Source organism: Squalius cephalus (genome assembly GCF_949319135.1).
Source record: "Squalius cephalus genome assembly, chromosome: 10".
Lineage (NCBI taxonomy): Eukaryota > Metazoa > Chordata > Actinopteri > Cypriniformes > Leuciscidae > Squalius > Squalius cephalus.
In genome coordinates this window covers 19,562,698-19,633,171 of record NC_137131.1, presented here as the reverse complement: position 1 = coordinate 19,633,171, position 70,474 = coordinate 19,562,698, and the positions used below count along the sequence as shown (strand labels likewise).

The window sequence follows — 70,474 nt, the reverse complement described above, 5'->3', positions numbered from 1 at the left end:
AGCCATGTGTGAAGTCATAACTAGCATGCCTGTGCAAATGACCAGTGCTGTTCTGGTGCATGTATCCTGCAGTGAGACTGACAGATCTGCAGCAGTCACCTCAAGCCTGACATACTGATCAGGGCTGCAGATCTCTCTCTCTCTCCATCCATACAACCTAAACCCGCAGAGATGCAGCTCCTGGCTGATGATGACGGAGAGCCTGTTGCTATAGTAACAGGTCATGGCAACTGCTCTAACCTCTGCAGCACCAAACAAAGATGCTAACAAGATAATGAATGACAGAAAACACACAAATACAACAATGCTGTAATTCATCTTCATAACACGATCGTATGTGTCGCATTGCTAATATCATCAGCATTCACTACAAATTGGTGTTTTGTATGCAAAATATCATTTTTTGTTATTTTGGTTTTCAATGTCAGATTATATTCACTTAGTTTCTTTTGGATTAGCTTTGACTTTGCTGTTTCACGTAGGAGAAACTGTAATTCTGCCACCTCCTGGGAATTTATGATACAGCAACTTTTGCTGGTTCCACTTAAGTCAGACCATCCAGCACTGAATATCAGAGATGCACAGTACCATATATCGGGTGATACTGGGGAACTTTTTAATCGGTATCAAGCTATATTGCAGGGGTGTCCAAACTCGGTCCTGGAAGGCCACGGTCCAGTACAGTTTAGCTCCAACTTGCAAATAAACGAGTAAATGGCCATTTATCTTGTGGACGGACATTACCGGAAGATAGTGATTACAGTTTAAAGTTATAATTATGGATATTTTTCTTACAAAAATCAGTTCACTTCAGAAGGTCTTCAACCCTCTGGAGTCGTATTGATTACTTTTATGATGGATGAATGCACTTTTTTGGGCTTCAAAAATAAAATTGGTACTATTCACTCCCATTACAAAGCCAGGAAGAGCCAGGATAAAGTCTGAAAGAAGAAAGTCATATTCACCTAGGATGGCTTGAGTACAATCCTTTGAGTACATTATGGAATATTTTTCCTTTTTGGGAGAACTAACCCCTTTAACATATCGGACAGAATTTTTATTTCAGCGCATCTCTATTGAAAATACAAAAGTACTTTGTAATTCTTTTTACAGTTTGTTATAGTACGAGTTTAGCGTGGGACTACCTGTTTGTCTAAACAACAGTAGACCACAGTAGGGCTGTGCTGCTAGTAGCGTAACAATCCATTTTTGTTACTGTTCATCTATTTTTTAATGTTTGCATTAAAAAAAATTGTTGCTGTCAAGTGTCTTCATGCAGGTGTTGAATCTCTGCATAAAGTACTGAGGCTACTGTAATATCACTGGGTTTGAATGAAAAACCATAGTGTGTTGAATTTTCACACAAAAAGTGAAACTGAAAGAGTGAAATAGTGAAAGAGAAAGAGAATGTCATGGTTGGAATTAGTGAAACTCCATGTAATAGAGACCAAATGTCTAAGACCACTACAGTGAAAATGCTTCTATTTTGCATTATTTCCATTCTTTTCGAATGTAAATGGTATTTTCAATTGTCAGGATTTTACATTTGTACATGTATTTAGAATGGATTACTATTTGGTATGTCCCACTTTTACTTTATTGACAGCAGCACTCTAGCTGCATGAACTCCACAAGTTTGGGAAAAACCTGATCATCATGTTATTCAATATAATTTGAGAATGTTTAAAGGGTCACAAATTTGCTTATTTGATTACTAGTATGCAAGAATTTTTAATCCTTAAAAATCGCTTCATGATTTTACATCATAACAAAATCCTAGAACTGTTTATTTCCTTGTTTAAAGGAAAAACATACCGCATTTTCAAAATGGTCTGCAACTTCTGAACCCTGCTACATAAACGATTTAAGAAAAGTGAGTTGGTCATTTTATGCAAAAGCTGCAGAAAGCTGGTCATGATGACTTTACCTGTGTGCTGAAAAGACTCTATCTGCCACCTGAATGCTGATGTCAGACATATCAGCCATGTGATACAGAGCCAAAAGATCTGCCCCAAGCCCAGATGCTGACTCGAAATTCTCTGAACCTGACAAACAAAGAGAAATTAAGCAGAATGAGCAACAACGCGCAATCGTGTGGCTATTACTACTCATAAATAGAGAGCAGCACTAATGCAGCTCCAGTAAGAACAGTAAGATTTCTGCATAGATTTCTGCAATGTAACTGGAAATGTTGTCCTTACCCGAGTCAGAGCTGACCTGAGAGTCAACATCAGGGCCGTCTTCAGCAGTGCCGTTCACTACCAGCGAATGGCCGTTGTGTATATTTAAGGCAGTGCTTTCCTTTGCCAGGCGCTTGTCATCTGTGTACACGTTTCTGTTATAGCAAGAGCAACATGTAACATTTTACCAAACACGTATAGCTCAACTCTTTTACAGTTACAGGTACAACATTGATCCATGGTTTTATTTTACATTTATGAACATTTTTTAAAAACAGCTTTAGCTTTACTGCAATAATAATATTTATAATAATAATACTGATTAGGTCGGTTGTGAAGAGTAATACAGAAATGCCATTATGTACTGTATGAAGTGCTTGAGGGCTGCAGGTTCAATCCCCTGCAGGTGTATGACAGGTGTAGTTGGTTCGGTTCCCAGCAGGAGGTGAGGAGCTCGGGCCAGCAGCACCGCTCTGTGGGCCTTCAGCCGAACAACAGAACCCACACACAGAGTGACGTCAGTCTCCTGCTCCTCCTGCAGCAGCCTATTGTAGAAAGAGATCACAGTTATTGCAGGAGGGGGTTTTTATATTCTCTCTGTTTGTTAGTGCGGGTGCTTTTTTTCCCCTGGAATAACATTTTGTCTCGTAACAAATTAATTGCTCAATGCCTCTTACTATTTTGTTGCATTTAGCAACACACTGCTGAGAGTCTTTGTAGATGCTACATTAAAGGCACACTATGCAAGATTTGTACCGTAATATAACAGCTTCGAAATCATTTCGATGGTAAATGAACTCGTAGAAGGGCGAATCATCCCGATAGCAAAGCAGGCAATGCAGGTTTGAGAGGTGGCACCCCGACAAATCTCGCGAGAATACCGACTTCCGACTATATATATATATATATATATATATATATATATATATATATATATTAAAAATATGTGGTAGTGTAGCCTAGTGGTTGTAGATCTGGGATGGAAACTAAAAGGACTGAACCCCAGAAAGACTAACACCAACTAACAATAATTACATAAAAATACATACATTGCTTTTCTAAGGGTCTGCAGTGTTTTGAATAAATATAAAAATAAAAAAGGTAATCCTATGATAATGTGTAAAATAAGAAATAAAGTCACACTATGAGATATAGAGTTGCAATCATGAAATAAAGTCTCTCTCAATTACAATAAAAAATAAAAAAATAAATAAAGTCATAATTGTGAGATATAAAGCCGCAATTACCTTTTTATTATTTTTTTAAATTTATTTTTTTACACTTCTCATAATTGCGATATCTCAGTGACGTTATCTCTTTTAAACGTTTTAAACGTTATATCTCAGTTAGCCAAATATTTTACTGAAACAGGCTTTCAGCGTTGAAACAGGCTGACTAACTGCACAATAAAAACACACAACACCACTAATGTGTCTCAAGAGAATACAAGAACTATCACTAAAGCATCACTGAGGCACTAAATCTAAAAAGAGAGTCTTTACTGACGGAGGCTCTTCCTCCAACTTCACATCAACATCACTGTCAGCCTCCTTTTGGCATCTTCTGCTGCAGTGTGCTTAATCTGGGTGACCCAGAATCCTCTGTTGCCCTAGGCCTTTGTGCAGGGCATTGATGTGGCTGAAGTCCTCTCTCCTCCGATGTGAGCACAGAGAGATGAAGAAGTGGGAGAAAGAGAGTTGCATTTCCATCCTAAATAAAACTGCGATGTGGACCATGAGTAATAACTACAGTTCCCATGATGCCACGAGCTTCAGATGGCAGAAGTGCACAGCACACTACAGGTTGGAATGTAAAGGAGTACATGACCTTTTAAAAGAAAATATGTTTGCTTTCTTCTTTCAAGACTAGTAGTGCACTGAGTAGTCCTCATCTCACAAAACAACAATAGCAGGGATGTACTGGCATTACAGTTCTGGACGATACTGATTCAAGTATAGATTAGTCGATAATAATTTTCATATTATGGGCAATATTTAATAAATGGATGATATTACAATTCAAATACTAATTTTGTCTAAATAAATCAAAAATAAAACACTGCAAACTAAAATAAATTCCAATTGAATTTAGGCATCACAGCATATTAATGTGCCGTATCAAAAAAGAATCATTCTGAGATTCGCTTAAGATTACAAATCAACGATGTTTAAATTATTACTAATAATAATTTTTTTTGAGGTTTTAAAGATTAACTTAATTGAGTACCAAATGATGGAAAAAGTATAAATCTAAAAATAGAGGAATGAGAATGCACAAATAAATCCAATGCTGACAGAAAAAAACTGTAATATCAGATGTTTGTACCAATATATTGTGCATGTATAAACAAAACAACTATTTTTCTAGAGAAATGTGTTTCTTTTTAGATTCTGACAGCAGTTTTGATCAATGCTATGAACAGAATGATCCATTTCTTTTAAAAATGTCTAAAATATTTTTGTTAGAAAATAAAAATGTATTTTTATTTAATTCACACTTTCGAATGGCAGCGTATGTTCACATAAAGCAAATGATCAGAGTTTGCATACAGTATGAAATCAGCAAAGGGAGTGGCATAAGCTGTGCAAACATTAAAGCAGGTCGGCGTGATTTGACTACACTGGTTGCTAAGAGTGCGTCATATAACAACAGTGATGCTCTATGCTACTATTAGCAATTCATACAAGTTTTGAAAAAGCATAACAAATGTCTTTCATGTTGAAGGTGATAATTACCGGTTCAGGTCTCCTGACAAAGCATTTGCCAGTCGCTTCTTCAGCTGGTTTCTGCATTTGCGCTCTTTAGCTTGGAACTCCCTGGCAGCCTCGGTGGATGACATGTTATTGCCAAACTGCTGAGCACAAACGTCAGCACATTTCTGTCATGACGAACATCTAATGAGAGAAATAAGAAACACAATTCAGTCTCCTAACCACATCTTCATTATCTTTTTTTCTACAAGAAATAAATGAGGGACGCTTTTGTCTAAAGTGTCCTATAGTGTACACTTATAACAATAACAATCTTCATGGTCAATCAATGCGTTTTTTTATTTTTTTATTTGTTTGTATATTATGTCATTGTTTCATTTTAGTTGTGTTCTAGAAGGGTAATATAAAAGAAATAGCCCCATATAGGATAAAACAAAAGATATTTCCAATGTTCCAATGTGGGAAAAAAATATCTATGAAATAAATGAATATAATAAACAACTATTACATGTCTTACAAGTTTTGAATACTGTAAAAGTAAATGTAACCGACATCAAACAACTTGTTTGGCTGCAGTCAATATATGGGTTTTCTGAAGCTAATAGGCTATTTAGAAGCAGAATGGGGTATGTATGGTGTATATATATATATAAATATGGACATTTTACTTTGCATGTTTTCCTAAACCCAATCATATTTAATTGTTTAATATTTATGTGGACAATTAGGTATGCATGTGCAAAATAAATGCTATGCCCAATATTGCTGCCATTATATTAAGTCAAGCACTTTAGAAAACAATTGAGATTTTTCCAGATAAGGTTGATGTATGGTTATTATGGAGATAAGAAGTGAAAGGGTTGCACCTATATATATATATATATATATATATATATATATATATATATATATATATATATATATATATATGAAAACAGTTAATTATCCATTGACAGGGATTTTAGATTTAGAACTGACACATGGGGTTTGAACGCCTAACGTTAACGTTACACCTTCAGTTCCCCTGTCAGATCTTTGACCACCAAGTCAAACATGGGTCAGCAGCTGTGAGTATGCACAATTATAATCAAGTAAATTATTGATTATTAAAGGTTAGGCTCAACTTACGCAAAGTCATTAACGTTATATAGGCTATTATAAAGCTTGGAGATGGACAAATCTAATCTGTTAGCATGATTAGCATTCACACCTTAGATTTTTCATATCAGAGAGCAGTCAAAACAAGCGTGCTTTCATAAACCAGTCGTAAAATAATACTATTTACACAAAATCACTTCATCTATCACATCCTGTGCGCTAAATGTTAAAATAAAGGATGTGGGTGTGTTTTAATGATCCATTCCAGACTGCTAGCCATTAGCCTATAAACTGTCATTAACCACAAAGAGATAAACTTAGCTATGAATAATATAAATATTATCTGCATTTTCCTACAAGAAAAATGATAATATTCATTTCGCGCTGGAGACGATAAAACTAACAGAACACTCACTGAGGCACAATGACATTTCAAAAGCATCATGAGATGTCGTGTTGTCAATGACAACTGGATGAGGACACTTACCTCACACTTTATCAAAGTGAACAACGCGTCATCCTCACAGTTAAACATCCGCATCTGCACTTAAACGTTCACAAATAGCGAAAGTCAATTTAAACAGTCCATGGAAAGCTGACAAAACCTTCACAATTTACATGAGGAGTGCTGTGCTGTCTGGCATTTGGGAGTATTTCTGACTTTGTTATGCTGCCCTCATGCGGTGCAGATGTGAAATGTAGCCTATGGCATGCAAAGTAGGTGAAGGTTGTGTGAGGTTCAGGGGCGTTTCTAGGTTTTAAAAACATCAGAGGCTGAGCCTGAAACATCAGGGGCTGGGGTGGGTAATAAGATAACATGATTCGATACAGAGAATAATGTATATTTTAGGCCTATATGCAAGGGGCAGACTGGTTAAAAAATTCAGTCCCGGCACTGTTGCCACACTAGCCCATATTACCACACAGACACACACATTAAAATGTGAGGTAGTTAGGGGGGTTCGGGGGCATGCTCCCCCGAGAAAATTTGGATTTTTCTGACCTACATATGTGCATTTTAAGGTGTTTGAAGGCCAACATTTTTTGATAACAATAGCTTTAAAAGCATGTCAGTGGGCAGTATACATAAATTATTTGTCAAGCAGATAACAGATTCTTAAACATGAGAATGAGGATAAATGTTGAAATGAATGATCCACACTAGAAAATGGAAATGCAAAATGTTTCTGCTTATTGTTGACAATACACAATCACATATTCCAAACAGGAATGGCCTTAAATGAGAAATCTTTCAAGGATTATTTTGCATAGATGTAAACTTTTTAGCATTAAAGTTTGGTTTCAGCAACTTGTTTCTTTCTTGAGTTAATCAATGTTTTTGGCACTATTAAATCAGTTCAATTAAATTTCAATTGTTCACTCATAAAGACAGTCACTTGTCACCACCTACTGGCTTAATGATGGAAGTTGCGCAAACACAGACAAGCGGAGTGATACAAACTGTGAAAAGGCTGATGCTGGTGAAATATTCGAACACATTCGAGGACCTTATATATATATATATATATATAGGCTACATATCAGAGTTAAATAGGAATACATTGTAATAATGTTAATCAAGCAGCCTAAATCACACGACTGCGCAGCAATATTTAAGCACATTATACAAATGAAATAATACAGATCTAGACAAATTGGGTTAAAAGGATGTCATGAACGATCATTTAGGCTAGATGTAGGCCTATTTTTCACATTTTTGGTCACAAAATATTTAGTCAGTTTTGATGACTTTGCAATATTGATAAAATATTAGAATATTAATAATGAAAAATGAGTAGGGCTACGCCAAAATGTGTAACTTATGTAGCCTACAAAGGAATACAAAAGCCCCGACATAGAGTTTTGACGCAGCTTTAATCTCCCTTTTGGTTATTTCAATACTTAATTGACGACAGAACACGACGTTACATGCTAGTTTATTTTGCGTGATACGGGGCGCGCCGCATTTGCGCGTGATTGAAGAGTGCGCGCCGCGAGCAAACGGCTGACACGACAGTAAGTTAGTTTTTCTGAGTTTTACTGACATATAGCCTGACAACATCTGGTCTGACAGAAGACTGTGCGGCGGTGCTGACTGCGTTTTTTTTAATTATTTTTTTCATTGCTGTGAGATTGTTTGCTGTTGCGCGCAAATCCTGGAGATGAACTTGGATAGCTAAATCGCTCACGTGGTGCGTCTCTGTGTGAGAGTAACCATAGTAACTTTGATCTGCTTGAACACATTTTAATCGTCTTTAATACATGATTGATTCCGAAGGATATATTAAAAGACCCGGTCAATTTTTTTAAATACAAAATTAATCAATAATAATTATCAATAAATTCAATTTTTTGAGATCCGGGGCTATAAAAAAAACATCCGGGGCTGAAGCCCCGGATGCCCATGTCTAACGACGCGCCTGGTGAGGTTATTAGATGTGTGCCAACTGTAATAGAACGAAACTTTTCAAGAAACAAAGCAAATTATAAGTTAAAAAATGTATAGGCTATGGAGAAATCTAGACCTAGTCTTAAAGTCACAATTAAATCAAAATGGACTATCTTATTTTATGGACTATTGGAGTATTTATAAATTACACACACACACACACACACACACACACACACACACACACACACACACACACACACACGCACACACACACACACACACACACTATATATATATATATATATATATATATATATATATATACATATATATATATATATATATATCCCTCATAGTCCCTCCTATCTCTTGTTTTTACTTTAGTTGGTAACACTTTATTTCGATGGTCCGCTATAGACTTTATACTAACTTTGCAACTACATGTCAACTTATTCTACTTACACCTAACACTAACCTTGTCTAAAACGTCTAAAGTTCAGCATCGAAAAATAAAAGTGTGTAACCATTTAGTTTTATTAAGAAAATGAAACACTGCCTTCAACTCATTAGAAATCCGTTTATATTATATTTAAAAATAATAAAAGTGATGTCTTTAAATTTAAAATGTAACAAAAAGTGTCAAAAATAATAATAAAGAAAATGTGACATTTTATACAATTAGTTGATTTATTTAGTAGAGACTGATTTGATTAAACTGGAAGTGCTTGGCTGCTAACTCATTTGGTCTGGCAACATTAGTAGAGTTTATTGCATTACCCTAACTTGGACTGAAAACATGGTTGAGCATGTTATGTTTAATGGGATTTGTTGGATTAACCAATTACAGAATAAGAATGATTATTTTTTGAAACATCCTTAAATAAATGTATTAAACTTACTGACCACATTCCCCTTATTTGAAATCAAAATTTGCCCGATTAAAATACTTTTGAAACAAGGATGTCCGTATAGAGACTTAAATATAATAGTGAAATATTCCACATCTTAAAATATGCTGCATCTTGTTAAATATGCACATATTGCATATTACATAACCCCACGGAAAAGGTCGCACCTTTTATTTTTGGTTTAATGCTATCAACAAATATTGTTGTTTAACAAAATATTAAATAATAATAAAAAAAGTTTGATAAACTTAAATTAATAATAGCATAATTGTATCATTATTGAAAGACCACTTTTGAAATATTACTTTACTGAAAATATTTACAACTAAATAAACAAAGAGTCAATTTAAGATCAAAGCCTTTAAAAAATGATAATGATTGCTATGTAATTGACCAAGGATGTACAAAGCAGGAAATATTGAAAATGTAATTAAAGTGTCTATGAATTCTGGAAATGCTTTCTGAAAATTTGGTAGATGCAGTTACAAATTATTCTGACAAGACTTTTTGACTTTCCACAATAATTTGTAACTGCAACCTTTTATTTGCGCAAGAAGACCAGACATTTGTAGATCCTACGCCTATTTGTAGATCCTTCTTATCAATAACCAAAGGTAACCGAGAGTTCAAGTGAGTAAGTTCCCACTATTAGGCCTATTTATTTGCTTATAAAATCAAAATGTCACAGAGCTGCTTCTATTGTCTCAGATGCAATGTTTAGGAAGAGATACAAAAAAAGTGTACAATATTGAAACATCACTTTGTTTTATCATACAGGAGGATCAAAATAATGACATTCTCAAACGTTTAAGCCAAATATTGTCAAAAATACAAAAAAGAAGAGGAACAATATTTTCCACTAAGACAACACTACCTGATAGAGATGTGGAGGGGTTAAGGACTCGCTTAAGACTGTGTTACGTGTTAGAGAGTATCAAAACTGATGATACAAATGGCTGACAACCCCACAGCTCGGCCTCAAAAAGATATGGCACATCTTTTACGCTGCAAAATGGTATGTTGAAAGGCACCACACTTTACAACTTACTCACAGATATTTTGCAACACACTTTTAAACACTGTCACCAAGAAACCTTAAGGCGAATGTCATGTGCAAACTTGAGAAAATAGATTAAACGTACTACCCTCTACGTAACCCCTCCAATTAAAATGTGCTTTTGTTCTTTTCCGCTTCACTGAATTTTGATTTCTTTCTATATCTTAAATGTATCAAATTTAAAACGAGGATTGCATTAATCATTACATTGGTTTTTGTTCACAGGCATATCCCTGGTCCCCCTCTTCAGACAAGCTCAGAGGGCGAAGGACCCCATTATAAGTTCCTGTAGTTTTTCCGTCCTTCTCCCTCCTTAATGAAAGTCCATATGAGTGTATTGACGATGTCGGGCTGGTCTTGTTGGAGCCAGTGACTGGCTCCAGAGATGATGTTGAGGCGGAAATGGTTTCTGATGTACAGACGGCAGGCCTCGGCCATGTCCTGCTCCAGGAAGGCATCTCTCTCTCCCCACAGCAGCAATACAGGAGACTTCACCTCACTCTGACTCAGTGGGAGGACACTGCCGAATACAAATAATACAAAAATGAGGACTGTCAATTGATTCAAAATGTTAAATGTCAAATTAATTACATGATATGATGATTTATTAATCGATAGCATTTAAGGTCTCTTTAACGTTAGTTAATGCATTAATTAACATAAACAACAAACAATATATTTGCTACAGTATTTATTAATATTTGTTAACTGTTCATTGATGGTTCATGTTAGCCCAGGTCCATTATATAATCTAAACAAATACTACTTAATGAATGACTAAATGCTGAAATTAACATTAACGAAGATTAATACATTCTGTAGAAATATTTGTATTGTTAGTTCATGCTAAATGATGTAGTTATCTAATGTTAACAAATTAAAACTTATAGTAAAGTGTTACCAATTAAATTGTTCCCAATCAATCTGTCATGGCTGGGCTGGCAATGAAGAGGAGAAGTACTTTTAATTTATACTTAAACCAAAAACAAAGGAGATAATCAACTCAGGAAACAACAAATAATAAACAGAGAAAATGTGTGGCAGCATAAACAACACAAGAAAAAGAACGAAACAAAATGAAGACTTTGGCCACATCCACACGAAGCCAGAGCTTTCCCTATCCAAACTTTTTTTTCCTTGTTCTAAAAAATAAATGATGTAAACATGGCGTCATCTCAAGAAATATATTCGTTCACACGAAACAACTGAATGATGTATGAATTTGTTTTTGTTTTTTTTTGTAAAAGGAGCCGTTCCAAGACACTGAAAACACTGTATCATGAGCTGTAAGCATGTACCACGCTTCACTCTTCACTCTGTCCCACACACAGCCACTAGATGATGCTGATCGGGGTTTTTTTTTTCAGTGCTGTCGGAAGCAATTAATGCATTAAATGAATGTATTTAAGAATGCAGCATTTTGCAGTTTGTTTAGAAATTGTTTAATGCCATTTGATGACTCACATGGTCCATACCTCTCAGAAAATATGGAAATCCATATAAATATGAAATAATCACATTCCTTAAAATGTCACACCTTTTTATTTTAGTTTCAAATTATGAAAATTATGTTTAACAAAATATTTATAACAATGACATATTTTTAAACAAATAATCATAATAATAATAAAGTTATAATAATATAATAATAACTTTTAAAAAAAGCCCCAAAATGACAAACAAAAAAACCTTCTAACAATTTATAAGGTAATTTTTGTCTACCAATACAAACTGGCTCTGACATAATGATGACGAAAGCGATGAAGAACAACACTAGATCAGTTTATTGAGGCAGCAGGAACAGACACAGCAGAAGGTAAGCCATAACATTGGTAAATGCCAGTCATCTCTTTGATGGCAGGAGGGGGGTGACCCACACACACTAGGGATCAGACGAGAAGAGAAGATGACAGGGAAGACGAGACGAATTTGATTTCTAGACGATTACTTGAAGAAGGCTTGAGGATAAAACTAGATGCTTACGGCTGTTATCCAAAGTTAAGTAATCCAGGTAAGTGAGTACGTGTTTTCTTGACGAGGCCAGACAACTTGTGATGGTGTGCTATAATAGTGCTTATGATGAGGGCTGATGAGTGACAGGTGTGCATGGTTAAGTGCCAGGGAGGCCCAGGCGTAGCCGAAGATCAGGGGTGACACCGATGGACTGGAAGGCCGAGGAGTGCCCGCAGGCTTGTGGGACCAAGGTGGAGATGGGGGCTTGGCAGACCGGGGTTGAGCCAGTGGGAGTGATGACAACGTGGAGCAGAGGGAAAGAAGGGCCCGATGGGGATGAGGTGTAGCCGGAGGACCGGAAGTCCATGGCACAACCGGGGTGATGACTGACCAAGGTGGAGCCGGAGGGAGCCTGGCAGAGCCTATAGGATTACGGACCATGGTGAAGCAGAGGGAGCGTTGAGCCAAGGTGGAGCTGATGGGTCGGAAGGCCGAGGTGGAGTCGGGAGCTCGGAGGCTTGAGGTGGAGCTGGAGCTGAGGGATTCATGCACCAAGGCAGAGCTGACGACTGAGAAGCCCAAGGAGGATCTGAGCAACACGTCAGAAACACTGGAGGAGCCACAGGGCTGAAAGGAGACAGCAGAGGCAAGGCCGAAGAACTGGATGGTTTTGCCAGAGGAGGAGAGAGTTGAGAGTGGGAGGCTGAGTTGGACCATCCATGGCGAAAGAGTCTTGGTTTTGGACAACGAAGGAGACTTGGTACTGGCTTGACTCAATGGCCACGAAGACCACTTGGAACTGGGCTTAACCAACAATGACAAAAACTACTTTGGACTAGACGGGACCAAAGTGGAAACAAGGCTTGTATGTATCAGGGAATCAGGGTATAAAGGAGTTCACATGAGGAGGAATATACTTCAGGTGTAGGAAAATGAGTGGAAATCCGCTCCATGATGTCCAACTCCACCAGCACTCTCTCAGGGGTGAACATTGATACCAGCTCACACACCTGTCGTCAGACGTGGCAGGGTTCGGCTCTGGGTTTGCGGTGGGCTCTGGCTTGTGGTTCATGGACGTGGCGAGTGCACATAAGGGTTCCAGGACAAACACTGGCTCAGGCTCGAGCTCCAAAAGGGATGTTTTGGCCAGCTCATAAACCTGGACAGACTCGACGTGCTCTGGGTCTATGGTGGGCTCAGGCTTTAGGCCCTTAGAGGGCTTTGGTACTGGCTCTGGGTTTGTTGTTGAGGAGGAATGAAGAATAACTAGGGAGGAGTTCTGAGGAGGAGTCAAGATGAGAGTGATACAGGTCGAAGTACGCGACGATGAACACCACGCACGGCACTATGCCTAGACAGTCACTGGATACAAGCTGTTTTTCAAGTGTTCTTTTTGTTGTCTTTGATCTAATGCATATATTGTTGACTTCTTCCTTTAAGGGTGAAGTTTGTGAAGGTGTCTTGATTTTGGTTTGGTCAATTTGATCACATTTGTATTTTTCTCTTCATTTGTTTGAATGTTAGGAAACGTGAGTTTGAGTGCATTCATTATTTTTGGTCTATAATAAGTGTTATTGGTTAGAATGCACCTCGTTTAATGTGTCCTTTTTAAGTTGCTTACCCTTTTAACAAGTGTTTGATTGAGGGTTCGTAACAACTCTGATTGTGTTTGGCTTACAGAAGAAAGTCATATACACCTAGAATGGCTTGAGGGTGTATAAATTATTGGATAATTTTCAGATGCCAGAATGATCATAGGGAAAGCAGTCTGTAACATATACAAATTTCAGTAAACATGAAATTGTTATATGTATAGTCTGTCTCCTATGTTTTCATTGTGTTTTTGATTTAGTCCTGTGACTTAGTTTTCCCCAGTCTGTTTAATTAGTTATGTAATTAACCTTTGCCCTGTTCATTTACTAATTAGGTTCCTTTGTCTGCTCTATACTTAAACCCTCTGTCTACTAAACGTCTCTGTCTGTTCTCATTAATGTTTGTGTGGTTTTCCCCTGGTTTCTGAGTGTTTGTGATTAAAGTCTGTTTCCTAGAATTATTTCTCGTTGTGCAGGTTTCTAATACACCAAGTTACGTAACAGAAATATTACATTTACAAATATCAGTGCCATTTTAAGAATAGTATATAGCTGGGGTTTTCAAACTTTTTGATGGTATGGATCCCCATACATGAAGACTTCCTTGCAAGAGACCCCCTTCCTAAAATATGAAGGCAGCTAGAATATGTATAAAGACCTATTTGTATGTGAGAAAAAGTGTGCTATTATGCTAAATTAAATAATTAGCTTTTATATTATTACTGCACTGAAGCCAAAGCAAAATATTATCTGACTTTATATTGTATCTTTTTTTCTACGCTCTATAAGATGTATTGTAATGTTTCCATATATCTTCAATTCAGCTAAATATTGTTATATTGTTTTTCAAAATAAATATCATTCCACATTGACAATATTAAAAATACATTTTGTAAAATCTTTAATTTTTCTCTATAATGTTTCCACTGACTCCCTAGAGCCCTCTGGCTTTCTGACAGCCCTAAAAACCCACCATGGACACACCAGTTGACATGTTTAAAGGTTTGGACACCTTAGGCTCCTGTCCTCAGTTCTCTGGTATGGACTTAAGTGTTTCTGGTTTCCGTAGAAACTGTTATGTCAGCGCCCTCCTACACACACCCACCTGCCCACCTACACACTCACTCGCACACACAAACACAGTCAGCGCAGCTCTGCCCTGAGACATAATCAAAGTGTGCTTCAGGAGCAGATGGAGGGCTCAGTCATGCGTGCACGTCTCACATGTTTCAAACACATGCACTCCGCAAGCAGATTAAAGCAAGAGTATTTCTACAAATGTCAGAGGTATATTAAAATGAACTGAAACACCCATTTTGATTGTTTAGTACTCTCAGAGATACACCCAGCAGTTGATCTGTTGCTGATATGAACTCAATATGAATGAATATCATTACTACATCAGCAAGTGAGTTAATGGCTGCTCATGCACAGTTCAGAGAGCATGAAATCAATCTCTTTCCTTCTTGACAGGGACACATGCACTTATGAAATGAGTTCCCATTCTGTCCACCTAAATCATGATGATACCGATTTATTTTATGTCTATAACATTTGGAAATAGTTATATAATCTTTTTTCTTTATAAGAAACAATGATGTTATAGGAATTACTGCTGCAATAGCCGAAAAACAACAACAAAAAAAAAACAGTTCCTCAAAAAAGTTAGTAAATAATAATAATATATAAAAAAACAAATATGCATTTCAGGCACTAGAGGGCGACATTTTCTGACAGTAACTAAGCAGCATTTTTGTGTGTTAAAGGGATGGTTCGGAGTAAAATCAACCTAGGGTCCTTTGCACCATAACCTTGAGCCAAACACCCCCCAGAAGCCTTCTTTCCCTTGGTTGAACATTATTAAAGTTAGAGCTTATTTAGAGATATCAGCCGAATGGCTTAGTGCAGGCGCTAATGGATCCTATGATGTATCTCATAAATTATCCCACTAATAATGTCCAGAATGGTACCAAACTTATACAGTAGTACAAATAGGTTCTGTACTCATAAAACGAGGCAGAGCATTTCCAATGTTGGGGGTGTTATAAGATTTTTTAAATAAGACACACAAGTACCTGAAGACATTTCTGAAGTAGTTGAGGGCCCCTGTGAGGGCCCCTGGCTGTGAGAGGGCATACAGATATGCTTCGAGGTCTTCTGTGGTGAGCCAGCGGCCTTTACAACTGATGCCTGTGCTGCGGCTGGTGAATAGATTCTTCAGCGCCTGTAAATCCACATTAGCAAGCAATGAGAAAGAAGTCCCACTTTATATGAGGTGTCTTTAACTACTATGTACTTACAGGGTTTGGATAACAAAACTGAAAGACCTGGTTTAAGACCACAATAATTTATTAGTTTATTATTATTAATTGTGCGGCCAATGCAGCATGAATTCATCTTGGGAATGACAGATACAAGTCCTGCACAGTGGCCAGAGCGATTTTGAGCCATTCCTCTTGCAGAACTGTGGGTCACTACGTGATGCTGGTGGAGAAAATGTTTCCTTACTTGCTTATCCAAAACAAACCAAAGTGTTAGTTAAAGAGCTGATTCATAATGACTCAGCTGTGTGTGTTGAAGACAGATGGATATACTTGGCCTACTGATTTACTCTGTATTAGTAATTCTGACAAACAAATTTACATGCTGGACCGAAAAGCTGTTCAGTTATGAAGAATTATCCAGAATGATGGGTAATTAAAACAATAGATATAGCATCAACCCACAGTCTAGTAATTTAGCATTTCTAAGCTTATAAGCTACAGTTCCTTATATGAAATTCTCAAATCAGTCCAGAAATTCAGAATCTATTATTTGCTGTACATTCATTACATTAATTTCTTACAGTAAGGTTTATCAAGTAACAAAAGTATATACAACTATTTTGAGTCACTAAGATTTTTAAGTAGTCTCTTATGCCCACCAAGGCTTTATTTGTTCAAAAACACAGTAAAAATAGTAATACAATATTATTGTTTTAATAATTGAATTAAATAATGTTTTCTATATTTTTATATATTTTACAGCTAAATTTGTTCATGTGTCACCAAAACTGAATTTCCAGCAGCCTGGATTTTTTTTTTACAGGATTCTTTGATGAAAGTTCAAGAGAACAACATTTATTTGACTTATTCAATGTAACAATGTCTTAACTGTCACTTTAAATCAATTTAATGCATATGCATATTTACTGAATAGTATGCTAAAAAAAACCTTACTGACCCATAACCTTTAAACAGTATTGTATTCTGTCAAGCTCACCTTGAAATCATTGATGGAGAGCATTAGCTCTGGAAAATGTGGCAACTGGAAGAAAAAGTAGTAACTTGACTTGAGCATCTGACTGGGGTGACGAAGGGCATAATCTGGACAGAGAAGACAGAAAATTAAGAAAAAACACTTGCTTACCAGTTTCGGTTCCCATTGACTTGTCCATACAATTGAATTAAATGGAAACCAAAACTGTTTGGATACCAACATTCTTCAAAATATCTTCTTTTGTGTCTTGCAGAAAAGAAAAAAAGTCACAGGTTTGGAATAACATAAGTGTGAGTAAATGATGACAGATTTTTCATTTTCTGGTGGACTATCCCTTTAACCCACCATTGTACAGGGTGGCAACAACAGGGTAGAGACCTGCACTCCCGCGGGACCTGACGCAACAGAGCGTGGCGCGGGACAAGGTTTGATTGGCTGGAGGAGGCAGGAAGACACTTCTGTGTGGGAAGCGGGAAGCGCGGGTCTCTACCTCCCAAATCATTTTCTTTTCTTTTTTTTAAGCACATGAGTCATATATAAAATGGCAATGAAATGGTTTTGGATTTAGATTTTAAATAAATGAGTAAAGAGATTTTTTGGTCACACTATATCCTGGCAGTCATTTTAAAATAATTTAAAATCTCCAATGCATGGGGGACACACATTTTTGCTCTGGAGAACTGCTCTCAGAGAAGCAAATTGCATTGATTTTTCAGCCATCATAAAATACGATTCACTTTTCTTAGTAGATAAACCTAATTGTAAAACATTTAGAGTCTTTTACATTATCTACGTGTTAAAATATGTTATAATATCTACCTTTTAAGTATTTAAATTTTTTTTTAATTAAAAGATGAGCTAGGAGCCAATTTTGTTTAATTCTGCCATGTTGCAGGTAGTTTCTATTATCAGTCTTTGATTATTTTTTTCCACAGTGTTGTCTCTAGGCAACATACCTTTTGATTTCAGTAATGAGATCCAGTTTATGTAAGAAAATTGAATCAAACGTGCTTCATAACGTGCATTACAGGGTTGAGACTGAAGACACCCCATTTAGAGGAGATACATATCAAAAGAACAAGAAAATCAAAAGGTGTATTAGTGTATGTGTCACTCTAGGCAAGTACTGAGTGTTATTATAAGAGGGTCCTGTGTCTCTGCCAAAAGCCAGCCTGTAATTACCTCCTCATCCAGGCTGGAGTGCACGAGACAGATGGAGGGCAAAGCCCCATGATTCCCTGGGCAAAACCACAATATTTCATTGTGAATGATGCAGGTCATACTAATGAGCCCTTAAAACAAGGCAGAGCCTCTGGAACTGGCATATTTGAACAGGAAGTCTGTTTGTCAGGTGTATAGAGCTCTTACCAGTGAACACACAGGGGTGAGGACTGTTCAGCACTATGAGTTTTGTCACCATTTCAGGGTAGTGAATTGCACAGAGCCATGCGATGATGCCACCCCAGTCATGCCCCACGAGAAAACATCTGTTGTATCCTGAGGAGAGGATCAGAAGGAGGAAGCTGACATGTTTGTGTTTGTTGTGTATGTATGCCTCATAATTAACAGGAAAAAATGAGAGACAAGATGGGAAATGATAGCGAAAACAGGGGGAACAGGACTGAGAAATGACTCAAACCAAACTCAAACTCATATTTTTCCAAATAAGCACCATAATCATTCTATTGTGAAATAAAATTGATATTTGGGATTCAAGTTAAAACAGTTCTACTTCAGAGTTTACTTATAATTGGTATTCAGTGGCATTTTATATGATTTACATGATTTACATGATTACATGATTTCATATATTTTCATGACATGCAGGGGTTAGAAAAAGAAAAATTTTTGTTGCGATGAATTAAGCATTGAACCATGACTTATTAATAGGATCGGGAAATTACACAAGCTAAACTCGAACTCATATTTTCCAACTGAGCACCATAGCATAATGTCTAACCACAAGGCCACAGTTCCAAACAAAAATATTGTCCTCTAATTTTCAAAAAAACAAAAAAAACATTAGGAATTCGTTCCTGCACCTTATTAATTCCTGGACAATTGTATTACTAATTTGTTTCCTTGTTTTAGCTAAAACATGGTAAATTAACTAAATTAAAATGAGGGAATGAATACAATGTGGCCACGATTGACCTGAAAAGAGGGAACAAATTATTAAAACATGAATTACTTTTTACCTGTGTGTCATATGGGGCTCCATAATTTTGAACTTAAAAATAAATATTTTAATTTACATTCAGCATTACATTTTAAGAAGGAACTGTAAGTGGTTAGACACATTGCACAATGGTGCTCATTCGGACAGTAGTTTTGGTTTGTGTGCATGTCACGTGCGGGGATCTGTAGATTAGAATATAAATTAAATCATATAAAATATGGCACAGAAAGCCAATTAATTAAAATCTAGAAATCTAGAACTATTTCTTCTTTTTCATGTAACAATATATAACAAAAAAAAAAATTATGTATGTTGGGCCTAATGTTTTACTTAGCAATACTGTTTACACTGTCCTCTTTTTTGCAATAATATCACGTTGCAGTTCATTTAGTGTCATATCAAGGACTGACTAAGGATGAATGACTCCATTGCTGTGAGCCAGGGTGGAAGTTTCCACCGTCTGCAATATAGTGATTCCAATGTCAAGGAGCTGAGACCCTGGGGCAAGACATCATCATGAATCCTAATAACGTGTCGTTGACGGCCTGTCATAATACACCACCAGCCGCTTACACACATGCCACTGTGTGCAAGCAGACAAGCTGAATTTAACTTTGACATGATATACAGTGTTCATCCACAATTGTCCTTGTCCTTGAGTCACACAGTAACGTAGCTCAAGTAGTAATTCTGTATTTAAACTCTAGAGATAATTAGCAGCCTAAACTGACAATACGCATCTGAAAAGCCAAGGACATCTGTGAACGGGTCACCTTCACATTACAGACTATTGGGAAGAATGCTACATTAGCATTCACCACTACAACAGCCTTATCAAAACCTCTAGACAGGCTGGAATGTGAAATGGAAATAGGGCTGAGATAATGGAGGCAGTCTGTTCTTACCCAGATACTCAACAATGTCCTTGATGTCGGTGACAAGGTAGTCCAGTCGGTAGCTCTCAGCGGAGGAGGGCAGGTCAGACTCCCCGTAGCCTCGCATATCCACGGCAACGACACGGAACTCGCTCTTAAATTCCCTCAGCTGGTGACGCCAGGAGAACCTGGAAAAACATGGGTACATTTTTTTATGATTTCTACAAGTTACACAAGCATACAGTTTGCTATTCAATTTAGATCAAAAGGTTGAGATATCTGAACACTCACTCTCTCTTTTCTACATTCTTTATTTTTTTGTTAAATCCATAAGATAGTATAGAGCAGGGATTTTCAAAGTGGGTCCCAGGGAGTCACAATGGGGAGCTGGGGAGTCCATGGAAAAGTAAGAAAAAATAAATAAATAATGAAAAATTAATGAATGAATGAGTGAGTGAATGAATGAATGAATGAATAATCACAATTATTTTACTGTACTGACAGTCAGTTTCATATTTCAGTTTTATTCACTACCATTCAAAAGTCTGAATTGATACCAATTTGGGGTAATACAAATTTTGTGCCGGGGAGAAGTGATAAGGGATTTAAAAACTGGATGTATAAGGGAATAAGTCAAGTAAAAGATTTATACGAGGAAGGTATAATGTTGTCATTCCGACAACTGATGAGAAAATACGATATCCCTCAGAAACATTTTTTGAAATATTTACAAATAAGAAGTTTTATACACTCTGAAATAAAAAATTATTTAGAACCCCCTTTGTCAATTATAGAAAATCACACTTTATCAGGGATCAAAAGAGAGTTCGCTGTCTTATTTAACAGCATGGAAAAATGATCTTCAGGAAGACATTTCTAAAGAAGAATGGATGGAATCTTGTTTATTTGCCCAAAATCACAGCATCAATACTAGGTGTAAATTGCTGCAATATAAATGGCTTATGCGGACCTACATTACCCCAGTCAAACTACATAAATTTAATCCAAATATTCCAGATAGTTAAAATGCAAACAAGCAATTGGTACCCTTTATCATTGTATATGGGAGTGTAATGAGATTCAAGGATTTTGGAAGGAGATTATTTGTATGATTGGTAAACTGGTTGAAGAAAATGTCCCTCTTGCACGTAAATTTTGTTTGTTTCATATATACCCAGTAAATCTTGAGGTGAATGCAAGAAAACGAAAACTAATTGATTTCAGTTTGCTTCAGGCCAAGCGTGCTATTGCTTTAAAATGGAAGGAGACCCAAGGACCCTCCCCTAGTCAGTGAAACTAAAAGACTTTTGGGCTCCCTTTTTGCACTACTGTAACCAAGTTGATCAGACAACATGGGATGACTGAAATAGCAAATTAAACTACACAATGTAAGGCTGCGAACTGTGATATCAAAATGTATAATTTTCTTATTTTATTGTATGGTTTAGTTTTGTTCTTGATGTCCTGTAATGTGTTTCTTATTATTGTCTTTATTTATTTATTTATTTTTATATTTTTTTGTCTATTTGTTTATATTATAAATTAATTTTTATTTTATTTTATTGTTTTAATGTACAAACAAAAGCCAATAAACATAAAAAAAAAAAAAAAAAAAAAAAAAAAAAAAGGCTGTTTAATGTTTAAAAAAAAATTCTGAAAAAAGTATCACAGTTTACTCCAAAAAAAAAAGCGACAACTGTTTTCAACATTGGTTAAAAATAAATGTTTCTTGAGCATTAAATCAGCATATTAATTTCTGAAGGATCATGTGACACTGAAGACTGTGAATGATGCTGAAAATTCAGCTTTGCATCACAGAAAAAAAATACATTTTTAAAATATTTAAAATATATTAAAATGTACAATTACAGTTGTTTTAATTATATTTTACAGTATTACTGTATACTCGGTTAGCATAAGAGACTTCTTTCAAAAACATTTTTATAAATTTTACAGAAATTTTTTTAAAACTTTTAAACTGTGTACATGTAACCAGTCTCTTTTCCCCCCCATAGTGTTAATGTAAATATAGCTCATAAACGTAAATATAACAGCCTTTATATTTTAGAGGATCTTGCAAGTTCTGTGCAAAAGACAAGGTGGTGTCAGACAGACAGACAATGACGAATGACGAGTTTTTAATCGTAATCCACAGCATAAAACAGAACAACAGGAAGTTACTAACGCTTACAAGTACAAGACCGGACGCCAAGAACAGGAGAAGGCTGAACTTAAGGATGCTGTTAAACGAGGTCATTAATGTAACACAGCTGAATTAAACAAATGTACTAATGACATTAGTAACCATGAAAACACAAGAGAAACGGGAAAAGAACAATGGAACACAGGAAACTCATGAATACAAGTCCATGAAAACGAAACTAAGGACAAACACAACTGAATATTTGTAACAGGTGGTAGGGAACGACTTCATTAGACTGACCAAATTTAGACCTGAATTGGTCATTTCTGCCACATTTTTTTTAAACCTACAATAATAGTACAAATTCAAATGATGTGTGTTGAAATCCACTTGGGCCAAAAATCTGAAGGAGCAGAGGCTATAGCACTTTAAATGAAATGGCTTGTTAAAAATGTATGGAGTGAAAGTACCCTGAAGTTAGTTTGACTCACTCAAACATTTTTTGAATTGTATTAGTACATTCTGGCAGCACTCCGTAATGGTATTAGTGTCTTAAAGATGGAGAAGAAAGAGGGAGAGAGAGAGAAAGTTGAGGAAAAGCTGACGGGTCAGGAGAGAAGAGGCTCTCATGACCCAAACCCAATTAACACACACACACACACACACACACACACACACACACACACACACACACACACACACACACACACACACACACACACACACACACACACACACACACACACACACACACACACACACACACCCTATAATAACCTCAACACTTCCCTATTGCTCAGAAGTGAGGGAGATCTTTGACTTGCAATTTTGAATGCAGCAAACTAAAGTGGAGCAGAAGTCAGAAAAAAGGGCGTCCTCCAGGTCTCCTCTACTCGTCCAAGAGTTCATCACTGATTCTGGAGCAGTGGAATGGCTAGTGAAGCAGAAAGGAGCCATGCCACATTAATTAGGCACAGTCCTGTCCTGATCGCAGTTCTGCTGTCTGGCAGCTCACTGAAACGACAGCTTCACTGGTCCCAAGATAGTCTGAATGTCACGACACTCCATATCACAATATATCAGTAACACAATATATCGGCCGTTTTACATTTCATAACAATAGTACAGCACACCTCGGAATCTCAAGAGGATATTAATAGCATTAGGTTGATATTTTTAGACATTGTGTCTTGAAAAGAGAGAAGCATGTGTTGAAAGGAAAGGTTTGTGTCTCAGATATTATCTCTGACTCCATGTGTATAATGTGGACTGATTCCACAACAACATATTTCCGATCTGTGTCTGGCAGCATCCCAGTAGAGAAGTGTTTCCCTTGTGTGTGCGAGAGTGTTTTGAGTCTCACCAAAACTCAGGGAATCCATGCAGAAACAGCATAAGTGGCTTTCCTCGTTCCCCGGCAGCAACATAGTGAAATCTGAGCCCAGACTCCTAAAACCACACAGAGACCAGAGGCAGTTATTCTTCACCGTTCATGGAGGATTTCATAAAAGCTGCCCGGTTCCTTTAATCACTCGGGCCTGTCCATCCTGATGTAAAATCCACTCTCACATCACTCTCTGCTTTATAGAGCCATAAAATGTATCAGGGAGAGAGGGGGCGTTGTCCGCAGGCTTCAGCTAATATTAAAGCAATATCTTCCATTGACATTTATGATCAAATTCATGCCCTGTTAAATGACAGCCTGCATCAAATTGCATGTGATAGTATCCTCGGGTTGGGTGGCTATTTAAAGAGAATTTTGTTTGCAATGTGAAATTGTCCTTTTGAAAAAAGTTTTGGGTTCAGAAAACAACTGTAACTATATAAAGTTCTTATTTTTTAACTCTGCGGGAAAATAATTGATTATTTTCCAGCACATTTGGATATTACTTATTTAAGGTCAATTGTTATTTTACTTTTATACAGAAATCATGAGTTGATGCAAGAGTTTTTCTATACCAAATTCCTCACTCCCAGTAGTTGCAGGGAGCGTTTTACAATATTTTTCCTCCTTTACAAAAAGGATTACACATATACTCAGGAACAAAACTTGAACACTTTCTAGAGAAAGGTGCATACGATTAGAATAACATTTGAACGCTATAAAGCTCTGCAGGTATATACATCACAGCTATCTTGAGACTGCCTAGATGTTTTCAGCACCACTGGGGCGGACAGCAAAGTCCAATGACTATTATTTTGTGGGAAACTGATCACACTGCTGTCCACCCAAATGGTGCTGAATTTATGTTCACTGATGGTCACTGCTTTCTTCCAGGAGAAAACCCATTAGGACAAAAATCACAAATGCAATCTCTTTAAAGGGATACCTTATGAAACAAAAAATATGAACATTATATCATCGTACCCTCATGGCATTCCAAACCGGCATGACTTTTTTTTTTTTTTTTTTTTAGTTACCATTGACTTCCATTGTATAGACAAAAGTCATGCAGGTTTGGAATTACATGAGGGTGAGTATATATGACCGAATTTTCATTTTGGGTGATATATCACTTTAATGTCTCAAATGTTTCTCAATGAGATTAAAAGGAGTTCAAATTCATTTCACACATCTTCTCAACAATTTTAACATTGTTCTCAACAATGTCTCAAACTAGTTTGGCAAGATACAAAATCTGCAAATATGATCGATATACACAAATATTTGTCTTCAAATTTATCATCAGGGTGATTTTTTTTTTTTTTTTCTTGTTTATATACTCTTACTGTGCGACTGAGACAATAAAGTTCATATTTTTAAAAGAAATATAACTGAGGAGGAATTTGCAACAGTAACATCTGAGCAATAAAAAATCCTATGGGAAGCACCGAAGGGTAAAGTTATACATACAGGCTACTGTCATGCATCCATCTTACACCGATGCTTAACGAAATCTCTTACCTTGATTCTAACATAACAGTGGGTTCCCAAGGACGTGTCATTCAGGCACGCGGGGGGTGTCTCACGAACCGTCCACTGAAAGGTTGTTGACGGTCGTAGGATGATATTCCAGCCAAGTTTGAGCAGCGCTACGCCCGTGCATAGCGCGCAATATCCATAGATGAGAGACCAGTATCCCATAACTCTGATCTTTAGCGTCAGCGCGACTATCAACAACAGCAAGTTATGAAGCAGTCTCGCCATCTTTACATTACTGCAAGAATGCGCTTGTTGATCACGGCTTCTATTGATTTGTTTACTCAACTGCCTGTTTCAAAAACGACGTGCATCGTAATAGCCCTGTCGCACCGTCACGAGCGCATCCTGACAGGGGAGGATCCCTGATTCCCTGTGTAGACGGTGCGGAGTCGCGCTTACGTGACAGGAGAGCTGCTCAGTCAGTCCCAAAGGTGTTTGCACCTCGGACTAAACCATTACACCCCATATACACTGACAAACAAAACTAGAAGGCTCCCATAATAGTCAACGCAGCAGCCTGGGCCCACCTCGCGCTCAAGCGCGAGCTCATAGACTGTCCGCGCGCAGAGTTCTCTGGACTCTCGCGAACGCTCCCGGTAATAATGAGTAGAAGCTTCGTCAGTCATGAGAGATCTCGTTTTAGTAAACGAGGTTTATCTCTCTTTCTATATTTTACCTAGGATACAAAAGTATACAGTGCCTCATCATGGTGCATAGAAATCACGATTATTTGAGACCAATTTAAAGTCCGCCTAGAGCAAATTAGATATTCTTACTTGGTCTTACTAAATAAGATGTATGGACACAAAGTTGTAGGCTACAATCTTACTATTCTGCTGTTGACTTACAGTTAAGAAACAAAATATCGTTAAAGACAAGGACAGTCCAAATAACACATATATGGACATTTAATTACTGCTTGATGATTATTTAAATGAAACGGATGGAACCTGATAAAAATTGGAACCAAAGTTGTGCAGTGAAATACTCGGATCAATTTCGAAATTTCATATACCATTTTTTTTGGTGTGACTTTAGGCTATCTAATATAATGTTTATGTAATAGAATCCTTGGAAATGATTATCAGTTCGAACAATATTCTCTAAAAATATTTTTGTTTGGAACACGTTTTAAAATAAACACCTGGAAAATCTCTAAATTGCTTTTCCAACAACAGATGGTCAAGCCAAAGTTCATTCCCATGTTAAAATAATCAGTAAAAACCGTAATACCGTAACTCTTCTATTTTAATACATAATAAAATGTAATTTATTCCTGTGATGACAAGCTGAATTTTCAGTATCATTGTCTCCAGTCTCCAGTGTCACATGATCCTTCAGAAATCATTATCATATGGTGATTTGGTGCTCAGGGAACATTTCTTCTTATTAACCAATCCTGTTTTTCTCAGGATCATTTGATGAATAAAAAGTTCAGAGGAACAGTATTGATTTGATACATACACATTTTTTTATAACATAAATGTCATCACTGTCATTTACATATAATGTCCTTGTAGAATTACTTTCCTAAACTTTTGAACAGTATAGTGATTATATGATGTGGACGAATATGTACTGGGAAACAAGACCCAAATATAAATATTTTTTCAACATAATTATAAATGACCACAACACAAATTTTAATGAAAATACTTATTTTTCTTTTATTGATTTAACTTTTAGAATGTAATTTCTTTGAAATAATGTCTTTCCCTCACTAGCCTGTGACACCTCAGCATGGCGGTGTAATGAATAAAGTGCTTGGGATGAGAACTGTCACAACCATCATAGTCAGAGAAACGATTTTGAACATGTTTTCAGTGCAGTTACAATCACCAGATCACACATTGGAATCAACATGGCTCTGGAGAACCCACTAACTTTAGGCACAGAGAACTGCCTATCATCTCCAAGAGAGAAACATATGGCACTGCACTTCCAAGTGGATACAAATAGAAATACAGGAAGTGCAATAACTCATCTAAATAAGTCTGATTCGTCAAAGACGGACAACTGAAAAATAAAATAAAAAATAATAATAATTGTCCCCCAGTAAAAAAAAAAAAAAAGGCTAAATATTTATACACACATGCTTACATTACATTTCTGACACTACAGAAATATTTTTTTTTTATATATATGTATATATATATATATATAACTTAAACAGGACAAGTTAAACGCAGCCAGCACATTTTCTGTTTAAATTGCTGCATCAAGTCAAATATATGAAATACTAGTTAATAGGATAAACAGGGACGGGGCCCTGCACAGGAATATCCTTTACAGTTCTGACAACAGCTAGCGCAAGACGACCAGCTATGCAATATTCATACAGCAGAAGGGGTGATGGAATGTGTCAAAGATTCAGATGGCAATAATAATCAAGTGAAGTAAACATTCTTCTTTATAAACAAAAATACACAATAACAAAAACTGTTGTGAATCGTCAAGACATGTTTCTCTTTCAAAACTGCCTCAGACAATCAGCAGCGTTTCAGTGCAGGCATTTCTGGATCCAAGCATCAAACTTATCAAAATATAAAAAAAACCTCAAAAAATATACACAACACTGTTAATGGTGCAAATATTGGTCTTACAACATTGTACAATGCCCACTACTGTATTCTTATTTTTACAAGAGCTAATTTAGTACAAATGTCAAGTGATGCAGCTGTATTGCAGTATTTTTTTGCCTGTCAAAACACCAAGACCCGTTTCAGTCACCAGGACTCATGGAGCAAGTATGGGAAGGGGAAAGACGGCCTGCACTGTTCACTGAACAGAAGCGCAACACAAACAAGCACATTTTTTATTTGTTTATATCTCAGTCCAAGTTCTTCTCAAAGGTGGCCATTATGTCACTCTGCATGGTCATATCAATGACTCCTGACATCTAGAGAAAGAGCATTAAAAAGATATGTGTGTGTCAATAAAACATCATCATTATTATTACTACTATTATTAAAACACATTGTATGAGTTAATAACCATTACTGCATAACATTCATTATTAATCATAGTGATAAACATAACTTTTAATCATATAGTCATAACAATAGCAACAATGTTTTTAAATAGTTATGAATAATAATCTGGTTAATAAGAATGCAAATAATATAATCCCTGAAGATATATTACGGTACACTTCACAATAAGGTTCATTAGCTAACATTAGTTAACTAACTAAGAATGAACAATATATTTTCAGCATTTATTAATCTTAGTTCATATTAATTTCAACATTTACTATACGTTATTAAAATCAAAGGTTGTATTTGATAACATTAGTTAATGCACCGCAAAAAAACACACAAAAAAAAAACATTACAGCTGCCAGTAGTGTACTGTTTTTTGACAGTGTGTGAATTACCATGAACAGCTGTTTTTTATTAACTAACATTAACAAAGATTAATAAATACTGTAACAAATGTATTGCTCATTGTTAGTTAATACATTAACTAATGTTAACTAAAAGAACCTTACTTTAAAGTGTTACCTATATTACTTATTAAACATTACAACAAACAACACTTAATTACAGCAATACAGTAATAGTATCAATGGGTGTGTTTTAATGCACACTCATAATGCAATTATAATGGGATTTTGGCAATATTATTATAAGATACAATCAGGTAAGATTTTAAAACCGTTTAATCTGAAATCAATATCTCTCTTATCTCCATACTTATTTATGTGGCGAAATGCTGTGTAATAAGATGTATGACTGTAAACCGTATGTCTTAAATGTCTGTAAACCGTATGTCTTAAATGTCTGTCTAGCTTGAACTTGCCCTGCTAGCAACAGCTGGGTCATTCCACGAAATTGGTGCCTTTTGTGTCCCTGAGAAATAATCAGACGTAGAATTACTATAACAACAAATAAATTTGTGATTTAAAAACATAATAGTACTATGTATTATTTCCTCAATATTACATTAAATTAAAGTCATTTATATATTATTTTAAATAATTAAAATTGCATTTATGCTGATAAGGGTAAGGTTTTTGGCCTGTCCCTCCCTGTGATTGTTCTTTTTCAGCAGGACTTTTAATTTGCAAATTGAAGGCAAAATTATACATAAATCACATTTTCATATTGTTCTAAGTATAGTGTCACTGTTAAGCAATGTTTTGGCATAAATATACATTATTTTAAATAAAATATAAACCATTTTATCGGTGTCCCCTGATTTCATGTCATGCCTGTTACCCTCACCAAAAACCCCTTGCAAAATAATGGTACATTCCTGTGACATCACTTCCAGGAAGTTATATCATCTCTCAATCATTATTCCAACAGTTAAAACACAAGTTTGTTTCTCTCTCTCTTCTATAATACTCTATTTTGATGATTTATTAGGTATAACTGAGGTGGGGACACCATGCAATGTCAAAACTGTTACTAATTTTTAAAGTATAAATTTAAACAATTATTTATTTAAATTAATGTAATCAATATCTACAAGTAATATCCTTTCAAAGTGTACAACATGTGCTTTTGTGGCCTTGCCCTAATAGCTAGCAATTAGCAAATTAGCTTGAATTTGTCAAACCTGTTACTGTCAGGCCTGTTACTTTTGTATAGTAACGGGTATAGTAACAGGTTTTGACATGTGGGGTAACAGGGATGACATAGATTAGGTGTCACCTTAGCCACACTGTTTTTAAAGTTTATCTGTGTAAATTGCTAACATTTTTAAAGGTCATCCTGGGTGTTTTATTGAGCCAATGCCTATATCATTCAGAGTTGGTATTGCTGGTGCATCTGCATCTGGTTACCTTATTGCCTTTTGGTAAAATGTTGGCTCCTTTTATGTGTTGGTTGTTGTTGTTGTTTGGTTTTAATACTTCCAGTTGGTTTTAACATGTTAATGACCAGGAAAAGATGATTAGTCTCAATAAAACAATTTTTTTCCATAACTCATTGTCAATTCATCCATGTAAGTGTGATTACAAACAATAGCAGTAAGGTGACTGCAGACCCTCGCCCCAATCTTGTAATGTTCAAGAAAGTGAAACCAAATGTTAGCATCTGTTTTCAGATGATCATAGAAAGACCAAGATCTGATTATCTTCCTTGCCTAATAATTGAACCAGATCAGTATATTTTAAGTTCTGTGAGGGGACATACTCACATAGACAAACAGATGGACGCATGGGTCTAATTACTCTAATTACAATACCCTTAAATCTTTAGATCTCTTAGAAATGTAATGTGCTTCACTAATACAACTATGTCAAGTAACACAATTTAAAAAGGTAAAACTTTACAAAATTATGTAAACAAATATGTGCAGTGTACGCTGAAGAATGTGTGTCCTGTCATCCCTGTTACTCTGGTCATTCCTGTTACTATGATGTCAATCCTGTTACTGTCATTAATTTCATAAAAAAATATAAAAATTATATTTGAAATGGCCTTCCAAGTTTTTCCATTGTAACCCTATCTATATTGTATTTTTGACAAAGCCCTTCTTTTAATATCTCTCTTGTAAAAATATATATTTTTCTTAATTGACATGTGGTCACCCTCCAAAATTTGTATGTTCTTGGTCATCTGAATGACAAATATAAGATTGAAAAAAAAAATCTAAATTTTTAAACAATTCCAGTGAAAAGAGGGACTAAAATACTGCTCATATATGTGAAAACTATAACATATTTTTAATTAAAACTATAGTATATAGTAACGCATGTGTCTGTAACAGGCATGACAAAAATATCAAAACATGAGGTAGATAAATAGTCATAAAATAAAAAATTACATAGCCTGAGATGGCACAATACGATTTCTTGATATTTTATGCTGTCTTCATTTAATGGATATTTAAAAAAAATTGTTTAAACTTATTTTATATTTTAATTTTTCAAAGTTGAAAAGGCACTGATTTCGTGGAATGACCCAGCTCTCTCCGCGGAAGCTTTGCGTTTAAAGATCTAAAACACTTCAACTCAGATCAATATTTCATGTCTAATTATTTACTTGTGTAGCAAGTAGCCGTGTAATAAGCGGGATAATGTACATCCAGCTGGTTGTTATCTCAGAATAAACCCCTGACAGGGTGATGAGGACCCCGGCGTGAAGATTATATAAGGTACAGTAAATGTCAAATTTTCTAAAGGAGAAAAAAAAAAAATTCTCAACTAATGCTGTAAACTATACAGGGAGTCAGTTGGTACTACATTATTATAATATTGAAGGTTAAAATTAACTGATTTGTATACAAACACAAATTACACATTTAAAGTCCCCCTGTAGTCAATAATTGTATCCCTTAAAACACATCTTTGATCACCAAAATGACATATTTAAAGGTTTTTTTTTCCTGTGAAAAAAAAATTCTTCAAGCCTTAAAATAGCTTGAATGTAACTCTACACCCTTGCCTCATTTAGTATATGTGGTTCTATGAATATGCAAATTAACCCCTCCTCCACTCACTTACACCAGCTCAGAGACTTGGTTTGATTGGTTACAAGGTAGTTTGTGACATCAGAAACACCAGTGATTTCAAACCACGTTTGAGACCGTCTTTGGTTCAATGCAGTTTTAAGGAGAAAATACTCAGCAATGGTGTTGACTTATGAATTTGCACATGGTTTGTTTTACAGCATATTAAAAACACCAAATAGACAAACAATTTTGTTTATGTGATTTTCACCACAGGGGGACTTTGGTGGCTGTCATAAAAACTGGACAGATTTATTCAAACATAGATTAAATATTGATTAAAGATTAAATGTAATAAGGTGCATACATTTAGCAAAATGCTCCTCTCTAGAGTTTATTTTTGTAGCTGACTAACATGTTTATGGTCACTGAATGGCTTTTCTGAGTTAAATATAACATTATTATTATAAATAATAATAATAATAATAATAACATAACATTTAATAATCAAAACAAACAACAAAGGACAATTCTTTGATTCATAAAATATCCTAATCACTATTTGGATTAAATATCTTAACATTTTTAATTAAATATATCTAAATACTTAGTGTGTGAAGTACTTACGGCCTCTCTTCTGCGGCGTTCCTGCTCTCTCCTGCGGGCCATCTCTCGTTCTCGGTCTACAGAGCTCTGCGGAAGAGAGCAGGGCTCAGGTGCTTTGGGGGGATCCAAGATGGCTGCCATCAGAGGCAGCTCTGCTGACTCCACTTCTGGCTTTGAAGGCTGGCAGTCTAGCTTAGTCTTTTGGAGCTGCTGCGTCAGACTAGAAATCATTAAAAGGAAACACTGTCAGCTAGTTCAGCGAGAACAGTCGTACAATAATCAAATGTGGGCTATGGGGATACGAGTGTAAATTAATAATAGAAAAGAAATTTTGAATGCATTATGCATGCTCGCTAGGTTTTGAAACAGAGCCATGGGAAGCTGTGGTCAGCTGGAATCATGTCTCCATCCAGCCAGGCAGAGATTGAAACTCCTCCAAATTATAATTTACATAACACAACTTTATACACTGCGTTGCCTGAAAACTAAAAATCCGTTTATACCTGCTTTTGTCTGTGCCGCTCTTCTCTCGACCAGCCTCCAGCTGCAGTTTACGAGCTCTCTCTCGTTCCTCTTTTTCGATGGCAACTTTGCGAAACTGCTGGAAACTTTCCTTTGACGATTTGATGGGGCAAGGAGTTTGAGTAGCCATCTTACCCAGGCTTGTCCAGGAGTCGGCATGCTTTAGGACAATATCCTTAAACGCATATGAATAGGTCCAGGTTATCAGAGAGAACTAAAGGTTGAGGGCATATTTTGCTTGGTACCCCATGTAAAGCAGCTATACCTTTTTAGGCAGGGAGGATTTGGCATCTTGAATAGACTTGCATAGTTCACTGGAATCGTGTTTCGCTCCTAGAAAATGTGACAATAACTAATTTCAAGAAACCATTGAGCAAAAGGAAAAGAGAAAGACTCCGGAGGAAAACGGCAGAGGAAATGCTGACCGTGCATTTTGTGCAGCTGAACAGAGTGCTCTTCCAGTGTCTCAGGGCTGCTCTGCTCATCCCTCACATTTGTTAATGGACTCTCGTGCAGAGGTGACAACAATGTACATTGCTGCAGAGAGAAAGATAGTACAAAAAGTCATTTGTGTTTGAACATGATTTTTCAGTAGAACCACACCATACCATGAGTGTATATTAGTACTGTTTGTTGTTTTATTTTGGGATCTGATCCGCATTTGAACCCAGAAATGGAGACGCCAAACTTAACCAGATTGTTCTAATGAGAATAGGGAAGTCCAAACCACAGCTATGCACCTTATTTTGCAACTGTGAATGTGTGAGATTATATTAGTGGCTATACTAGGCAAATATATAGAATAATAAAATGTAGTAAATGGTAAAACTATTTGCTACAAACCAGTGTGTTTATTAGGGCTGGGAGAAAAAAACGATTCACCTAGCTATCGCGATTTTTTTTTTACGATTCTAAAATCGATTTTTTTATTCCAGAATCGATATTAATTCAAATTCAATTGCTTTATTTTTGTCCTTGCTTGTAGATGAGGTTTAGCCACTTTCATTTCAACAGAGGATAAAATGTGTTGAGTCATGTAATATCCCAAGTGGACGCGTGGAAGAGACGTGAGACTGAAAAGCCCTTGCGCTACTCATGCTGAGAGAGATAAGACAATAGAGCTGCACGATTCATCTTTAAAAAACTGTGATCTCGATTCAAACACCCACGCGATCTTTCAATTCGTCCGTCTATTAAACTTTGACAAAATCATATCGCAACATTAAAAGCTGTGCTGGTGCTGCCGCTGACCCGGAGAGAGTTGTCATGAAACAGCTTCACAAACAGTCTTTTCAATCTCATAGTATCATTATTTCTGTGATGCAATAGTTAAAATGATCATAGAAGTACTTGGATAAAAGTTTAAAGTTCAAATATGAACACTGATGTCTACGATAGTGATCAAAATCAGCTTTTGATAGAAACTTGGTGCTTAAAAATAACGCATTTATCGATTACATTGTTTGGCCATTGTCATGTATTCAAGAGAATGTAGTATTGTATGATGCTTCTGAATTAAAAGTCAGAAAGATGTGATGATTTGTTTTTGTAAATATGACTCATCTTATACATCATGTACAGTCGGTATAAGTGTGTGATTTAACTTTTCCCAATGGTCTAGTGTTAAAATAAATTGCAATATAGAATCACAATACTTGTAGAATCGCAATTCTTCTTTTTTTTTTTTTATAAAAATTGCAATACATATCGTATCGGCACCCAAGTATCATGATAGTATCAAATCGGGAGATAGGTGTAGCGCCCCAGCCCTAGTGTTTATAATTATGACAATACATCAAAATTAACGGTTCGGTTCGATACGATACGATACAGTGGTGTCACGGTTCGGTACGTTTTCGATACAGCAAAAAGAAAGAAATGATTTTTAAAAAGGTGCATAAGGTGATTTTTAGGCGCACAAGCAGAACATTTAGGGGCACACCTTAAATCAACCTGCATGCATGCAGTTATTCAGATTTTCCCCCATTTTGACTGTATTACTGACAAATGCCTTGGTAATAAATGGACTTAAATTATATAGATTACAATGTGCAGTTTTATTTTAAGTTTGCAAGGTTCTAGTTTAACATTTGAGGGCAGCATTTTTATTCATAATGTCTAAATAATAATTGCGCATGTGCGGGGGGCAGGGCGTGTCCGTCATGAAAATTAATATTTTATGGCATTTATGAAAATGAATGTTGACAAATAAAAATATGACATGAAAACATGTCTATGAAAACATGAACGTATGAATAGAAAAAAAACTGCTAGATTATGATGCATCAATGTTATCGAAAAAGAAATGAATCTAAAAGGAATAGCTGCTTGAGGTAAAGCTGAAGAGTAAAAGCTCTCCAGTAAACTGAAGCCCGTTCTATGACACATCCTATGGGATTAATAATCAGATAACCTAGATACATAACATTAACTGTAATATTACGTAATATTGTGCATCTGCACAAAAGGACGCGAATGCACGTGAACTTTTTTTTACAGTCTATGGTTTGTAAAGGAAACTCTAGATGGGAAACTTCTCTTAACAGCGCGCTGATACACGGACAACTAAAGCACAGAGAATTTTCAACATTCTATCACAATCCTGTACTCATTATAATGCTGAATATGGCATGTATATTGACACTGCACATCTTGCACTTAATTTTTATTTTTCATGATAGAAAGTGATTACAGTCATCACTGTGCGTTTTCAAAGCCATAACGAGAAACAACTTTAAATAAAACATAGGTTTACTGTTAAAAAAAATTAGAACAAAATAACACTGCTGCATTATTAATATCAATGATTTTTGCCCATCAAGCCCATCTAAAAGGAATATGACCACCTCAAATAAAGAAATAACCTGATCATAGTCAATGTCGGACATTCCATTTAAGCTGAAACTGTTGAGTGAATGAATGGTCGGTAAAATGCCGCGATTTTCTAGCTGGTTATTAAACTCAACCGAACGCTTCTTATTTGAGATTAATCAGATATAGACAACATACAAGTAATCTTACAACTTACATTTGCAACAAAAGACGCGAATGCGCACATGAACTTGCCCTTGCTAGATGTTGTGGACAGCGCATTAAAAAACGAAAGCACAGAGAATTTACAACATTCTATAACCATCGTGTTCTTATTATAATGTTATTCATATGATAGATTGGCGCTGCACATCTTGCACTTAAAGTGATTCCAGGCATCACTGCAGTGCGTTTTTCAAATCCAGTTTTACTTTATTTCGCCAGTCTGGAAGGCATGCTGTCTAACGCTAACAAATCAGACCTCAGGAACCGCCCCAAATGCCGCAATAACCAATCAGAAAAAGAGAGATTTTTTTTTTCTCTTTAGGGCAAATGGAGCTGATTTGTGGACTTAAGGTCTAACTAGTTCATTCATGGCACAATGTTTCTGCTGTTTTATCTAATAGAGATCTATGGTTAATAACGGAGAAATTTGAATCCTTCTAAATCTCACAGCGAGGTTATTACTTCTGTGGCGAATTCAAATGCTTTCTTTACTGGATTTCTTAGCACTGTGTTGCAACAGTGTCGCTTGATCAAGATCGGCTCGCGCTGCACTGATATTGGTCCAAAATGATAAACGATCCGTGAAGCACACGAGTAGCACAGTTTTGTTCCACTTTCATTACGTTTGCCATTTGATGTTGGACAATGTTATGGTGGTCGCTCCAGCACGACGGCTAACAAAATTTTGGTCGGTAGGAAAAATATACGACAGGTCTATACGTGTATCGTTACACCCCTAATCAAAATAATACAAGAATTACCAGTTTGCAATTACAAGCAGCATAAAAATATATTTTTCTACAGCTAAATATAACTGAAAGCGTATGCCACCAGAAGCCTCGCACATTCAAGTTACAAATGGCTGCACCCACTCTTACGTAACAAATGAAGTGGATAATGATAACAACAGAGTAATGATATCGCTGGAATCACGTTTAGAATAACATTTTCTCAGCTGTTGATAATAACATTGACAGCTAATCAGAATACACACTGACCCAAAAGAGCTTGAGCGTCTTTTGGCGTGGATGCTAATATAGGGCTCTGGATGAGCACCGCCCATTTAGACAGGTGGACTTCTCCTAACTGACACAGTGACCAACCACATTTTTTATTGTTAAGTCATATTTAGTGGTAGGTATCCCACAAATAGATAAAATGATAGACAATGCTGCACCATTATTTGAGCTACCACTGTTGCACAACAGTCAAAGAAATATTCTACAGGCTTTAAATGTAGTCAGAATTCCTATGCAACCCTCCAAAAGCAGTAAGACTGGACGGTTTCTTTTGATTCCTATGCAACCCTCCAAAAGCAGTAAGACTGGACGGTTTCTTTTGATTAACACCTGGGCACGCAGACTGCAGATTTTTATTAGCTCTCGACAGAAACAAAGCCTCAGTCTTTAAAGTCTCCGCCGTTGACTGTGGGATACAACAAGGATCAATGCTTTGACCACTTCTTTTCTCAGCTACACCAATGTAAGAATTGAGAAATTAGGAGATGCCGGACAGTCTGGTTGAAGAGCGACCAGACCCTGAGAGAACAAAGGACCTCTCTGGAAATTAACATTTGAACTAGCCCTCGTGCACTATCGAGATGAAAGTCTCACCTCCGAGTCATCCTAATCTACATTTCTTTCCCCCTTCTCTCATGCTCAGATCATCTGAATTCACCCAAGAAAATGTATAGTTTAATGTGAATGATTAACATTGAGTATTATACATATTTAGTATCATTTGAAATGTCTCATTGCGACTGGTACAAATGTCTCATTTCCAAATAAGTCAAATAAAAGGTAATATGGTTTTTAAGAGTTTAGGGATAACTGACACACAAAGGAAGGTGGTCTCCTGGCAAATGTTCTCTTACCCCCCCAAAAGGTGTAACTTCTGAATGCAAATTTCCATTGTTAAAAGATGTTTCCAAGTGAAAGAGGTCCTGCCTATATAAAATGAAATGCAGCAGGGGATTCGGGGCCTTTCTGTATCTCAGATTAGCCCGTGAGGCTGAGAGTGAGACCTCTCAGCCTCATGCATTTCTTAATGTTGGGTTGCATCTCTTCTCTTTATTCCAGAGCATTTGATGTTTTGTATCGATTATCTTTGAATTGATTATGAAATTGGCATGATACATTTACCTGACATAATAAATTGTTACATTTGATTATTCTAACTGACTTTGACATTATTTTCATTAAAGAGTTAAAAGGAAGTCAAACATTCGCTCACAATCAATGATCCACAGGTATCATTAAAACCTTTTCATTTATGGAGTCAGATGAAATAACAAGAGAATACATATTCAAATGTATTGCATTTAATCAAAAAATACTTTGCCTCGAGAAAAGGACAGTAACACGTAAAGACCTTCTGCGCTTTATGTTTAGCAGAATGGCTGCCAAAACACATATACAGCACAACTCAATATTTTCAGAGGTGCTGACAACAAGGATATAAAACTGAGCCAGAAATGGCCTTTATCTTGCTCAACAGGTAAGATATATAGCAGTGGTTCTCAACCTTTTTTGGGCCAGCGCCCCCTATCCAATATCCAGGTCCCTGACCACCCCCAAACTAATGAGCGAGCAGGAACTAGTAAGAGTTAACAAGTGAAATAAGAACAAAATTGTCATTTATTAATACAATCGAAGTATCGAACTATACTCCACAGCGATTAATCCAAAAAACAAGCTATAAACTGCATTGGCATAGCAATACCAGTGTTTCTCACAGGACTTTTGGTAAATCTGTGGTGGGTGGACCTCGGGCCTTTTAGGGGGGTTCGGGGGCATGCCCCCCGTAAGAAAATTTTGTACATTTTAATGTCATCATTCATCTGGTGCACTTTGAGAGTTCAAAAGCTCCAACCCATATTCAGTGTGCAAATTAAACAAAGAAAAATTCAAACCTCTTTTAGTTACAGTGTCTGTCTACATTACACTACTACATGTATTCTTTCACGTGCGTGCACACACAATGACATCACACTCTGTGCATGTTTTACAAAATAATATAACATATACATAGTCCTAACACTTTTTATATAAAGTGTTTATTACAAATAAATTACTAAATGCTTAAAATTAATACACGTATATTAACAAAAATTTGCGTTATACATTTAAACTCGTGAACGCCCCCCATTAACATCTGAATGCCCCCCTTTCAAAAATCTTGCTTCCAACACCCCCCGTTGTTCGCTGAACGCCCCCGTTGAGAACCACTAATATGTAGCAATCTTTTTTTTTTTATGTCAGTGTTGCCTTTATGTTATTTATTGGAAACAGTTTTCAAGAAGTCAAAACAGTGGAGGGCAGTTAAATGCTCAAAAATAAAAAAATAAAACAAAAATTCCCTCATATCCTTTTAAGAGTTGTTACAAGAAGGGTACAAGTTGACTTGTGATAACATTTACTCTGATAAAATGTTTGCCGGTAACCACATACGCCACAAGTCATAAATCGAGCTGAGCCAAAGCCCAATTTACATAATTACCACCAAAAGTTGCGTAGCGTACCTTTAAGAAAGTATTTACAACAAACCACTATATTTTAAAAGCCCCTTTTCCTTTAATGACAATAACCACTTCATTTAACTAAATGAATGAGATAAACTGTACAAAATAGTGTCTCTTCATATGGATATGTTCAGCAGAAAGAGAATTACCTCGAACAGAGAGCTGGAGGTAGGCTGGGATCCTGTGACAGGCATGGCTGCAGGAGGTGAGGTCAGTGGTGACAGAAGAGGAGGGATGCCTGCAAGATTGAGAAGGAGAGATAAACAGAGAGAGATGGGAGTTTGCCTTGAATGGTATCCTGTTTTATACGTACATTCAAGCGGAGACAGCAATGACATGCAGATTGGGAGAGAAAAACTAAATCGATGACAAGACTCAGCGACAAACCACCAGTTAAAGACGAACATACAATGCTAACCTACAATGGAAGGGGAAAGTTGCAGATGCACATCGTTAACATAGCGAGGGAAGAGAGAGTGAGGGACGGAGATCGGCGGGAGTCGAGTCGACACATCAAGCGACCTCTTACCTTCCTGCTCAGACTTATGTGGAGGCTTCTCTGCAGCAGAAGGTGATGGGGGGCCAACCTGAGATACCTGCAGGTCAAGGGGACTGAGCGTGGGACTACAGGGGAACAACGGGTCTGAAAGTAGTGTGGCGGGTGGCTGTGGGGTGATTGAAATGTGGGAAATTTTGGGTGGGGTGGTTGTGTCGTCTTTACAGGGGGAGGTGGCGGAAGTGTTATGTAAAGGGCTGAGAGCCTGGTCTGGAGGTGGGCTGAGCGGTATGGGGGCCGTGCAGGCTTTACGAGGTAGTGGGGCAGCTTTGCCACTAGGTCTGGATGGCTGAGGAGGCAGCCGGCTGTGTAACGCTGTTGTGGAAGCAGAGGGATGGACAGAAAGGTGTTAAACTGATAAATCAAAGTTGCAGATATTCATCTGGTCTCCAAATGTAATTTTAGATTTAGATGAGGCATTAAAAACAAGAAACCGTTTTCATTTTTGGAGGTCATTTCATTCTTTTTGTGCAATGTGGCCACAGAAAACACATTAAGATGAACTGAAGTGTGAACAAAGGCAGTGAGCCTAACCTGGGAATGCTGTGATGGTGTCCTCGGCAGGATGATTTGCTTGCTGTGACACAAGCAGGTCTTTGGAGTCTGCCTCTGAGACTAGTGACACTAGGCGAGACTGGCACGTCACGATTGAGGCAGAAAAAGAGTCCTTTACCTCAGCAACGGCCTGCCGCATTGCCTGTTTGGGGAGGGGGACAATGGGGCAATATTTCACTCAGGAAAAATCTGGCCCTACATGAAGTGAAATGCTCCATGTGCCATCATCAATGAGTGGGAGTAGGCCATTTAATAATGGTTGTGGACTCTTATTGGCTTGTGTGTTTTTTTTTTTTACCTTGTTTTTATTTTTGTTGGCATGACCAGGGGCTTTGCTTTGCTTCCTCTTAGCTTTCTTTTCTGTAAGACACGCACAATGCACACTGAGGTCATTTCACTTCAGTCGTGGCTGAGGGAAAGGCCAACCCCATCCCATGGGCATTTTACCCATAGTTTGTTTGAGCTCCACTAATAAAAAATAAACTGTATGCATATTAAGTGCTATAAGTGTCAATCACTGAAATAATAATAATAATAATAATAATAATAATAATAATAATAATAACAAATAAAAATAATAATAATAATAATAATAAACAAGTTTAATTTCAAGTGGTTGAAATTTGGGTATTTTCAAGTAAAATGTGCACAATGTGTGAAAAGTGTTTCGTGACGGGAGCAATGTGGAAAAAAAAAAAGTGAAATGACAAAAGGGGAAGAAATCACAACACTAATCTTAATATACAACAGTTGTCTACAAAAAGCGTTTTATTTAAATCTCTGGGTGTCGAACACCAAGCTCAATGGTTAAGCTTTATACCCGTTTAGGTAAGTAAAATGCACACATCTACAAAATATACAATAGATTTAAAACAGGACAAGTGGTTGCTTATGACAAGCTTGTTTTGGTCCTAGCTTCCATGTTCCAACTATAGTTTACAATCCAAGTACCTCAACATACAACATATTGACGTATGCTTTTACAATCTATTGTAGATTATCATTACATATACATCTCTGCATAACCTATCACACAAGTACAAAAGGTGAAATTACAAAGCAATGGAATCACATAATAATGAATGAGTGCAGCAGTTTAAAACAGACCAGCAGTAACTCTTAGCCGGGACAATAGCACAAACTACTGTGCCCTCAGCTATGTTTGATGAAGGTCCAAATTGAAAACTGGCCTTTCTTCTAAGTGTTTTTAACCAAAATACTAAATCAACTTCAGGAAAACGCCACACTAAGATCCAACTGGTCTCAAGCTTAAACTACAGCACCAACATAAATAAGTGATTGTGATGAAAACAAGAACAAAATATCGAACACAGGAAAACAACAAATAAATAATAGCACCCAAATAAATAAACAACTGAAAGAGTGAGGGACCCCTTACGTGACTAATAATTTTATCATTATTTGGAGCCAAAAGTGCACAATTTTATTACAAAAAAAAAAAAAAAAAAGAGATGGGACAAGTAGTGAAAAAAAGGAACAAACACCAATTTAAAAAAAAAAAAATTGAGTAGAGAGAGAGAGAAAAAAAAAACCGGTTTAACGTTTCATGTACTTGAACTTTGTTGTCCAGTAGTGAAATAAATTGAAGAGTTTATAACACTGGGGATGTCCAAGTAAGCTTTACAATTTTTGGTTTGTTTTCTGCATCAGTGGCCAGATAGATAGCAGGGAGCACAGACTGGCCTGAGAGACAGTGAGTGAATAAAAGGGTTGGTGGGAAGGTGTGAAGCAGCTAACCTGAATCAGAGTCACAGCTATCAGAGGAGCTAGAGTCACTACTACTGCTGTCAGAGCTGGACGAGCTGCTGCTGCTTTCACTCAGACGAGACGGACGGGTCGTGTCTTTAAACTCACCTTCTGTTTCAACTGCACAGAGAAAGAGAAAAATACATGTTTATATTTGCATTTATACAATTACATTTTTATTAAATAATATATATCTATTTTTTTTAAATATACTCACTTTTGGCCTTTTTATTGGAGTTTGGTTCTCCAGTTGTGTGCTGCAGCTCTTTATCCATTTCCTTGATTTTAGACTTCTTTTGTGACTTAGTTTCTAAAAATGTAAACAGATTACCCATAAATTTAAGCTAAACTTTTTCCCTTTACACACATAAATTTGTATTTCTTGAAGTCTGTTTTACAGTGTTTTTTTTATGTACGACCAAATTAAAAATGAAGAGCATGAGGCACTGCTGCTCTACAAAATTGTAAAACAAGGTTGCCTGTAACCTTGTATTTTCAAATAATGAGAAGGAAAATAAATAAATAAATAAATACAATTATCTAGCACATGTGCCTGTTTTGTACAGAAAAATAGCCCTTGTTGTGCAAAGTCAGGATACATGGAGGCCAAAACACTGTTCAACAAAGATTTCTTGATTTTTTTTCCTATAAGGATGACTTTTTTTTTTTTTTTTTGCATTACTCTGAACGTATATTTTATATTTGCATGCGTTTAGTCATATCACACGTGGTGTGAACAGGCTTTTAGTACTACTTCTCACATCATTTCATTTACATAGATTTCCATAAAATATGTCCCAGCATAAAAAGCTGTTAATAATGACTGAATATTACTCACTGTCTGTTTCTTTCGGTTTCTTCCGAAGGCAAGTTACAACATAGCACTCAAGAGCTCGAAGAGTTGAAGGTTTAAGAGTCTCAAAGTCGATCTCGATCTCCTCAGGGTCTGTGTCCCTGAGCAGGGGTTCTCGAGCCTTGATGATGTTCACTACTTTGCCAAGCTTGTCCCCAGGAAGCTTGTTAATGTCTAGACTCAGTTGCCGTTTCTCCTCGTAAGACATGGGTACAGTGTTCATCTCTTCTTCGGAGTCACATGCTCTACTCTCCTTCCGCCTGAGAAGAGAGTTGAAATTATTTCTCTGCGAATATTGTGCCAGAGTAAAAAAAATAAAAAAATAATTCCATTCATTATTTCTAGTGTGGAAACAGCCAGGAAAGATGTGCGCACTAACACACACACAAATAAAACTTATTCTTACCCTGATGACTTGCTGCTGTTTGACCTTTTCTGTATTTTTGCAGATTTCTTCGTTTCTTCAACTTTTCGCTTACTGGACTCTCTCTCTTTCTTCCTTTTCTTCTTGGACTTTTCCCTTTTCTTTGGCTTCAAGAGAGGTGTTTGGGTCAGTAACTGCAGCTGCTCTCGTACTGCTTTCAGCTGAGGAACAAAAAACAGAAATGGCATAAAGAATAAATTCGCCCAATCTATAGTTCAAAACCCTACAACTCTCACTGCCTACAGTACAAAAGCATCCAAACCATCATGAAACTTCATAACGGACAGATTTTGAATGCTCACATTGGCATATAAGACTAAATTTCAACAGGGTTTGACATTAACAGCACAATAGCTATGCTAACAGCACAAAACTGTAATAAGCATAATAATACACGCGTATATGCACGATATCACGATTTTAGATTGCTCACGATCTGCCTCTGTAGAATGATACGAACAGGGCACAGCTCTCTTCAGGGCAGTTCTTTGCCATCACAAACATTTATTAGTTTATTATTTGCATGTGTTTTAAAGCCCTGCCAGGAAAACCTTCAAATGACTTTACTTGCACACTGTTCTGTAATGGTTCAACGGATCATAAAACTTACGATTCGTATCATATTATGGTTTTTGAGTCAAGGATCGGATAATTTTCCAGATCAGCAAGAAAAAAAAAAAAAATTGACAGGGGTGGGGGCACACACTTTTAGTATTTCGATACCACAGCAAAAACTACTAGCCTAAATAATAAAGTTCAAACATTATTAAAGTCAAGTGAACAGTCAGTAAAACAACAACAACAAATACACTAATTACAAGCACAGACAAATACAATATAATAAAGTTACAAATAAAGTAAGGTCTAACTGCAGTATTCAGGTACAGAAATGTAATAATTGGACCAGAGTGTAAAATAACACTATAGTGTTCACTGTATGAATGAGATATAAATTAATGTTTGTTAAAGCTGTGTTTTTTGTTCGATAAACAAATGACAGGTAACAATGCATGAGTGCCGAAGTTCTCTTTTCCCTCTTCTTGTGCTGAAATGCTTGAATGTGTCAAATGGCAGCATAAAACACATGTAAATGATATACTTTGACTATATGATGGTTAAACTTTGCAATTAATCCGTGAATCACATGCATGCCTAACTGTGGCGCCGGGCCGTTCGATCCGTTTAACCCATACTGTTTTCTGAGCACAACACCTGAAGCTTGTGAAAGTACTGAACTGAGTTATATTTCACGTCTTATTGCGCTTAAACTGTCAAATACACACAATGTTTACATAAACACAGTCGGCTGGGTCTAGAGCTGCACGATTCCAGATCATTTAAAAATGATGATTTTTTGCTTCAAACAGACCTCTTTAAGACTTAGATTATGTTAACAGGATTCTTAACATAACACACACACATTTTTTTTTAAGTTTAATTAATCTGAATATTTTTTTTTAATATAATTCAGTGACACCCATCAATACTTTACTTGTTTCATTACTGGATGAATCAGCATTTTTGAAAGAATCTCTTTAATGATTCAATGACAAATACATTTAAGTCACTTGTCGGTTGTCGCCACCTGGTGGTGTAACGATTTAATCGATACAGTAGATACTTTCAAAAAGTGATGCTCTATTTTGATCACTTTTGAGAGCAAATGAAAAAGAGAAAAATCACTCATTGCCCTTGACTGAATAGCTTTAGCTTTAATAAGAATAAATGTATAATTTATACAGTTTATGCAGTTATATTTTTACATTAGCAGTCAAGCAAGAAATGAAGAAAAATCTACTGTTAAATAGATTTACTGTAGCTGAAAAGAAGTAAAGCTGTTTCATTTGTATCTTGTATTTTACTTATTATTTGTAATTTGTATCTTTGATCTCATTTTCAGTAACAAAGATAAAATAATGAAATAATATTAAGTGAAATAAGATTTTGACCCACCCTTACTTTGGCCTAAATAGTCTGTCATTGTTTTTTCTTCTATATTTTAACTTATAAGGATAAATATTAGCTTTACATGAAAGCTTACGCTTGCTATTGAGTCTGGGATGCGGATCCGTCTCTCATCTCGGTGCACCTCGATGTCGAACAAAGAAAAGAAGAGAGGAATATATTTAGCATTTAACAGCAGCGGTGGTGATGATGAGGTGAGCGCCCTAAACGCGTGGCAGCTGGGCGGCGATCAAATGGACAGGACACCGCTGTCAAGAGCGGAGATAGTCACTCAGCAAATAATGCCAGTTTTTTTCTTTTTCTTACCTTGGTTGTTTTGTCATAAGTTATGCTGCCATATTACTCCATTAATTGACACTTTAAATATATTTCCAGGCTTATGAAATCCACAAACACTGCCCCAATGTTTTCATTGCCTGTTTGATCAGCCCTTTATTCTAACGGTCTTTCTACGTAGCAGTTTATAAGACAGCTGACATTTTAGAAGTTTATTTCCTTTGTCGGCAAGAGCTACTTGTGTCAGAGATAGACTTTCTAGTAGTCAATAAAGAAGGAAATGGAATTAAGTACAATGGCGAATCCATCATAGCGGAGAAAATCACAGTTTTAAATCAGTTTAGAAATCTATTTCCTGATTTGTTAATCTGCGTTTAAAATTAAGTGGTGCAACAACTCGACCCAGATCAACAAATCCTTGATTAGCTCTAAACTTTGCTTAATTTAATCCTAATAGGTGCAAACCACCCTTAAAAATCAACATGAAAAATATATATACAGGTATATATATTAGGGGTGCAACGGTACAGATAGCCCACGGTACGGTCCGTACCTCGGTTTTTGGGCCACGGTCTCGGTTCGGTTTCGGTACATGTTTTGTGCAGAAAGAGACTGCTATTTCATCCCAAAAATATGTTTTATTTTTCTTATGAGCATAAACAGAAATGTCACAGAGGAAGAACATCAATGTATGGAATAAATTAACACTCTAGTCTGTACTGAACAACACTAAGTAATACAACCTCTTCAACTATCACTTATATGAAATACAAAATGTAAACAAACACACTTCAAAATATTCAAGTGGATCCCAATTCCAAACCTTGATAACTGGTATATGAAGTGATCAATGTGAAAGAAAAAGTGCACTTTTACCTTTAACAAACATAAATTAGCTTGTGCTTTGAATAAAAAAAAAGCAGAGCAAAATAATATAATAAAAAAATACTGCATTCAGGATACAAAGTGCAATGTTATTTACTCATCCACTATTGAGAGATTCTTGTGCAAAAAGATGAGTCTATCAACACTGTCTGGTGCAAGGCGAGACCGGTTGGCACTAACGATGTCCCCAGCAGTGGAGAAAATTCTCAACTTTTCAGAATGCCGCAAGCGCACCGTAGGTCACGTGACAAGAACCAACCAGAGCGCAGCTGATGGTTGCTTTAGCAACGACAGACGCCTCCGGAGCGCAACCGCCCTAGCGCTTTGGAAAAAGGAGAACGCGGCACGCCTAGCGTTTTCTACGCGTTTTTAGGCGCGATATGTGAACGGCGCCTAAAGCAAAAACTAAAAGGATCAGCGCGAACTCAATGGCAAAACCGAAGTCCCGCGGGACACGAGGGTAGATTGTCCCGTGCAGGGCTGACCGAACGGTCCGGGATTTTACCATGTACCGTTGCATCCCTAATATATATCAGGTGGAAGATTGTGGATCGTGATCCTGCATGATAAAACAAACAATTTATGATTTTTTTTTTTTTGCCAAATCGTCCACTCCTATAGACCTTATGTAGCCCCGCCCCTTTTCAGCACTGCGCTCGTTGTCTTTTGACTTCCGGTCTGTATTTTCACAGCGATTCTGCGTGTTTATTAATGAACGGCTCGTTTTAAAATCTTCCCGGTCGACTGGCATTTGTTAAGTTATCTGCTTTAAACATTACAATCCTCATGATAACTTTTGTTAACTTTATATTAAGTAAATCCACTTCAAAAGCTAATTACTCCTGGACAGCAATGCCATAGAAATATACAGAGCGACCGCAAAAACTGAAGTTAAAAGACAATATTCTAAAGATGGCGGCGCCCTCGTTTCTCTGGCGCATAAAGGTCTATACACAAGTAAAAATTGATCCTGTAATTCCGTAGACTTATTTGTGAAGACTTTTCACTTTAGAGTGTACAGTATAAACATTCATAAACACCTCTTTCACTTCTTGGCGAAGAACATCTGGAATGGCTTTCGCTACCAAGGATGCATTCAACACTGCCATAGAATTTGTTGGAGGCAGCGTAATGTTGATACAAACCTTTTGCAAGAGTCGCCACATCGGGACGTGCCAATGACAAACTGTGTTGGAACAGCAAATGTATGCATGAAAGGACTCAAATGTCTACATGCAAGTCTTACCTGTTCCTCCAGGTTGACGAGCCTCTGCGCTCTCTCCTCTTCATCCTCCTCTGCGTCTGAGGAGTCTTCTGATGGAGACGATGATTCGCTGTCACTGCTCTCAGAGCTGGACGGACTGTGTGCTCTCTCCTTCTTTACTCTGTTCTGACTCGAGGTTGCGGCTGCATTCCTCGGCTCGTCAGGAATCTTAGAGAAGCGAAACTCAAAAACATCCTGAAAAAACAAAAAACAAAAAGACCAACATTCAGCCTGTGAGGAAAACCTTATTTTCTACAGATATTGCATTTCTAAAAGGAAACAGGAAGATAAGACAACCAATGGTTTTGAAGAATGATCAAACCACCAAAAGACACACCTGGAGTTTCCTTGCCATTCCCACAACCTCATGGCCTGGTGGATTGTATTTATAACAGTTTGAGAACATGAGCCGCATATCTGCTGCAAATTGCAATGCATCCATGTACTCACGGCTTTCCATCTTTTTCTGTAAAAAAAAAAAAAAAAAGCCAATTACAAAGCACAATAATAGTGAGCAAAGATTTTCCAGTTATATTAACACAATAGTGGTACTCACTTTTATGGTACTCATATCCATGGGTTGGTGAATGATTTCATGATAATCATCAAGGCCCAGTGACTTAGCATCCACAGGCTTATAAAAGGGCCAGGCATAAGCGGAATGCTTTTTGGCAAACATCTCTTTTAGGATGGCACAGCAGTATTTGAGTCTCTCAGAGAGTTTGGTCCTTCTGCCCACTTGATGCTGTGGTGGTGATTCAGGAAGGTCTTTACAGGGAGGTTTGATGGGTCGGCCACTGCCTCGCCTGGAGAATAACTTCAGGACTTTTGGTTCGGTTACACAAGGGGATGACTCACAGCTGGTGATGGAAGAGGCAGTAGGGGTTGTAGTGTCCGCTTTTCTTTTCACGCCATTTTTCAACTGAAAGAAAATGAGACCATTGATTTAGATAGATGTGGCTTACGGTTAAAACAACTAATGCTCAAATATTTTCTCCTAATATCCCACCTTTAGCATACTATTTCCATAATTGTCACACACCAAGTGACTTAGATGAAAGCTACTTTGTTGTATCTCTCCTGAGTCAAAGAGGCATAACTACACCATTTAATCCTTGCCAAACATTAGGTCTCATGTACTAATAAATATGTGGATCATTCATATTTATATATGCAGGACAACTTTCACAAATTTCTGCCTAGTTAGTTATTTGATGCTATAAAAATGGGAATGTGACGTCATGATTGACAGCTTCTCTAAACAAAGTAGTCACTAAGGTACCAATCGTAAGGTACTCGGGAGGAGACTGTATATACGTCCATAACTGTTTATTTCACACTGACATAATGAGTTGTTCTGCAGTAAACTGTACTAATGGTTTCTTCGAGAGTAAGGGCGGGACCTTGATATGGCGGCTCCACTTCATGCTCAGTACTGCGCAGACTCGGGTCCCGCGTTCACTACTGTGCAGAATCAGGTCCCAAACCTGCACAAGATGTCAGCGCCATATTAGCACTTTTCACCAATGGAAGAGAGTGAGGCTTTTAACATCCTTCTGCGTACCGCCTCACTGCAGGTCACACCTTTTTCCATAATTAAGGGACACTATTTGCCCCCTTAAATTGATTTTTCCAGTGCATTTTTTACCTTTACAAATACCTTTATAAAATAAATGCTTTCAATATAAAAAATAAAAATAAATGTTCAATAGATAAAATATGCAATAATGGTAAAAAACGAAGTGATGCTTTTAAATATTAAATTAAAACCGCCAGTAGGTGGTGGCAAGTCACTGACATGTCTTTATGAGGGAGTCAGTCATTCATTCATAACGAAGCATGTACAGGCGTATTTATGAATTAATCCCTGACTCTCACGATTTGTTCAAAGCCGCGGATTCGTTCACAAACACGTCTGTGTGCTGTAGTGGCTTTCGTTGGAGCTATTATTTTGTTTAAAAATGAACATCACTTAATATTGATACCTTTCGTTTGTTGAACTTTTGTATAAAATCCATGTCATGTCAATGTCACCGTGTGGATATTCGTATAATGTTATCAACATTAAACACAGGAACTCACACAGGGTATGTTTTTGTATCGAATAGAGTTTGAATCTTAAATAAATTTCTGCAGTCTGTGTCTATATTTGTTCTTCATGCTAGTAAGTGCTAAATCCCCACTTTCACAAAGGTACATTGTCGAGAACGGCAGTATGGCTCAATTTGCCAAGGCAGCATAATCTGCACGCAACCCATCATATTCACGCTGCTTGTGTGAATGCAATCAGTTTTGACCCGCAAAAGATGAGGTAATTTGATCGGATGTCATGTATTTACGTCATTTTACAGTACTGACATAATCAGTCTTGCTCATCCTGATTTAAAATCCTAAATATCAAACAGGTTTGATATGATCAAGGCGGGCCCGATTTGTGTAAGGGCAGATCGTGAGGTGCAAGATTCGTTCTGTGAATACCTCACATTTACAGATAATATGCGCCGAACATCGGAACCGATTGAGGTCCTCGACAAGATTTTTTCTCAGATTCTCGGGAGGGGAAAATCAGGGTTAAATTGGCCTAAAACTCATGTAGTATGAGTCAGGCATTAGAAGCTGCTAAATGTATTCAGGCAACACACTTACTTTTTTCTTATTCCTGTCTATGTTGCAGGTATGCATTAGTCTGCATTTACACTACAACACGTAATGCACATCAATGCTTAATTTGACATCGGCTTGTCAGATGTTTTATGCAGTCTTCGGTTAACACTGTCAGTCATAGCAATTTCAGGAGAGACTCGCGGAACAATTTAGCATAATTGCACGCAAAGAGTTCTCCCTTTATAGCACGACTGACTGAGCTCACTCACGCGAAAACTACTATTTACATCATGTCTACGCTTTGGTGTAATTATGAGAGGATTTGCGAGCATGTAGAATGTAGTCAGTGAACTCGAGTTAACCAAAAACTCCTTCAGAGAGGATTGACTTAGCTACAGTAAACAATTGGCCATTGTTTTCAACAGAGATGCCTGTGATTGGCTACAATCATCAACACTGCAAAAACATGTTGAAAATAGAAACCCTTGCCTTTGTGCCAGACACAAATATGCACAGAAGCGTTTGAAAGCAGTTGTACACACAGAAACATAACCCCATACCCATTTTAAAAACTCATCGGATCTGCACGAATCACATATGACCTATTTTGGATACAAAACTGGCAATTGCAACAAAAGGTGACAAGTTTGCATCCCTGTCTGAAGGAGGAGTGTCTTTAGAGAGCGTTCTGAAGGGAGGGTGGGATCTTATGCTTTCAGAGCTAGCTAGCTAACTATTTCTAGCCTGTCCAGCAGCCCAGACCCAGTGCGTTGTGATTGGCCAAACGCCTCAAGCGTGTGTAGGAAAAGTAACACCCCTTACCATAATCGAGAGCTTCAGCTTCCATGGCTTTAAGCAGTTGTAAAAACACATTAATAATGTTGTCGGTTTTCTGAAAATGGTTTTCATCGTATTCTGAAAATGCAGATGATTCAAGCCAATCAATTGGAACTTGAGCAGAACATTTCACAGTGGTATGTAGTCTGTGTATAGCTGGTGTTGTACTCTCCCAGGTTCAGGGAGAGGTCCTCAGAAAGAAAAAAAAAGCACTTGTAATGCAAACTTTTGGGATGTACTGCTCAGGAACAGCTTTATAAATAAATCTTAACCTATGAATCCTAATTTCATTTCATTTAATTTTTTGGAAGGCCAAAGTAAGTGGTTTTGCTTTAGCATCCAAACACAGTGTCTCTGCGACATGACGACAAATCACAGAAACATCGCTTTCTTGCTTTGTGTATGCCTTTGGGTGGGCATAATGCTAATCTTTCACATTGTGACAGATGTATGAGGAAGTAATATCTGGACTTTGACCAAGGTGTTTTAGGCAGGTTTGGAGCAGAGTTTTTAGATAAAATAATAATTTTAAAAAAATCCCTTTGTGGGAGACTATGAGCTTTGTAATTGCAGATCTTGTACATGCGAAAACAGATACATTGCACATTAAGAGAAAAGAAAAACATTAAAAAGCATCATATGACACCATCAATGAATTGGGAATATTCTAAATGAGCAACCTCATGCATCATGCAAAGTACTAAGCCCAATAGGCTTCCTGCGGTAGTCTGTTACACAGAGTTCGGCCATAACAGATTAAAGTGACTTGGTCACCACGGTACTGTTGTTTAGCTTTTTTATAGAAATAAAAACCATTTACTTCAGTTGGACAATGGATGCTACAATTATAAAAGGCTCTGCTCAAAACAGCACAAGCTGCAGAGTCGTAGCACAGTGCAGCAGGAGTCAGATTTCACTTATGTGACAAGATCAAGGGGGAGATGACTCAAAAGAGGATGGCGGATGATTTGGTGGACAAATATCTTATTTACATCTTATCTTGTAAATCGTATAGTCAGTAAAGCTGCTCCCTATGCACAGAGACCATGTGATCACAAATTCTAAAGCGAAAGTGAAAAGCATCCTCCCCCCACCCGTTGTTGTCGGTAACGGCAGTTTATTTACCAGTCTGAAAATTTCTTCAGTGACATCCCTAATGCCCAAGGTTGGTAATTTGCATAAAACACACCAAATGAGACCAAATATTCTTAATTATTTGCATTTTATCATATAGTTTGAGAAATTCAGGAAGTAATAGAATGTTTTTATCAAATCACTGTAATTACAAGGCTTACAAAGAGTAACAATGCCTTGAGTTCGAGGAGTTCACTTGGTAAGGACACTTATGATACTGATAAGACATGACATGTTAAAAGTGCAGGTGGTTTGGAACTGACTTTGGCTGTTAGCTGTGCAGACAAGGGAGCAGAGGGAATTGTGTGTAGAGCATCTGGAGGGATGACAGTCACTGTTTGCTGGAAAACAACCTCAGACACAGGAGACTGCGGCCTCATCTTTAACCCTGCAGAAACATGCAAAGGTAAATTTAGTTTCCACTGTCAACTGCCAAACACAACGCAAAAACCTGACATTTTTAGTAATTTGGCATTAATCTATTTAAATAGAAAAATCTTAGGGTAAGAATACCTGTTGTAGACTTCCTTCCCCCTTTTAGAGGAGCTTTAGTTGTCAGAGCAGAGATCTCAAACTCATCCTGAGGCATCTGTGCCACCTTCTCCAAAAAATACTTCTCAAGGTCTTGAGCCATCTTAACAATATCATCTCCTGGCTGGAATCACACAAATACACAAAATGTCTGAGACCAAATGTCGAAAATCAAATCTTCAACAACAAGACCAAGGTCCTCACCCGATTGTACACGTAACAGTTTGTGAACATGGTGTTGAAGTCTTCTACACACTCCATTGCCTTCCAGTAGTAATTGTTCTCAAGACGCTTTCTAATGGTAGTCAAGTCCATTGGGTTCTTGATGATTGCATAATAATCCTAAATTAAATATAAATACCATTTTAAAGCATGTTACTAAAGATTAGCACATACAAACTGTAATCAGTAAAATAGCTATATATATATATATATATATATATATATATATATATATATATATATATATATATATATATATATATATTTTTTTTAGTAAAAGTAGTTAAAAAAAGGGGGGGGGGGGGGTGAGCACTGTGAGACTTACTGGCAAATTGAGTCTGACTGCATCCACAGGCTGTCTGAAAGGCCAGGAGAAGTGGTGTCTCCACAGGGACTTAATCACCACTTTTTCTAGATACTGCAACTGATTGGTGAGGCGTCCAGGCTTTTTGGGGTTCTTGAACTGGGGGGGAGGGGGGTTCCCATTCATGGTGAAATTCTGTGGGGGTCTCGCAGCAGACATCGCCAGAACTGATCCAGGGAGAGGTGACCAGTATTGAAAGGGTTTTTGCAGCTACGCCTAGGCAGCTCAGCGAGCATTACACATCCACTGTCTGTGCCACTGTAAACAGGGAGAGCAGTGTCAACATACTCATGGTATTCTGCACTGCTGTTTATAATCTCTAGGCAAATCAGAACAAGCCTATTTGAATCACACAAATCCTATTGACAAGTATAAAAGTCAATGTAATAGCTTTGAAAATGTCTAGTTAATCAAATACTGCACTGGAGTCCAGGGCTCAGGACTATTGCAGGTTAACTGTGGTATGCACTGCCCTCTATTGCCTAATTAACAAATATTACAATGCCTTTTAGCTCCACTACACATCAAGTCATCTTTTTAAGTTGAAGTACAAGATCAGTCTTACTCCACCCAAAATAACTTAAACACATATCCATACATAAACTTGAGTTAAAATGCAGTAAATCGAACATGCTGACCATTTTTTCTCCCATAAGCGAAGATTATCCAGCACATAAAAAAATAAATTAATAATGTATTTATATATATATATATATCTATCTATCAGTGCTGTTTAGCTAATGTGACATTTATTAAAAACTAAACTTCAAACTTTTTAGAAATGTAAATAAATAAAAAACCTCAGAAATGTATATTACTGCAACATTTTTCCAAGGCAAATAGTACAAAAAGCTAGTAGTAATACAAATGTATCCCAAATTAATTTTCACTTCACTTACGAACTTAAAATACTCTTCAAGACTTAAGTTACCCATTAGTGAACCGATAAATGAAACACCTTCAGACTCTTACTTTTACAGTGAAAAACATGTGCTTAAAGTCACAGAATTATTTTAATAGTCTCTGAGCAAGCTTTATTCAGCTCAACTGCAGAGGTTAGCCTTCATCACACTTACCCCAAACTAAAAGGTCATCGTCCCGCTCAGTAAAATAATATTTTGATTTCTCATACTCAAAAACAAGTTACATTGATCATTATGTGTACTTTATTTAGATAAAAGAAAAAGTGGGGGAAAAATCATTGTACATGAAACCTAAGGACTTACAAATATATTTATACAAGAAAAGCAATAAAATTAAAAAAAAAAGTAAATGGCATTTTATTTTATTGTAAGCTATATAAAACATTTAGATTCACATTGGTTTGCTTATGATTGGGAAGGGAGACGCATTTCTGTTTCTGGAGGGGAGGGAAGAGAAGGAAAGGTTGTCCATTGGAAGGAAAAATGATTGTTTCGTGATTATTTTCAAACAAATTTGACAATTAACGTTAGTCTATACAAATATAGCGACGTTGTGACAATTTGTATGTGCATTGTGGTCAAGAGCATGCCAACTGAACAAATTTGAGAGTGCACACATGAGAATAACATTCATCTATTCAGGCCAGAAAGAGACTTAATAGGTTAACAAAATTGTTCAGCAATATAATATTGAACTGAACATAGCTCCCTATTCTCAGAGAGTGAAATATGCAGTGTGTTGTGTTTATATGCAAAATGTTGTTTGTTCCTTTACTCAATCCAGGGACATGCGTTACATAAACCCGATGACCTTCTTATGGATGACGCAATAACAACTCTTCCGGCTCAATACGAATGCCACAGAAGTGTCGCATCTGCTTAAATGATAAATATTAGAAACTTACACAAGCATATAACACAATTTAGGTAATAAAGACACATGTTTACATTAATTCCCCGATAACCGAGTCATCAAGCCTCGAGCTACAAAATGGCGCCTGGCTAGCTTTAGCACGGCTAGCCACACATTACCCCGCCCCGTCAGATGCTGACATTGAGTTCAGTTAACAGTCCCTCCCCTAACCATTCCGCTAGCTAAATGAAGCTAGTTCAACTTGGACCCAAAATTTTACCTTTCCGTCTCGGACACAACAAAGAAAGTTTAAACTGCCGAACTGAGACAGACGCTGCAGTGCAGGAGGAGCTCTGCTGGAAAACTTCACCAATCGAAGAATCTTGTTGATGCTTTGCGCCCGAAAAAAACTCTTAGAAAACGACTGAAAGATTTTTGAGCTTAGTTTTCAACGCCAACAGAACAAATTAACATCATATATATTTGAAATAACTCTGTTTCTTTGAAAGGTTAGTCATCAATGGCGGATGTCTCTCACGGCAACCGCCTGGTATTTATACCCTCCTGCTGAAAGCGCCCAATCCCATTGGACAAGACCCCTCACGTGCTCTCTTCTTCCCCCTCGCGCCTCTAACACCGAGAAAATATTCCTTTAAAATGTATCTCACGGAAACCTCACTCTGTTTTATACCCGAAATAACTCCGAAACGCTGTTTTACAGTTGATCACGTTTATTTTTACGACGACGAACGAACTCCAGTAAGAAACAGACACGTACGTCAGAATATTTTTTTTTTAAAGTGCGACATAACTGGTCTCCGGACATCACATGACCATTCTAGAACATTCTGTCGATTTCTATAACTCAATTCCCCTTTTAATGTCTGTTAAATGGTTACATTGTGGCTCTTTTCCGTAGCTTTGGTTGTCAGCTTCTGGCGACTGTCGGACATCGGTCATCTCTGCAGCATGAAAATCTCACAAAGAGAACTATAATGATATGATAGAGCAAGAGCACTGAGCAATGCTGAGGGGAGGCGAACACGAGCTAATGCGCATGCGTACTTTCTTGACAGCGATTGGCTTCTCAATTGACGCTGTCCTTGTCTTTTGTGTAATAATAATCAGACATTATCAAGTGTTAAGTTTTTTTCCCTTTTCTGCTGTTTTAACGATCGTACATAAAGTTTTGTTAATCTTATTTAAATGCCACAAAACTTGGAGCAAGATAATCTCCGTACATTATACCAGTGGCATAATTATTATTATTATTTTTTTTAACTGGATGGGACAGGAGTGTGTGTGAGGGGGGAAATAAATGCACAAACACAACATTACGATGTCCTGAAAACAACAGTAGGCTATGCCAACAGTTTCATTTACAGAACTTATGTTTAATGCGCTAGTTTAATGCTCCTTACATCTGGCTACTTTAATCAAGAGTAGCCTATAGTCAATAAATATGTTGATCCGCACTCATGTTTGTCATATGGACTGGTAGCAGAATTTTTGTTAAGCGTGCGAGGTCCGTGTTCTAATCTGTCCTCTTGTTTATTATTTTTTTCTCATTTAAAACCAAAGATGTCTTTAGTGATTTTATATCAAGAACAGGGTTTGTGATTTCACCGGAACGAAGATTCAAAAATCGCGAGGTGTTTCAAAAAATGATGGGGACCATGTCGACTCTGGGAAAAAGTGGTGGGGACATGTCCCACCCGCAAATTACGCAATACGCATGCATACAAATAATTATGATTGGAGAGATATAGGCCTACGCGAATTGTGTCATTGTAGGAAAAATGTTTCATTTAGGTTGGTGGTTGAAAGTTTAGTTTAAATTACGTGCATGATAGTGCTGGGAAGCATATTATTTAAACAATGTGTTGCCTACATTCTCTAAATTATACATTTTTGTCAACATATCGTAATTGAAGTGCAGCTCTGAATATATTTTATTAATTGTTTTAAATATAAGTTTGCCCAAAAATGAAAATGTGTACCCCTCATGTTGCTGCAAACCGTTTTCCTTCTAAGAGAAGACTTTTGTTAGGTATAGAATGACAGCCTCGGTCACTATTCACTTTCATTGCATCTTTTATAAAAGTAAATGCATTTGGTGACTGAGAACATTATTGTATTTCAAAAAAGAAAGAAAAATCATAAGGATTTGATTGGAACGACTTGGGAGTGAGAAAGTGATGACAAAATTTTCCTTTTGGATGAACTATCCTTTTATTTCACTAAATTAAAAACATGATTCAAAATAATCCTTCCACAAGAGGGCAGCAAATGACTTATTTTGGATAAAAAAAAAAACTTCCATTATGTTTTCTAGCTTGCAGTGCTGCATAAGCTTACATATAGGCTAATGACACATTTACCAAAAGGTAAAAAACAAAACAAAAAAAAACCTTGGGTGAACGCTGTCCTCTGTTTATCTTTGCTTTTATAAATAGTGAGAGCTATATAACTTATGTCATATGTGTTGATTCATGTTTGTTTTTTATTCTCATTTTTGTCTTTAAGAAAACTTTAAGGGAATCTGAAGTAACTATACATAAACATCCCCTGTATTTGCTCATACTTCAGATGAAAGGCTTCATCATACCATGTGGCTCCAAGGTCAAGAGTTCAGCACCGGACATTCCTCATGGGTCACTTCTCATACATGAGAAAGTGTTATACATGAAAGCACTTTCACAACTAAAGATTGAGAGAGATCAGGCCATGACCAAGACGGGAGAAGGGATATATGTGTCTTTGCAGCTATTACAGTATGTAGAAGATGTGGTGAGCCATTCCATTTTTAAATGCAATACAACCAGTGCATTGTCATAGGCTTTACAATGCATTGGTTGTATTGCGTTAAAAACAAAATCTACAGATGGTTTTCTTATTTTCTTTTCATTTTTTAAAGAACAATTTAATGCAAAGGGTTTGACAAAGATCACATATACAAGCAAAACAAAGGAAATCAAAGAATTAGGGCAGAGATTCATGTTCAGGACTAGATTTTGTCACGTCTCTCTCCCCGTCTGTGCGGATGCTTTGAGTAGGCCTGGTTCTAAGGCATACATATGCATGAGAAGTGAAAAATGACATGAAGCTTCTGAGTACATCTTCATTGACACTCAAAAGCAGCATATCACTGTTTTCAAGACAGCAAGAAGCTCCAAATCAAAGTTTTCAATCTTGCAAGGGTGCTGTCTCATTAGTGGCAAATCACGACTCTGACATTTACACTGTAAGCAATGGTAATGCATTTCCATTTCCTTTAGAGCGGAGCGGAACATTTCAGTCAGACAGCAAAAGTCTGTTTGTTCGGGAAAACAAGCCAGGGGAGGAGGCAGAGGCAAAATAAATAAATAAAATAAATAAAAAGTAAACAGAAATATCCTGCAAATACAAATACACACAAATATACATCTGTACAGGAGTTTAACTCACAGACAACCATGCAAAGGATCTTGCATTTTTCCTTTGTTCATGTTTAAAACTATATGCAGCTGACCAAATGCAATTGTAAATTGAAAAGAACAGAACAATACAATTCTTCTTTTATTGCAGTTAATTGTTGATTGTCAGTGGCTTAGTTAATCCCACAATCAACAACTCTTTAGTAAACTAAAGGCAGCTTTTGGTCCAGAAAGAGGTGTTAGTCCATAAGGAAAGGCCAGTCTAAGTCAGGACAGCATGTTCTTTGCCTTGAATCAAATCAGTTGGCAATGACAGATACTGCTATCACTAAATCATGTAAGATAAGATAAAACACATGCTCACTACTGCGGAAGATCTGATTTAGTTCTATATCTATATCAGAGAAACCAAAAAAAAAAAAAAAAAAAGGTCTGGTGAAAGATATTAGTTAGAATTTCACTCAGAATTTCATCTTAATTCATGAAACAGCCTTTTTCATAAAGTCTTGAATTGCTGCATATCAGCTAAATTCTGATCTGAATTTATACAAAAAAATGTACAAAAAGCTGTCATTGGGGCAAAAACTTTGTATTTAATCCTATTGCATATTAGTTGCGAAAGTGTATTAGTACCTAAATGGTTCAAATTAGAAAGGGTACCATCTCATTGATAGCTTTTGTAAAAAAAAAAATCTGAGTGTATGAACATAAGGCAGAGTTGTTTCAGAATTATTTTAGTTAATTCTATACATTTTTGAAAATATGTATAGATAATTTTGAGGGTTGTGGAACATACTAATGAGATGTATTGACACTATCTAATCGATAGTGCTTGGTGTAGATGACATTTACATCACTTTACCTTAGATTAGTTTATGGCTGAGGTCAAACTCATAGACGGGGGCTCAAGCACTCATGGAAATTAATGAAATTCAATCACTTTATCCAATCAAAAAATCGAGATTCAAGAACGTCTGTGATTGGTGGATCTCACATTGGGTACCGTTATGTTTATAGTTACAAAATAACAACCTGACCCAAAAGTTTTGCTTTATGTTTGCACTATGATAAATTGCATTTTTTTGTAATTAACTCCAAAATCATCAGGTATCAGCGAGACAACACGACAACACTAATGGAAATCATTTGTGCTTTAGTTTGGTTGGTAATCTATTGGCTTCATTGCTCAATACTGCAAAACACTTTGTAAATACACTCTAAAAAATGCTGGGTTATTTAACCCAATTTTGGGTCAAATATGAACAAACCCAAACGTTGGATTAAAAATGCAATTTAAAAATGTAACCCAACAGCTGGGTTTGTCATACACTGAAAAAAAGAAATAAAAATGTACGTAAAATGTACTTATTTTTTCTTTGCCAAGTTTTTGCACACATGTTTTTAAGTAAACTCTACTTAAGTTAATGAAAGAAACAAAGGATATAAGTCATTTTAACTTGGCTAGTAAAAGGTTGAGTAAAATCTATTTAGTTGGAGTTTCCTTTGCAATATGAAATATAATAACATTGAATTAAACCACACTTTTAAAGTATAATCTTTACTTAGAAACATCAAAGTAATTAATACAATAGATATTCAACAATAAAGAGTCACGTAGTATGTGAACGCAGAGAACTCAATAGACAATACACAATGACGGTAACATTTGATGGATCGTTTTTGTGTTTGAATGTGTCATTTTGAGTGGAAAATGAACTCCAAATGTCACAAAATGGCACGTTACTAATCCTAACAACAAAAGCAATGATGAAACAGTGTAAATACAGCTGGAAAACAGTGAAAAATCAACCTCATTAATTATTCAAGGTATCAAAACACCAGTATCAGAAAAGTTAAGTAATTTTACTTAATTTTATAATGCTGATATTTACGCTTTCATTTCTACACGCTTGAATTGAGCACTAATATAGAATTTACTTAGGTTTTTTTATTTATGCCTGAACTCACTTTTTCATGTAAACTTGATTTTTTTTTTTTATGTAGTATTTACTTCACCACAAAATCATTTTTATCAGTGTATTGACCCAAAATTGGGTTAAAACAACCCAGCATTTAGAAACCTTTGACACTCTTTAGAGTGCAAACACAGATAGGCACTGGATAGTTTGCTAAATCTTTTTCACCAAAATGCTATTATTTCAGAGAAAACTGATCCTAGACCTCTTTGACTACGTTGGTAGTCCATGTTTTTCCTCTTCGCGAGACACACATAACTTTTGTGTAATGAATTATTTAAGCGCACCATCGCAAGGAGAGCAGGGGACTGGGATGGAGTGTGGCACCCACCAGCAGAAACTTAAATCGCTGGCTATAGCTCAAACTCTTACACGGGAAATAGTCCTATTTAAATGAGATATGAAGTGAAACATCTCACACATGGATATAGGGCTTTCAAATGAATAAAGTAGAAATAATAATATAATAACCTTATAATAGTGTTAATCAAATTGTAAAACATTGCTCAACAGAACAAAAATGCATTCAAATATGAATAAATAAACTTTTTGAATGCACAATAACTTTTCAAATGTTGCTTGTTCATGTTATTAAGGCAAGTGCATATTTTATTTACACCACATGGGCATTTAACTTTGTTTTTAAAGGGGGGGTGAAATGCTCATTTTCACTCAATCTCCTGTTAATCTTGAGTACCTATAGAGTAGTATTGCATCCTTCATATCTCCAAAAAGTCTTTAGTTTTATTATATTTATAAAAGAAAGATAAGCTGTACCGAGTCTTTCCGGAAAAAAACGAGCGTCTGGAGGCGGGCCGTGTGGGCGAAGCCAGAGCCATAGAGAGAATCCGTCGATCTGGGCTTTGTTTATAAAACATTCATCGTTGCATCCACTGTTCCTAACGCTGGGTTCTTTGGGAAGCTGAACATGGTAAGCTTTCCCTCACATCCAAAAACACACTTTGGAGACACTATGCAGCGCTGCCGATGATTTCCTGTTGAAGCGCGTTGATGTGCGCGGTCTCGCTCTCCTCTGGTCGACGTGTGCGCGGGCGAGCTTTTCCGGGAGAAATGCTCATATAAGGAGTTCCACTCTGGTCTACGTCATTAGATCCACGGTCGAAAAAAAACCAGCCGAAACTTGTACCAACCCGGAAGTAAGATTTTCGGCACAGAAATTCTCCGTTATTCGTCCAAAATATTTTTTAAAAACTTTGGCCATGTTAAGCATGAGAATCCATCTCTTTAACACTGTAAACAACTCTGAATACATAAAACACCATTGTACCCCCCCTTTAATTATTATTAAAATGTATTTATTTTATAATGTACAGTAGGCTAAAGTGTAAAACCAATTTGTGTGGAGTGCAAAATCCATTTCTAAATGGCTCCTGAATGGAGAATCTTGGAAATATTGCTATGATTAAAGGTGCAATAGGTGATCTGGGAAATGCTAACTTTAGCCCACTAGCATTGAAAGCATATGATCCCACCCTCCCTGCAAATCGAGGTGACCAGAGACAACGTTATTGGATTACATTATGTATAATTCCCGGTGAGAAAACTTAACAGTACAGTGAGTAACAGTACTACAATAATGAACGCCTGCCATTCTCGCTCTGTCTGCACAGCGTACGTGAAACTCGCTGATGACGTATGATGTCTGCGTGAACAGGCTATTCAGTGCTATGCAAATACATGTTGACTGATGGGGAACGCATGCTTTCATTTCATTTGGACCGAATGCAATGATTGAACGAACATTTTATGGCCATAAGCCATCCACAGACGATATATTTCTAAAAATATATTTAGACCGCTTAACATAGTGATTGCTATCAAGATAGGAGGAGACTTTCAACCAGCATAACAAAAATGTTTCTGTAAAGAATCACCTATTGCGCCTTTAACACAAAAGCTTGGAAGAACGTGAGTTTGCCTCTTTCGGTTTTAATAGCTACTGTATAAAGTAGCCTAATGTGGAAGTATTACTATGTAGATTAATATGCAGCCTTACAGTCTGACACCTCCACATAATAAAAAGAGACATTTTCAGCGTTATAGCCCTAAGTGTAAAATAGGTAAAAGCTTGTTAGTGCAGATGCTAGGTGGGAGCCAGCAAGTTGTGAGATATTACACTCCATTTCAAACTAATTTAAACAGCGTTGTTCTAACACTAAGCTTTATTATCATTTTTATGACCTCATTTTTAATTGAGAGACTTCATGGAATATGCTATGTGTAAAAATTAAGTAATTAAAGTGCTAATATAGGAAATATTAAAAAATGTATATTTTAAAAATGTAAAAAATACATGGATCTTTTTTAAATACTGTCAACTACCCTATAATTTCATATAGCAATAATAATAACAATAATAATTATAATAATAACAATAACAACATGTATTTTTTTATTATTATTGGTAACAATATGTAGTATTATTATTATTCTAATTTAAGTAAACTCACATGTCATCATGGCTGCGGAAGTTGATGGTTTTTCAAGCTCACTTCATCCTCAGTTTCTTACTGATAGATGTGAATCGCAGCCTCCTCCTACTGGCCCCTCCCACTGAAACACACACAGAGACACAGAAAGCGGGAGAGGTATTTAAAACTTTTTGAGATCTGTCACAGGCTTTGTCATCCCGAAAATCGTGGTGTTTGTCGCACGGTTCATCACTATCCTGACAGAAGATTTTGCGCAGGTCCTTTTACTATCAGCCGAAGGAAACGTTACCGTGAACTCCCTAAGAAAGTTTTCCTGCGCATTACTGAAGATTCGCTGGTATGTCACTTTGTTTCTATCGTTGCTGTAGTTTTGACGTGTACATTTTAGTAGTATTATTGGAAGACCAGTTTAGGGTCCTTGTAAAAATGTTGTTTTATAGCATGTTTACAGTCGCATGTTCATTCCATAGACGCGCATGCACGTTTCAGAGCAGCATGTTGAGTCTGAGTCTCGCGACGAGACAAAACCAGAACTCTTCTACTATAATCTATGAAGTTGTTGTCTTCTATGCAAAGTGACGAGTCAAGTGCAATATTTAAAGCCCATTAGAATTCAATGTGATTGTAAAATGTGTTTAAAAAAACGAACAAACTGAACTCTAAAGAGTTTTGTAAGTCTGCACGAGCTCTGCAGATGTTGTGATGTGGTCAGGATGAGCTGTGAAGCTTGAGGTGCATGTGGTGCCATCTGACAGCTGAACTACTATGTGCTGTCCAACACAGAAAAACTTTTTTTTCCATTAACTTCAAGCCTGACTCTTTTTCAGGGTGAGTGGACTGCCCTGCACAGGAATTTCATTTAATCAAATTAATGTACATAGTTCACATAACACTGGAGGTACAGTCATGACATGAATCTTTTTCAGTGCATGTAAAGACAAAAGCCTCTTCCATTTACTAGTTGCAGGTATTGTGAAATCCTCAAGCAGGCCTGTGAGTATATTACACAATTGGGAATGGTATTATGTAAAACATCACAAAACTTCAAGGTATACCTTTCTTGGATTTCTGTCACTGAGCTTGAGACTATAAGTGATACTTAAACAGCAGGAAATACTCATAAATATGATGTCTTTCTTGTGTCATCATTTGGTTGTGTGCATGGTGATTGTCTTCTATAGATGCAGTTTTTCAGCAAAATGAACAGCAGAGAAGTTCTTACATTGTTGATCATTTTCAGCAGATGTAGAATTCCAGACTAGTGGTTCATAACTGCAGACTAAAATGTGTTCTGACTGGGTTGCAGTCGTAGACAACAAATAAAACAATGCAAATAACAAAATGCACCTAAAGTTAGTTTGTATGTCAACTTTTAATAGGGAGGACAAACCGCTTCCCTTATATTTTGGTCATGACGTCTAATAACGTGCAACAAATCAAGCCTTTGTAGAGGTGCTTTACAGCAGAATTTGAATTAGTCTCATATTTGATGAAGTTTGCATTATTGATTCTTTTATATTCCTGTTTATTACTCCGACCTGCTTATTACTCCGAAGCTGCTTTAAGATAATCTGTTTTGTATCAAATGCTATATAAATAAATGTGTCTTGACTTATGATTAGATCACATTAATTTGTCACTTGGTTGAAGCTTGATAAATTAGACAGATCTATCTATCTATCTATCTATCTATCTATCTATCTATCTATCTATCTATCTATCTATCTATCTATCTATCTATCTATCTATCTATCTATCTATCTTTGTGTTATCATAAATTTGTTTATTAATATAGTATTATATTAATATTATAATATTATTTGCATTAGTATTTATTAAACAATAGTATTTATTAAACTAGTATTACACATTTTCTAACCATGAAACAATGGACGTCCTTGTTGTTAAGCTTCTGTGTTTGTTTACCAGAGAGACAGTTTTCACCTTATCAGTTTGGCAAAGTGTCTTAATTTAATATTTTATAAGCTAATCCATAACCTATTCGTGTTTACTAGTTACAAATTTATAAAAGTAATATCTTTAGTTGAGTCCGTTCGCTGTAAGTCACTTTCATTATTGGTGCGTGGCTGATCTCCTCAGGAGGATTTGTTCTGGGTCCCGGTCAGGCTTTGATCCTGTCAGACATTAGATGATCTCTGCAAGTGTCTTGCGTGAGATACCGAGGGTTTCTGGGCAGTGAGTTCCTTGGGAAAGGCTAATCAGAGCTCTTGAAAGTACTTTAAGACTGTTCATATAGTGATTTTTGTAGTGGAGATGAGGTGTAGACGAGTGAAGGTGGTTTCATGAGGACAACATACCTGTGACTGTTATCTGATTCAAGACCCCTGTGACATGTTGATTCGGGTCCTCAGGGTTTCGAGATCACTCACTCTCAACTTATTACTTTCTAGTCTCAAAGATAGAGGGAGACAGAGAAAGTTCAGTGCTTTTTGGAGGGAACTAAATTCACTGCACATAGCTGAGTAGATTAACAAGAGATGATGCATTTGCACAACTTTTTCTTCTCTGTCTTTGTCACATTGCCGTTCGCGAGTAGAGCCAGTGATTCATAACTAGAGGCGTATGAGTAAAAATGCATGTTGGTGCAAGTGTGTGTGTGTCACTTTTGCATGCTCTGATGTGACTCACAAATAGAGGTTACATATACGCAGATCTGCAGATGTTCCACATAAGTGTGTGCTCCCGCTCCGTGGTGTTAGTGGCCGCCCTGAGGTGTGATTCAGTGTGTGTTTGTGCATGCTGTGTGAATGAATGTGTTCGTTGCTAAAGATGTGCAGTTGGCCCAGTGAGCCGATTAGATTGATCAATTTGTATCACTGTTGGAGGTTGTGGTTTTGTTTTAGTGCAGCTGGCCACTTCATGTCCCTAGTGTGTCACTGTTTGACACGTGGCTACGCTCACAGCCAACACGGAGTGGATCCATTTGGGCCGACGAGCACATCTTCCATTATAAACATGTCAAAGAGGCTCCCGTCACCGTTGACTTACGCAAACGGGAAACCACACTCTGTTTAGGCTGGATGACTTAATCCAAATAGGATTCATTAGCAGGCAGCCAAGAGGCCCGTGTTGGACATCATTATAGCTTTCGGGAGGCCTCCACTACCAAAGTGCCCCTATATGATGCACTCACACTCAGGTACCCACATTTTCAGAAACTCATGCCATGTTTCTTAGTTTGAACAATGTAGGCTGGAGCGAGTTATGTTTTATTTATACATGGCTGGAAATAGTTGTGGTGTTATTCTCTAGAGGTCATGATGTATTCTGGTCTATCCTCTCATGCTGAGATGCTTTTCAGAAGGACATGGTCAAACATACCGTAAAGACCTCGTGAAATAAAAATCAGTTTTATGACTTTTAGTCCATGTCTGGTAGCTTTGACGTTGTCTGTAAACCTGTGTACTTTTAAAGATTGGAAATTACAAATATAAAACAGTCTTTTCTTTGAAGAAAATGGATCATAGATATTCATAAATCACTTTGTTTGGAAGGGTGAATGCAAATCTGTCTTTACACTCTTAAGCTTAAAGGGTTAGTTCACCCAAAAATGAAAATGTTGTCAGTAATTACTCACCTTCATGTTGTTCCCACCCCGTAAGACTTTTGTTCATCTTCGGAACACAAATTAAGATATTTTTTTATGAAATCTGAGAGCTGGCTCACTCCTTCATAGGCTGCTAGGTAATCGATATCTGCCATCCCAGAAAAGTTAGTAAAGACATTGTTAAAATAGTCCAAGTGATTACAATGGCTCAACCTTCAGTTTATCAAGTGACGAGAATACTTTTTGTGCGCCAAAACAAACAAAAATAATGAGTGAGTTAGACCTCTGAGTGAGTTCACGTAGTGTAACAGCGCAGCTCTTCTGGGAGAACGTAGGCTCATTATTGGCCGACGCTGGTCATGTGTGTGATGCTGGCCAATAGTGAGCCTACGTTCTGACGTACAACCCAGAAGCGCTGCGCTGTTACACTATGTGAACTCACTCAGAGGCCCACACAGAAGAAAATGAATAGTTGAATGAAGTCGTCATTTTTTTTTTTTTTTGCGCACAAAAAGTATTCTCGTCGCTTGATAAACTGAAGGTTGAGCCATTGTAATAACTTGGACTATTTTAACAATGTCTTTACTAACTTTTCTGGGATGGCAGATATCGATTACCTAGCAGCCTATGAGACAGCTCCAGATTTCATCAAAAATATCTTAATTTGTGTTCTGAAGATGAACGAAAGTCTTACGGGGTTGGAACAACATGAAGGTGAGTAATTACTGACAGAATTTTCATTTTTGGGTGAACTAACCCTTTAATGTTCTTTATCGGCATATATGATTCCATGAAGTAACTTTAACATCCATGGAACCTTTCCATTGCAGAAAACATTCCTTGTAGTGGAAAAAGGTTCTTTGGATTATTAAAATGTTCTTTACACTTGGAGAAAAATTGTCTGCGTAAGAACTGTTCAATGAAAGGTTCTTTGGGGAACCCAGAATGTTTCTTCTATGGTGTCGTTGTGAAAAGCCCATTTTGGAACCGAGTATTGAATGAGCATTTCCCACCTAATACCACTTGTAGAAAATAGCCTATCATGTTAAAAACCATGAGGAACCATTTCATTACAAACTTGTATGGAACAAAACATGAGAAATTTAATTTTGTTGGTGAACTATCTCTAAGTCTATTGGAAACTTAAAAAAAGAAGGAAGCCATTTGAAATGTGTCATCCCAACTTATTGTTTCAGTAGGAAATACATTAACAAAGGAAAGAAAAATGCATTCAACAAACCATTTTTTTTGCTCTTTAAAGCATAGCTTTTGACATTGAATAGATTGGCATGGGAACAGTTTGCCCTTTATTTTATACAGAATATACGTTTGCTCAAGAAACCAAATATGATCAAAACTAATTAGTTGATTGTGAATGATCTGTATCTTTCATTAAGTCAGTGTCTCATTTTGAACTGAATATGGATATAGCTTTAAGGCACGCTTCTTCCTCCAGAGAGAAGTGGCTCTTTGAGTTCAGACCGGGGCTGCGTATTAAACCATATGGTGTTCGACACTCCACCTACACAGTAATAGTGTGGAGTAGCTACTTATTATGTTCAGTCTGGGGTCTGCTGCCTTGAATTTGCTAATGACTTTTCCAGACTGTTTCTGAATGTTATTGTACTATATCTTTCTACCGAGAAATAGAGGGAGAGACACAATCTTTCAGCTGGAATCATATGAGGTGATCGGTCTCTAAACTGAAACAAATACACTTTTATTTTATATCTAACCACAACCAATCAAGTTATATAGAATCGACCTGCCCACGTTCCCATGGTTTAAGTTTGCTTCTTCACTGATCTGCTTTTGGTTGACATGCTAAGAAAGTTCAAGTTTAGTTTTGTATTTTGTTTTGCTCTAACCAGGCCTGGAGAAAATGATTTCCCATTAAGCTAGATAGCTATTTATGTATTTATTTATTTAACTAGGTTATATAGGACAGCTGAAAAATATTGTTGTTGGTTTTTTGCTCTCATTTATTTTGTATTTTGTATTTTTTTTTTTTTTTTGCCCCAACTAGGCCAGCAGATTTTTTTTTTAAGAACTCGTTTAGTTTTTTTTTAGATGTTAGTTTTATTTAGTTTTGCCCCAATTTTCATTGTTTTTTTATTTGTTTTTGTTTGTTTGTTTTTGCTTCGATTTCTGTTTTACTTTGTTTTGCCCTTGATGATGCCCTCTTTGATCTCAGGAATCCAAAATGCTCCTACCATTAGTGTGAGAATGGCAAGAGAGGGGGACATCGAATCAAAGGCAGAGGGGCACTGGCTTGGGGCCCCTGTGCTGGAAGTGCAATATTTGTTGAGATCCTCCAAAATGACTTCCCAGCCTGAGCAGCTGCCCGTGTGTGAATGGCTCTTTGTTCCTGCAGCTGTTTGCCGAGAGAGAGAGAGAGAGAGAGAGAGAGAGAGAGAGAGAGAGAGAGAGAGAGAGAGAGAGAGAGAGAGAGAGAGAGAGAGAGAGAGAGAGAGAGAGAGAGCGTGCTCTCCTCACCTTACTGAGAGAGAATGAGAAAAAGGCAGAAAGACAGGAGAAGGAAGGAAGCAGAGAGAGTGAGTTAGTGACAGTTTTAGATACTGATGAATTTCATTCCCCCGGTGTAGCATGTGGTTGTTCTTAACCATTGATGTTTTGATTGACATTTGAGGTTTTAATCCACCTGTGCCACTGTGCATCTTTGTGTAAATTTGACACATTGATTCCCCATAATGCACTTTAGTAGCATGTGGTGGTGGGTTCAGGGACCGTGCCTCACCCGTTGCTGCACGGTTGGATGCTTGCTCTGAATGTAACTGCTAAACCCATTAGTGAAATGCGTCTGTAAACTAGCGTGACAAACCTGTGATGTTGTTTGGTCAGGATAATAAAGTGTTATTGGCCTGGCCTGTGTATGCGTATCTGCGCACAATGTGTGGCATGGTGATGTATGCCTCTTAAAATCTGCTACTTTCATTATAGGTAAACTTTACGAGCTGATGAAAAACACAGGAGAGATAAAGCCATGTCGAAACTGGCCAGTTGTGCGACCAAAGTATAAATTCTTAGAAATATGACGTTTTAAGGTAATGTTGTCACAGTGTAATTACAATAAATACTGAGTAATATTATTAATTAACTACATGTTCTTACTATAAGGTTTAGCTTATTTGGTTTAGGGTTAGTTACTTGTAATTATGCATCATTCACTGTTATTACCATAGTAAGTAACTAGTAATATTGTAAAATACATCACCTTAACATACAGTAAAGTGTTAAAATAATACTAAACAGTCTAAAAACAATTGGAAATTGCTTTTAGGATACGTTTTTGCTAATGTTTCCTTCAGAAGGACTTGATTTTAACCTAAAATCACCATTACTTAGGCCTACTCCAAAACCCCTGAATCTCTATCTCAGATTTGGGACGATTGCCATTGAAAACTAAACTATTCATTTTGTCAGAATGGAATTAATCAAACTGAATCGAGTCTGATGTGACATTTCAGGTTCTCTGGGCAGACGTAAATGTTTAAATGCCAGTGTAGATTTGTTTGAAAGGTTTTTAATTTGATGACTCAATATCTGTCACGATGCAGATGATACGTTTATTACTGTGTGCCGTTTTGTCAGGTAGGAGTAAGTGAAACTGTGTGGATAATGCATGTTGTATTTAAGCTCTATTGGTGTGGCATATGTTGGCATTAGCCCACCCTG

The 70,474-nt window shown here is 36.9% G+C and overlaps 4 protein-coding genes across 6 annotated transcripts in view; 1 reads left to right on the top strand and 3 right to left on the bottom strand.

Annotated features, from left to right (window-relative positions):
• Nucleotides 1-6,667, bottom strand: part of btbd8 (BTB domain containing 8) — a 31,722-nt gene extending 25,055 nt beyond the window's left edge. The window contains exons 1-5 of the mRNA XM_079883187.1: nucleotides 6,477-6,667; nucleotides 4,916-5,074; nucleotides 2,546-2,725; nucleotides 2,202-2,335; nucleotides 1,928-2,045 (exon numbers count right to left, since the gene is read on the bottom strand). Of these exons, the coding sequence (XP_079739313.1) occupies nucleotides 1,928-2,045; nucleotides 2,202-2,335; nucleotides 2,546-2,725; nucleotides 4,916-5,019 (536 nt within the window). The 5' untranslated portion in view covers nucleotides 5,020-5,074; nucleotides 6,477-6,667. The remainder of the gene's footprint in view (nucleotides 1-1,927; nucleotides 2,046-2,201; nucleotides 2,336-2,545; nucleotides 2,726-4,915; nucleotides 5,075-6,476) is intronic.
• A 3,246-nt stretch (nucleotides 6,668-9,913) lies between these two features.
• ephx4 (epoxide hydrolase 4) lies at nucleotides 9,914-25,844 on the bottom strand. The gene is made up of 7 exons (XM_079883209.1): nucleotides 25,252-25,844; nucleotides 23,710-23,795; nucleotides 20,234-20,391; nucleotides 18,518-18,646; nucleotides 17,153-17,256; nucleotides 15,967-16,115; nucleotides 9,914-10,866 (listed from the first exon to the last, which is right to left on the bottom strand). Exons 1-7 carry the CDS (start codon nucleotides 25,492-25,494, stop codon nucleotides 10,623-10,625), a joined length of 1,113 nt encoding a protein of 370 aa, XP_079739335.1. The 5' UTR covers nucleotides 25,495-25,844; the 3' UTR covers nucleotides 9,914-10,622.
• Nucleotides 25,845-27,657: 1,813 nt separating this feature from the next.
• brdt (bromodomain, testis-specific) lies at nucleotides 27,658-56,424 on the bottom strand. Of its 3 annotated transcripts, none has more exons than XM_079883191.1 (21): nucleotides 56,265-56,424; nucleotides 53,551-53,847; nucleotides 53,208-53,345; nucleotides 52,986-53,127; nucleotides 52,736-52,860; nucleotides 48,454-48,819; nucleotides 48,235-48,363; nucleotides 47,880-48,092; nucleotides 43,490-43,668; nucleotides 43,069-43,343; nucleotides 42,448-42,540; nucleotides 42,222-42,350; nucleotides 40,762-40,823; nucleotides 40,443-40,605; nucleotides 39,882-40,223; nucleotides 39,502-39,590; nucleotides 33,222-33,333; nucleotides 33,062-33,129; nucleotides 32,778-32,971; nucleotides 32,296-32,494; nucleotides 27,658-28,168 (listed from the first exon to the last, which is right to left on the bottom strand). In XM_079883191.1, exons 2-21 carry the CDS (start codon nucleotides 53,746-53,748, stop codon nucleotides 28,100-28,102), a joined length of 3,285 nt encoding a protein of 1,094 aa, XP_079739317.1. In that variant the 5' UTR covers nucleotides 53,749-53,847; nucleotides 56,265-56,424; the 3' UTR covers nucleotides 27,658-28,099. The 3 variants fall into 3 exon arrangements, with proteins under 3 accessions (XP_079739317.1, XP_079739316.1, XP_079739318.1); XM_079883190.1 differs by lacking the exon at nucleotides 56,265-56,424 and adding an exon at nucleotides 55,646-56,169; XM_079883192.1 differs by lacking the exons at nucleotides 39,882-40,223; nucleotides 56,265-56,424 and adding an exon at nucleotides 55,646-56,169.
• A 6,912-nt stretch (nucleotides 56,425-63,336) lies between these two features.
• tgfbr3 (transforming growth factor, beta receptor III) overlaps nucleotides 63,337-70,474 on the top strand; it is a 115,587-nt gene continuing 108,449 nt past the window's right edge. Inside the window, exon 1 of the mRNA XM_079883193.1 lies at nucleotides 63,337-63,547. The gene's annotated coding sequence lies outside the window, so the exon portion shown is untranslated. The remainder of the gene's footprint in view (nucleotides 63,548-70,474) is intronic.

What these genes read in the sequence shown, in the direction of transcription:
- ephx4 (XM_079883209.1), bottom strand. Translation starts at nt 25,494, where the DNA reads ATGGCGAGACTGCTTCATAACTTGCTGTTGTTGATAGTCGCGCTGACG. An exon ending in GGACATTGTTGAGTATCTGG is followed by an intron (nt 18,647 to 20,233) that starts GTAAGAACAGAC and finishes TCCTCTCCTCAG; the next exon opens with GATACAACAGATGTTTTCTC. An exon ending in TACTTCAGAAATGTCTTCAG is followed by an intron (nt 10,867 to 15,966) that starts GTACTTGTGTGT and finishes TGTATTCGGCAG; the next exon opens with TGTCCTCCCACTGAGTCAGA.
- brdt (XM_079883191.1), bottom strand. Translation starts at nt 53,748, where the DNA reads ATGTCTGCTGCGAGACCCCCACAGAATTTCACCATGAATGGGAACCCC. An exon ending in GGGAAGGAAGTCTACAACAG is followed by an intron (nt 52,861 to 52,985) that starts GTATTCTTACCC and finishes ATGTTTCTGCAG; the next exon opens with GGTTAAAGATGAGGCCGCAG. An exon ending in TAGCTGTGACTCTGATTCAG is followed by an intron (nt 40,824 to 42,221) that starts GTTAGCTGCTTC and finishes CGTGTCTTACAG; the next exon opens with AAAAGAAAGCTAAGAGGAAG.